The sequence below is a fragment of the Notamacropus eugenii genome, chromosome 2, assembly GCF_028372415.1.
Source record: "Notamacropus eugenii isolate mMacEug1 chromosome 2, mMacEug1.pri_v2, whole genome shotgun sequence".
Taxonomy (NCBI): domain Eukaryota; kingdom Metazoa; phylum Chordata; class Mammalia; order Diprotodontia; family Macropodidae; genus Notamacropus; species Notamacropus eugenii.
Window position 1 is genome coordinate 394,607,698 of NC_092873.1, and position 72,089 is coordinate 394,679,786.

Sequence of the window (72,089 nt, forward strand, 5' to 3'; positions counted from 1 at the left end):
AAAAATCTAATAGCTCAAAATGTTTAATTTTAGTTGCTATTCATGAATTTTTGACAAAAGTTTGGAATCAAGACTGTAGTCCTATATTTTTTAAAAGATAATTTTACCTGGCTTAGTAATGTTATTAACATAAATAAAATTAGAAATATTAATTCTTTCCCCTTTCCAGTTGTCACAAATTTGTTGTAATAATATAATGAACTAAGATCTAAAGGCAGAGATCATTTCATTCAGTTATGTCCAGCTTGAAACTTTCTTCAACACTTCTAATAGGTTTAATGGATCTAGTTGTAGGAATGAAGCCCTGCCCTCTCAAATTTCTTGAGCCATTTTTCTTCTCCAAGTCTACTGCAAAATCTCTCAATAAAGTAAATACTTTGCTCTCAATTTTATCACTTTGACAACTGATCAACCAAGAGGAATCCAGTACATGTTATGCTATACATTGCAGATGATATGAAAAGCATAAGACATGTATGTCTTTGACCTCAAGAAACTTCAGATCTCACGGGAAGATAAGTCTTTCTGTTTTTTTCTTTTTGTTTTTTTTATTAATTTAAGTTTTCAACATTCATTTCCACAAAATTTTGGGTTCCAAATTTTCTCCCCATTTGTCCCCTCCCCCCACCCCAAAACACCGAGCATTCTAATTGCCCCTATCACCAATCTGCCCTCTCTTTTGTCATCCCTCCCTTCCCTTGTCCCCATCTTCTTTTTTGTCCTGTAGGGCCAGATAACTTTCTATACCCCTTTACCTGTATTTCTTATTTCCTAGTAGCAAGAACAGTACTCGACAGTTGTTCCTAATACTTTGAGTTCCAACTTCTCTTCATCCCTCCCTCCCCTCCTATCCCCATTTGGAAGGCAAGCAATTCAATATAGGCCATATCTGTGTAGTTTTGCAAAAGACTTCCATAATAGTCATGTTCTGTAAGACTAACTATATTTCTCTCCATCCTATCCTACCCCCCATTTCTTCTATTCTCTCTTTTGATCTTGTCCTTCCCCAAGAGTGTTGACTTCTAATTGCTCCCTCCTCCCATTGCCCTCCCTTCCATCATCCCCCCCATCCTGCTTATCCCCTTCTCCCCGACTTTTCTGTATTGTAAGATAGGTTTTCATACCAAAATGAGTGTGCATTTTATTCCTTCCTTGAGTCAAATGTGATGAGAGTAGGCTTCATGTTTTCTCTCTCACCTCTCCCCTTTTTCCCTCCACTGAAAAGTCTTTTACTTACCTCTTTTATGAGAGATAATTTGCCCCATTCCATTTCTCCCTTTCTCCTCCCAATATATTTCTCTCTCACCCCTTAATTTCATTTTTTTAGATATGATCCCATCCTATTCACCTCACCCTGTGCTCTCTGTCTGTGTGTGTGTGTGTGTGTGTGTATGTGTGTGTAATCCAACCAACTACCCCGATACTGAACAAAAGTTTCAAGAGTTACAAATATTACACAACTATTATGGAAGTCATTTGCAAAACTACACAGATATGGCCTATATTGAATTGCCTGCCTTCCAAATGGGGATAGGAGGGGAGGGAGGGATGAAGAGAAGTTGGAACTCAAAGTATTAGGAACAACTGTCGAGTACTGTTCTTGCTACTAGGAAATAAGAAATACAGGTAAAGGGGTATAGAAAGTTATCTGGCCCTACAGGACAAAAAAGAAGATGGGGACAAGGGAAGGGAGGGATGACAAAAGAGAGGGCAGATTGGTGATAGGGGCAATTAGAATGCTCGGTGTTTTGGGGTGGGGGGAGGGGACAAATGGGGAGAAAATTTGGAACCCAAAATTTTGTGAAAATGAATGTTAAAAGTTAAATAAATTAATTTTAAAAAATGAAAAAAAAGAGTTACAAATATTGTCTTTTCATGTAGTAATGTAAACAGTTCAATTTTAGTAAGTCCCTTATGATTTCTCTTTCCTGTTTACATTTTTATGCTTCTCTTGGTTCTTGTGTTTGAAAGTCAAATTTTCTTTTCAGCTCTGGTCTTTTCATCAAGAATGCTTGAAAGTTCTCTATTTCATTGAAAGATCATTTTTTACCCTGAAGTAGTATACTCAGTTTTGCTGAGTAGGTGATTCTTGGTATTAGTCCTAGTTCCTTTGACTTCTGGAATATCATATTCCATGCCCTTCAATCCCTTAATGTAGAAACTGCTAGATCTTATGTTATCCTGATTGTATTTCCACAATACTCATATTGTTTCTTTCTAGCTGCTTGCAATATTTTCTCCTTGACCTGGGAACTCTGGAATTTGGCTACAATGTTCCTAGGAGTTTCTCTTTTTGGATCTCTTTCAGGAGGTGATTGGTGGATTCTTTCAATATTTATTTTGCCCCCTGGTTCTAGAATATCAGGGCAGTTTTCCTTGATAATTTCATGAAAGATGATGTCTAGGCTCTTTTTTTGATCATGGCTTTCAGGTAGTCCCATAATTTTTAAATTGTCTCTCCTGGATATATTTTCCAGGTCAGTTGTTTTTCCAATGAGATATTTCACATTGTCTTCCATTTTTTCATTCTTTTGGTTTTGTTTTGTGATTTCTTGGTTTCTCATAAAGTCATTAGCCTCCATCTGTTCCATTCTAATTTTGAAAGAACTATTTTCTTCAATGAGCTTTTGAACCTCCTTTTCCATTTGGCTAATTCTGCTCTTTAAAGCATTCTTCTCCTCACTGGCTTTTTGAACCTCTTTTGCCAATTAAGTTAGGCTATTTTTCAAGGTGTTATTTTCTTCAGCATTTTTTGGGGTCTCCTTTAGCATGGTGTTGACCTGCTTTTAATGCTTTTCTTGCATCTCTTTCATTTCTCTTCCCAATTTTTCCTCCACCTCTCTAACTTGATTTTCAAAATCCTTTTTGAGCTCTTCCATGGCCTGAAACCATTGAATATTTATTTTGCATGTTTGGGATACAGAAGCCTTGACTTTCATGTCTTTCTCTGATGGTAAGCATTGTTCTTCCTCATCCAAAAGGATGGGAGAAGATATCTGTTCACCAAGAAAGTAACCTTCTACAGTCTTCTTTTTTTCCCCCTTTTTTAGGCATTTTCCCAACCAGTTACCTGACTTTTGGGTCCTTTGTCAAGAGTAGGGTATACTCTGGGGGTCTGTAAGATCTCAGTTCCTCCAAGGTGGTACAATCAAGTGTGTACACTGGTCTGGGAGCAAGTAGAAATTTTTGTGCCCAGAATCTGAGTAATAGAGTTTCCTCTTCACAACCACCTTGCCTCCAGTTCTGCCAAGACAGCACTGGGGGCTGAGATTCAGATAAGCTGCAGGGGCAGGGCTGACATTCAGTTTGAGATAAAGATCAGCTGCTCCAATCCCCCTGGAGTATTAGATGGGGGCAGGGTCTCTTCACAGGGCTGAGGTAAGAGTCAGCTGCTCAGTGCCCCCAGGGGTTTTACGATCCAACAATGGACATGGGCTGCTGTAGGGGCTGCTGTGGAAGCTGCTGCTGCTTGCCTGATGTGGCTGCTTTGGCCACAGCCTGACACCAGAGCTATGGGAAGGCCCTTCTCCCTTCTTGGCTAGCTGACAAAACCCTGTCACTGACCTTTGGCTCCTGTGGGTTGAGGGATCTTCAAACTGCTGCTACTGCAACTGGGGATTCTGCCCCTGAGGCCTGCTCACGTCCTCCTCCCAAAGCCACGCCGAGCTGCCAAGGCTGGGCTAGGCTCTGCTCTGTATCTGGTACAACAGATGGTTCCCATCAGCCTTCCAGGTCACCTTGGGCTGGAAATGTCTTCCACTCTGTTGTTCTGTGGCTTCTGCTGCTCTAGAATTTGTCAAGTCTTTCTTTACAGGTATTTTATGGGCCATGGGGTAAGACCTAGTATATGTGTGTTTTTCTACTCCACCTTCTTGCTCCATCCCCAGATAAGTCTTTCACAAAAGAAATTATTGAAAAATAAGTAAGCCCTAAACTGAATACAATGAATGTAAATGTAATCGTAGTTCAGAAAATGGTGTTCATTGTGGGTTAGAGAAGTCCAGCCTCATGAAGGAGGTGGGTTTGACCTGAGCCATGAAGGATGGATAAAATGTGGCTACAGCACCACTGAGGGCGAACATCACGAAGAGACTTAGGAAGTGGGAATAAGGATACTGTCCAGTGGACAATGTTGAAAATAGCCTGATGGAAGCAGAAAGTGCATGTTGGAAAGAAGCTGAAGATATTGTGGATTCCTTTCTTTGCATTTCTCACCTAGAGGAACTACTATGGGCCTTTGCTCACTTTCTCATCAACTCATTCCTGGCAAACCTCTTCATCCTGCATGATTCAATCAGCTTTGATTCTCCCTCCTCATCCCTACCCTCTGCCCCCCCTGATGGACGGGCAGAGTTAAGAACTCTGAAACCTTTATTTAAGAAGGAGGCTCAGGACAGACAACTCATTTCCCACCTGGCTGTACTATTTAGGGATTTCTCTGACTTCTCCTCTGTGCCCTCGCATTAGGGTACCTTTCCTTATTCCCTTTCAATTTCTTTTTCTGGTGTTTTTCCCAATTAGACTTAAGTTCTTTGAGAGCAGGAATTGTTTTGCTGTTTGTTTGTTTTTTATTTTAATAACATAGTGCATGGCATGTAGTAGCTGCTTAATAAATGTTTGGTTGGCTATTGTCCTTCATTTTCAAAGACCACCAAATGACATCACCATGATAAAGAGAAGTTTCAGTGTGTCCAATTGTGGCTGATCAGACCGATATGAACTGGGAATGCTCTATCACAGGTTAGGCACAGGTAGTCTGTGTGAATATTTGGGATGGATACTGCAAATTTGCACATCCTACATTTACCTTATGCTATCTCAATTCTGCTTTGCTCATAGAGCACAGTACCCTTTCTGATGTGGGCATGCCATGCTCAGTGGTCCTGTGTCAGTGTCTCACATGTTGCACAGTCAAATCCAGAGTTCTTGAGAGAGATCTTGAGAGTATCCTTGTATCACTTATTCTGACCACCATGTGATCGCCTGCCCAATGTGAGTTCTCCATAAAATAGTTTTTTTGGCAAGCGTATATTTTGTATTTGAACAACATGGTCAACCCATCGGAGTTGTACTCTCTGAAGCAGACTTTGAATGCTTGGCAGTTCAGCTTGAGCAAGGACTTCAGTGTTTGGTACCCTATCCTGCCAGGTGATCCTCAGAATCTTCCTAAGACAGTTCAAATGGAAGCAATTCAGTTTCCTGGCATAGCGCTGATAGACTATCCATGTTTCATAGGTACATAACAATGAGGTCAGCACAACGGCTCTGTAGACCTTCAGTTTGGTAGTCAGTCTAATATCTTTTCTCTCCCAAACCTTTCTTCGGAGCCTCTCAAACACTGAACTACTTCTGGCAATGTGTGCATCAACCTCATTGTCAATGTGTACATCCCTAGAAAGTACACTACCAAGGCAAGGGAACTTATCCACAGCATTCAAAACTTCTCCATTTGTTGTAACCAATGGTTCCAAGTACGGATGGTGTGGTGGTGGCAGCTGATGGAATACCTGTGTTTTCTTGGTGTTAATTATTAGGCCAAAATTAGCACAAGCCACAGAGAATTGATCCATACTTTGTTGCATCTCAGCTTCAGAGACTGCACTGAGTGCATAATCATCTGCAAACAGAAAATCTTGCACCAACACTCCCTCCACTTTGGACTTGACTCATAGCCTTTTCAAATTGAACAACTTAAAGTAGTTGACTTTGATGCAAGGTACTTAATAAATGTTTACGGAATGACTGAATCCCTAGTACTTGACACAGGCCTGTTGCATAGTAAGGGCTTTTTTAAGGGTTTGATGGCTGGCTCACTTGTAGGTCAGGGTCCACAGTAGAGAGAGAGCCTTGAAAGCCAAAGAGAGGAATCTAGATTTAATATTGTAGGAAGCAATCACAAGTTTGTGAACAAAAGAGTGAAAAAAAATGAAAGCAGTGTTTTAGGACAATTAATTTGCCAATGTATGGGAGATAGCCTGGATCTGGGTGGTAGCAGTAAGAAGGGGGCGGGGGAGGGAGGGAAGGGATAAATCTAAGTAACATGTAAAAGGAAGAAACAATGGGACTTGTTGAACAATTGGCTATAAGTAATGAAGGAGAATGAAGGGTCAAATGGAACTCTCTCTTAAGTAATACTTTTTTACTACTTTAATATGATAATCAATATGCATAATGGTGACTCTTAAGTCCCATATGATCCAGGAGTGAATTAAGTATGCTTTTTGACAAGGATATTATACCAAGGAGTGATAAATTCTGCTTAGGATAATAATAATAGTAATCATTATCATAACATTTAAATAATCCTCTGAGGTTTAAAAAGCTATTTACATACATCATTCTATTTAACTGACTACAGAGAATGAGAAAAGACTAAGAAATTGGGATTTATAGATAAACTAAACAGCTAAACCAGAGGCAGTGTGGCATAATGGATAGAGAGCAAGCCTTGAAGTGGCCTTCTCATGATGATAACACCTTCACCCCAATAGCCTCCTCCTGTAATTGGTAAATTCCTCTGTGGAACTTCCATTGGAAAGAACAACCAGCCAGACATGCTAACTTCAAGTGTGGATCATCCCACTCATTGCCCTCTGGACCATTTCTCCACCTTGTCTTGACAGGTGTAGCTTGCCTACCCCCACCTGCTTTTCAGCTCCCTTTTATGTACTGTCTTCCCCCATTGGAAAGTAAGCTCCTTGTAGGCAGGGATTTTTTCTTTTTTACTTTTAGAGATAATAACAGCATCAACCTCCCACAGCTGTTATGAGGATCATATGATATTTGTAAAGCACTTAGTACAATGCCTGGCATATACTAAGTATCTAAGACATGCTTTTCTTATCTTTATCTATCTTGAAATCATAAAGATCTGATTTTATCTGAGTTCAAGAACCATCTCTGACATATGTTGCCTATGTGACCTGGGCAAGTCACTTAATTTCTCCTCTCTCTAGGACTGTGAGTTGAAGAATAGGTGTTATCTGCATTGATGGAGAGACTTTCCCATACCAATGAAATCACAAGCCCAGTCCAAAACAACTCCCAACAGATTAACACAAGAGACAGCTGATGTGCTCTATACTGACAAAACACGGCACTACAGTAAGACCTCATTAATGTGGTCCCACTAATTCAGAATTTTTAAAAACTACAGCACAAATTAAGCTAAAGATTACTTTTTCACAATGAAGGAAGGGTTTGTAGAACAAATGCATAGTATGAATAAAATGACATGAAGAATTTGATGTAAACCCTTTAAGAGAACTATTCGGTGTTGACTCAGCAATACCACTTCTAGGACTGTTTGCCAAAGAGTTCATAAAAATGGGGAAAGGTCCCACATGTACAAAAATATTTATAGCAGCTCTCTTTGTGGTGGTCAAGAACTGGAAATCAAGGGGATGCCCATCAATTGGAGAAGGGCTGAACAAGCTGTGGTATATGAATGTAATGAAATACTATTGTTCTATAAGAAATGATGAACAGACAGACTTCAGAGAGGCCTGGAAGGATTTATAGGAACTGATGCTGAGTAAAGTGAGCAAAACCAGGAGAACTTTGTACACAGCAACAACCACAGTGTGCGAGGAATTTTTCTGGTAGACTTAGTCCTTCACTGCAATGCAAGGACTTAAAAAATTCCCAACAGGGGGCGGAGCCAAGATGGCGTAGTAGAAAGACGCACATACACATAGCTCCGAACCCACAACCCATAGAACAACTACAAAGAAGTAACTCACGGCGAATTCTGCACCCAGAGGCCACAGAACATTGGAGCGAGGGAGATTTCTGTTCCGGAGAGACCTGCAAACCTCTCGTAAAAGGTCCTTCGTGCTGCGGACTGGGCGCCGGGACTGGGAACTGAGTACAGCCCTGCCGTGGCCGCGGCACCGAGAGGAACAGATCCGAGCGGGCTTCAGGGACGGGATCTCCAGCGGCCGCACAAGTACCTCCACCCACAGGTGACGGGGGTCTGTGAGAGAGTCCCTTTGGCGGGTCGAGGGAGGAGTGGGGTGCCCCCATGGCTCGGGCCCCCTCGGGAGACAGAAGCTGAGGGGCAGCGGCAGACCAGAGCTCCCCAAGCAGGCAGGAGCCTGGATCCATTGTTGAAGGTCTGTGCATAAACTCCCTGAGGGAACTGAGCCTGAGAGGCAGCCCTGCCCTCACCTGAGCATCTGAATATAATCTCACACTGAATAGCAGCCCTGCCCCCGCCCAAAGCCCTGAGGCTGGAAGCAGCATTTGAATCTCAGACCCCAAACACTGGCTGCGAGGATCAGGAGGTGAGGTGGGTGTGAGGAAAATATTCAGAGGTCAAGTCACTGGCTGGGAAAATGCCCAGAAAAGGGAAAAGAAATAAGACTATAGAAGGTTACTTTCTTGGTGAACAGGCATTTCCTCCCTTCCTTTCTGATGAGGAAGAACAATGCTTACCATCAGGCAAAGACACAGAAATCAAGGCTTCTGTGTCTCAGCCCACTCAATGGGCTCAGGCCATGGAAGAGCTCAAAAAGAATTTTGAAAATCAAGTTAGAGAGGTGGAGGAAAAGCTGGGAAGAGAAATGAGAGACATGAAGTCAAAGCATGAACAGCAAATCAGCTCCCTGCTAAAGGAGACCCAAAAAAATGTTGAAGAAAATAACACCTTGAAAACTAGCCTAACTCAATTGGCAAAAGAGGTTCAAAAAGCCAATGAGGAGAAGAATGCTTTCAAAAGCAGAATTAGCCAAATGGAAAAGGAGATTCAAAAGCTCACTGAAGAAAATAGTTCTTTCAAAATTAGAATGGCACAGATGGAGGCTAAGGACTGTATGAGAAAGCAAGAAATCACAGAACAAAGCCAGAGGAATGGAAAAATGGAAGATAATGTGAAATATCTCATTGGAAAAACAACTGACCTTGAAAATAGATCCAGGAGAGACAATTTAAAAATTATGGGACTACCTGAAAGCCATGATCAAAAGAAGAGCCTAGACATCATCTTTCATGAAATTATCAAGGAAAACTGCCCTGAGATTCTAGAACCAGAGGGCAAAATAAATATTCAAGGAATCCACAGAACACCGCATGAAAGAGATCCAAAAAGAGAAACTCCTAGGAACATTGTGGCCAAATTCCAGAACTCCCAGGTGAAAGAGAAAATATTGCAAGCAGCTAGAAAGAAACAATTCAAGTATTGTGGAAATACAATCAGGATAACACAAGATCTAGCAGCTTCTACATTAAGGGATTGAAGGGCATGGAATAGGATATTCCAGAAGTCAAAGGAACTAGGACTAAAACCAAGAATCACCTACCCAGCAAAACTGAGTATAATACTTCAGGGGAAAAATTGGTCTTTCAATGAAATAGAGGATTTTCAAGCATTCTTGATGAAAAGACCAGAGCTGAAAAGAAAATTTGACTTCCAAACACAAGAATGAAGAGAACCATGAAAAGGTGAACAGCAAAGAGAAGTCATAAGGTACTTACTAAAGTTGAACTGTTTACATTCCTACATGGAAAGACAATATTTGTAACTCTTGAAACATTTCAGTATCTGGGTACTGGGTGGGATTACACACACACACATGCACACACACACACACACATAGAGACAGAGTGCACAGAGTGAATTGAAGAGGATGGGATCATATCTTTAAAAAAATGAAATCAAGCAGTGAGAGAGAAAGATATTGGGAGGAGAAAGGGAGAATTGAATGGGGCAAATTATCTCTCATAAAAGAGGCAAGCAAAAGACTCATTAGTGGAGGGATAAAGAGGGGAGGTGAGAGAAAAACATGAAGTCTACTCTCATCACATTCCACTAAAGGAAAGAATAAAATGCACACTCATTTTGGTATGAAAACCTATCTTACAACACAGGAAAGTGGAGGATAAGGGGATAAGCAGAGTGGGGGGGGATGATAGAAGGGAGGGCATGGGGAGGAGAGTGCAATTTGAGGTCAACACTCATGGGGAGGGATAGGATCAAAAGAGAATAGAAGTAATGGGGGACAGGATAGGATGGAGGGAAATATAGTTAGTCCTATACAACACAACTATTATGGAAGTCATTTGCAAAACTACACAGATTTGGCCTATATTGAATTGCTTGCCTTCCAAAGGGAAGGGGTGGAGAGGGAGGGAGCTAAAGAAGTGGGAACTCAAAGTGTTAGGATCAACTGTAATGTTCTTACCACTAGGAAATAAGAAATACAGGTAAAGGGGTATAGAAAGCTATCTGGCCCTACAGGACAAAAGAGAAGACAGAGACAAGGGCAGAGAGGGATGATAGAAGAGAGAGCAGATTGGTCATAGGGGCAATTAGAATGCTTGGCGTTTGGGGGGGGAGGGGAGAAAAGGGGAGAAAATTTGTAACCCAAAATTTTGTGAAAATGAATGTTAAAAGCTAAATAAAAAAAAAATGTCAAAAAAAAAAAAATTCCCAACAGACTCTTGAGGCAAAACGCCTTCCACATCCAGAAAAAGAACTATGGAACTGAAACACAGAATGAAGCAGAATATTTTCTCTTGTGTTGTGCTTTGTTTTGATTTGTTTTTTCTCATGGTTTCCCCCATTCATTTTAATTACTCTATGCAACATGACTAATATGAAAATGTGCTTAATAAGAATGTATATATAGAAACCATATAAGATTCTCAGGGAGGGAGAGGGGAAGGAGTGGAAGAAAATCTAGGACTTGTGGAAGTGATTGTAGAAAACTGAAAACAAATAAATTAATTTTAAAGAGAGAACTATTCAGATAAAATGTGAAGAGAAATTCACAAATTGTTCAGAGGAACAGACAGAGAAATGAGAAGAGGGAAAGATAGAACTGATATACTGAGAGGACTTGTTTGAAGACAGAGTAAATTACAGGGGTAATAATAGCTGCAGGGTATTATGGTCTATTCATTTGCATGCGACTTTTTTTTTAGTTCTTAAGTTTATAACTGAAAATCATAAATCAAGTAACTTTTTGGGCACCATGGGAAGTTTAAATAAGGACTCAAGTTCATATCTGACAAAACAGTGAATTTCCTGAGTTTTGCTGAAACAGCACAGTGACTGGCACATAGAAGATACCTAATAAATATTTATTGACTTTATGTCAAGGTATGAATGTAAAGAATGCATGTAAAGAAAGGTCACTGACCACCCTCAGGATCACCTGAGGTATGAAAATATAACAAGCCAGAGAAGAGGGATTAAGAATTTTCGAGGATAGGTGGGAGGGTAGCTTGGGAAAGAAGAGACAGAAAAGTCCCAGCTGAGATAGCTGACTTCACATTTGTTTTGCTGAGAACTTGCTGATGGGAAGAGACACTCAGTTTTGCCCATTGACTGGAGAAAGGCTAGAAGCAGCTGCTGGAAGCACATTGGCTTAAAGCTCAGTCCTGCTTCTGTGTAAAAACTACAGGACTATGCTCTCTAGTGCCATCTACAGACTGAAAAGGGTAAAGGAAACACCTGCGGGGTACCTTGTCAGGTGGACCCCTCTGGTTTGAAAGAATCGAGAGGAAAAAGACAGACTTTGCCTCTGTTTTATTGTCATCTTTGAATTAATGATTGGAAAAAAGACTACTTCACAAAACAAAAGAACGGATAAATCTGACCTTTTGCAATTACAAACCTGAATTTTATATAGCATTTTCAAGGTTTACATAGATCTTTCTTAACAACATCCATGGAAGGTTAGGTAGTACCAGTATTCCCATTTTATAGATCAGTAGATGAGGAATCTGAAGTTCAGAGACATTAAATAACCTACCTGGAATTAAGTCTCTTAATTTCAAGTCCCAAACTTTTATTGCAGTACCATGTTACTCCACCCATATGTCCAGTTCTTTTAAAAAAAAAATACTTCATTTATTCAAAACTATTTCAGCAATCTGAAGTTGACAGCACTTTTTCTGCATCAGTTGCAGAATTAAACATTTATTAAGTCTTTACTATGAGCCAGGCACTATGAATACACATAATGCCTGCTCTCAAGGAACTTACATTCTATTTTTGGAATGTGTAAATGCATACACGTGTTCATATGCACATATATGTATATTTATTAAGTGTGTGTGTATATGTATATGCAAAATAAATGCAGGGTAATGGGATGGAAAGTACCACCAGCTGCGGGGAATAGGAAAAACTTCATAGGGAATGGTCCTTGAGTTGGGCTTTGAAGAAAACTAAGGATATTATGAGGTGAAGGTAAAGAGGGAATGCATTCCAGCCATGAAATTCCAGAAATAGGGAGCAGTGTTATATGTGAGAAAAAGCAAGAAAGTTAAGTTTGGCTGAACTCATAGAGTATGTGAAGGAGAGTGACAACTAGAAATAAGGCTAAAACAGTACATTGGAGCCAGGTTAAAAAGGGTTTTAAATGCCAAATAGAGTATAACTTGTATTTGACTTTAGAGATGTTATTTGTCCTTTGTTTTTGAAGAGGACCAATGGCATCACAGGGTAATAAGGTCTTGACTTGCTCATGAGTTAGAGTTAAGTGAGGCAGAATTGCACAAGGTCATCAGCCTCACTCTCTTTTCCAGAGTTAAGTCCAGTGGCAAGACAAAAGTCTGGACCACTGGCAACGGCTCCAATGCAGTAGATGACTTTGACATCTTCAGCGTCTGACCAAGCTCTAAATGTTTCCACAGCACCTGCTTCAGTCACCTTCGTGGCCACTGGAACAAACTGTTCTCATTCACCCATTCTGTTGAAGTCTTCACATGCTTGGGGCAGACGTCCCCCAACAGGGGGGGGTCTGTTGGTTACCCTCAACCTGGCTTAATACCTCAGCCAAGAGGATTTTACCAGGGTGTGGCTGCTCAACATGTTGGCCCTTCTTGGAGACAGCGGTGAGAATTGGGTGAAAGATGGAGACCAAAGGTAGATGGGCAGTACAGAAAAGGGCTCAGCAACCCTTCACACCAGAGGTGCTAGTCCTCTCTGAATACCTTATACACTCTTGACTTTAGAGGTATTGAGCAAGGGAATAAAAAAGTCAGACGTCTCCTTAACATAAATTATTTTAGCAGCTGTGTGGAAAATGGATAGACAATTTATCAGGCTCTTAAGAGACTTGATAAAAACATGAGACTAATTATAAGGTTATGGTAATAGTAGAGGGAAGAGGTAATAAAGACCTGAACAAAGAGGGTGGCCAGGTATAGGAACAGATGAAATGGGAAGGTTGTGGGGTTAACACCACCAAGACGTGCCACTTGGGATACATAAGGTAAGGAGTTGAGGACAATGCCAAAGTGGTGACCCTGAGTGATTTGAAAGATGGTTGTACCTTCAAAAAAATAGTTAAGTTCAGAAATGATAGGTTTTGGGGAGAAAAGAGTTTTGTTTTGGAAATGTTGAGTTTGAGATGTCTATGGGATAGTAGTTGGTGATATGAGACTGGAGCTCAGGAGAGACTAAAGATGGTCAAATAGATGCGAGTCATCTGCATAGAAATGATAAAATCACGAAGTGAGAGAGTGCGTAGTAGGTGAAGAAACAAACCCAGGACAGAGCCTTGGAGGACAACCATGATTAGGGTACTTGGGAGAGATGATCATCCAGCAAAGACCACTTTGATTCATCAACATTCTTTTAGTTTTACATGACTGAAATGAATGAACAGCAAAATGGGATTTAGCCTGAGAAAGATATGCTTGAAAATGACAAAGTCATTTCTTGGAATTGCTTCATGATGTAGGTTGGCCGTCCCTTCTAATTAGCTCAAAGTGTTGCGAGGACTTTTAAATTGGTAACTCTAGTTTTTCCTTTTCAAAATTTTAATAAACTTTATCTCAAAATTCTTCTTTGGCCTTCAAAGTAGTGTAATAAACTAGAAAGCATGCTAAGTCTGGAGTTAGGAGACCTGAGTTTGGATCTCAGCTATAACACGTTAGCTTTGAGATCATTTCCTCTCCTGATATATTCAGTTTCTTTATCCGTAAAATAGTGATAACCACTGACTTTAAATCTACTGCATGCTGTGAGCAAAGTACTTTAAAAACCTCAAAACTCTAAATAAATGTGAATTGTTATAATGACAAAACATGTTAGGTGTTTTATCCTGCTGTATTTTTAACACACACACACCCCCAGGGGAATGTCATTTTTTCCAAACCTTATAGGAAATATATAAAAGACAAAATCAGAGACCTTCTATTCTGTCAAGGTGAGAAAAGGAGTACTGGAGAAAAATGTAAATCTACAATTCAGAAAAAATTCAGTACCATGCTATACTATTCTTTTGTTGTTGTTGAAAATTTAGCTTGTGGAGTCCATAGTATGACGCTTGAGAACTAGAGGAGATACGGAAAAAGCTGTCTTTTATAACCATCAAATAATATTCATTAAGCACCTTGACGCACATGATCCTTTCCCCTGGCATTTTTCGCAGGAAGTTAATCTTTTGTGGATGACTAATTTCTAAAGTCACATTTAAATTCAATGTCTTCATATGAAGTATTTTAAGAGCTGTCACCCCAAACTGCTTTATATTTTGCATCTGGCTGAAGATAAATCTGAAATGGACAACATTGTCCTTTTCAAGAAGAATGTAAGGGGGAAAAGTAGATATCTAGGTTGACCCACTGAAAAAGTTTTGTTTGATAAAGACCCAGCACCCTCCTACAGCTAACAGCAGATAGTGAAAAAAAATATAGGGATAACAAACTGGAAGGTTTCCAGGTGAGTAAATTTCCTTTACCAATGTACATTGGCACCTCCTCTGCAACTATAGTCAGTCAATAAGCATTTATTAATAACCTATTATATGTCAGGCACAGCGCACTAGGGATAAAAAGGCTAGATAGTCCCTGTTCGAAGTCAAATGGGAGTGGACAACAAACAGCTGTGCACAAACAAGATATATATGAGATAAATCACAGATAATAAAGAGAGAAATTATAAACATTAAGGGGGGGGATTTTAGGTGTAGGTGGGATTTTAACTGTTACTTGAATGAAGGCAGAAGTCAGGGAGATGGGAATGAGAAGAGAATTCCAGGTATGGAGAAGAAAATGCCTGGAATTGGGAGATGAAGATATGAAAACTTAAAGAATCACATACTGAATGCGATGGGGTTACAAATAAAGGACAGATATCTTTGGTATGACAGGGATTTGATTTTGATCATACTGAGTTTAAAGAACCCACTTTATGGTTTTCTAGACCTCAAAACATACTCCAGACTGTTGGAGAAGGGAGGACTCTGACTGGGAGAGTCCATCCAATGAGTCAAAGGTTGGCTAGCCATCCTCACAGCACCTGTCCCCAGCCAACCCACAGCATCTGTATTAGGGGAGTGGGACTTTAAGAAGACGGGGCCAACCCCTGCCTCCCTCCAGAAAACAACCTACTTCCTAAGACTGCCTGAGACTTAGACTCCACATGCCATAGAACATCAAGAGATAAAGTGATTTGCTCAGTCTCTCGGCCAGTCTGACCTAGGACACAGACCCAGATCAGGAGGTTGGCTTTCTAGCCATCAGCCATGAATATCAGTGGCAAAAATAAATAAATAAATGATTTTTTTTCTTTAAACATCATTTCAGTAACTAGCAGACTCTTTGATCTTAGCACATTTTATTAGCTAGTAAACAGATTCTTAAGAGAAATGCAGATCAGTGTTCAAGGAACCATTGAGGCTTGAAGTTCCCAGAAATGGGAATCAGGAGGCTCAAGCTCTGAATATTCCCATACAGAAATAAGCCTCATGCATTCATAACAATGATATGTAATAATTAATTATATACGGTTACTTCAGAATTTGGTGGTTAATGGTACATACATCATGAATCCTTTGGACTTGGGGTTGGTCATTGTGTTCATCAGAGAGACTATGCCTTAAGTTATATTCACAACATTATTTCTATATGCACTTTTGGTGCCTTTCCTGTTGTGTCTTTTCCAACCCTCACTAGGGCTCCGATCTAGACTATCCATTGCAGCTTCATCAATTCTCATGGGTTCAATTAGCATCTTCATGAAGATGAGTCCCAGCTCTCCGTACCAAGTCCCATTCTTTTAGATATCTGGAACTGGATGTCCTACAGCCATCTCAGACTTAACATGTCCAAAACACAACAATATCCCCTGCCTTCCTTTCCAACTTTTTTTGTCACTATCAAAGCACTGTCTTCTTCCCAGGCACCCAAGCTCACAACCTCAGAATCATCCCCAGCTCTTCACTCACAATCATCCCATATATCCATCCAGTCTACTGTCAAATAATGTTTTCTACCTTCAATGTCCCCTTCTCTCCATTTAGTCACTGGCTGAACACAGGCTCTCATTTCTTTTTCATGTGTACTTTTCCAATGGTGTTCTAATTGCTGTCCCTGCTTCAGGCCACTTCTCAACATAATCCTCCATTTGACTGTGAAAAGTGGAAGATTTCCCCAAACTGAGTAAGTATGTGACACCCTGCTCCCAACTCAATAAACTCCAATGGTTCCCTATCATCTTCAGGATGAAAATTTTCTGTACAAAGGGGGCAGCGTCACCCTAGGGTCAAAGCAGATATGGTCATATGTAGTCAATCATGTACCTAATTAGCCACGAATGTATCTTTTTAAATGGCACATCATCCCTGGTCCATTACTATTGCCCTACATGGCAGCTAGGGCATTCTCTTACATTTCTGTGGAATGAATACTGAGGAAAATCTTTCTCAAATGTTTATTCCCTGGAAAGAGAAAAGGTGAATAGTGGTGAATCTAAAAAGATGAAATGCTTGGCCAACTGTTAAATGCTAATGGAATGTTTCAACAGTCCTTCAAAATGAACTGCTTCCACAACTATTATGTTTGGCATAGCTTTCCTCCTTAAAGCTAATTAGATACCTTAGAAATGTCACATCTCAGTGACAACAGAACCAAAGCTAAAATTATCCGTTATCAAAACTCAGACTATTGTTAAACCAATGCCTGATAAAAATTCTAACATTTTTTCTAACATAACTTAAAATCTCCTAAAACATTACTGACATCAGAATTAGAGCCTATGAGAAATATCAATATTCTACTACCTAGCAAAGGCTAATGACCAGCAGTTGCGAGATAACAAAAACAACACATTTAAGATTTTTTAAAAAGTACATTCAAGGTCAAATATATTTAAAGAGGTATCATTATTTGATCATTTTTCAGTCTTCATGACCTCATATGTTGTTTTCTTGGTAAAGATACTGGAGTGGTTTGCCATTTCCTTCTCCAGCTTATTTTACATGAGGAAACTAAGGCAAACAAGGTAAAGTGACTTGCCCAGAGTCACTCAGCTAGTGTCTGAGGCTAAATTTGAACTCATGGAGTCTTCCTGACTCCAGGCCTGGCACTCTGTCACCTAGTTGCCCATAAATAGAGCTCTACTGTAACAAAATATTTCTGATTGAGCAAATTAAATACATTTTATCCTTGTAAATCTACAGTATATAAATTCAATCTTGTTTTCCTAAGTCAGGTAAGCTGAACACAACGTTTTATGCTTGTAGCTCTGCAAACTGTGAGCATCACTTATCCTTGTACAGCATTGAAGATACATCAAACGTGGGACTACACCAAGGCATACTTTGCCCAGATTATAGGGTCCATCTTGGAAATTGTTCACTAGTGTTTTAATTTCTAATAATCAAACCACTTGTCTTATCACTTACCACTTTCTCAGACCAAGTCAAGTCTGGACACCTACAAGTAGATCATGGCTGCTAAGTAACGAGGGATCCAGTTCTAGATGCTGACTCAGCTCTATGTCACAGATTCTTGGAGACTCAGCTATCAAAGGGGGCCAGGAGCTGAACCACCACCATGAAAACAGCATAACTTCTCCAAGGAGTAAAGTCTAAAAGTTAGTCTTCAACATCCAAACCCATTTTGCATGATCAATAATGATGGAGCCCTCCCTCACACTAGTCTCTTCCCTTAGGAGCAGGTAGCCATGGTATCTTCAAATTCCCGCAGGGATCCAAAAACCTCAGAATTAATCATGTTCTAAATTTTTCTCTCTCAAATTCTGAGCTCCTTCAAAGTTCTGCCTCTTATCTTTGTATCCTCTATACTTAGAACAGACAAGGACAAGAAATACGCACTAATTTGTTATAGTTAAAGAAATCAAAACTAAGTTAATTTTGGCTCAGGTAGTCTATCTAAAGCCTTCAAATATTACCATTAGAAGATATTTTTGCAAACATGAGGCCCACAATTTTTCTCCAAGCCCTTTAATATTTCACTTTTTAACATCTTGAGGCACAAGCAACATTAAAATATTCAACGTAAGATTGAAAGTTCTGTATAGTGCTTGCATATGTAATAAACCAACATTCTTGAAAATTCTGTACAAAACATTTTTTACTCTGAGCAACACCCCTGTCCACAGATTGAATTAATAATGTAACAAAAGCAGGCATGATGATGGTAAAAATATTATACTCCATTTAGGTAATTTGCTAAAATCATCTGATAGAATAACTACTCGGCTACCTTCGCCTATACTCCTGATGTTTTACATCAAGTATGAAATTATTAAACAGATCAGAAAACGTTTGTTCACACAAGGAAACCTGTCCACCTCTGAAAGGTTTTATGCAAACATGTACGTTCTGCACAATTTGTTCTTTTCTTAAAGAGTGTCAGGTTGGGTGGGGCATAGGGAGGGAGAAAATTTAATTGCTTGAACATAAGCTTTGACATAACCAAAATTGACTGGGGTTTCAAAAAAGATGAAATCCTTTAGGAAGAGAACATGTACCAGTTCTACAGGTAGACATCTAAAAAAATTCAGAACACCATTTTCCACCGTCAAGATCAATTACTTTTCACCAAAGATATTTAGCTTGCTAATGCCATACATAACTAGCATGAAAATTTGTACTTGCCCCCCAAAATACAATTATTACTTTAAAAAAATAATAAAAACTCAATTTTCATTCTTTCAACAAACAATAAGGAAAAAATTCTCATATTCACTAAAAAATTTCTCATAATAGGGGCCCAATTTAACTTATATACCTTTTAGGATTAGAAAAAGCAAGTGCAAATGACTAGGCCTTAAGGTAGTAAGAACATGGATAATCCTTTATTTTCCTGTATCCAAGTTTTTCCTCATTCTTGCCTTCTTCCTTTCACTTATGGGTGTTTGATTTGTAATATAGTATTAGTTTTTTGGTCCAGATCTCTAACTTCATCAGAGGAGGGAACTCCTGCTACAGAAACTCCACCACTATATATAAGGAAATTTTTCTGTAACTTAGAACTTCTCCCAAGATTTTTCTTCTTTCCCTTCAATGTTTAAGCGGTCTGTTTCACTCTGGAGTATTTCTATCCAAAGAAGCTTACACTTTGTTACTTCCTTGTCTCAGCTCTCAGTAGCAACTGCCTTCCCCTAAATATCTTGCACCCTACTTACAACACTCCTTTAGCATGCTCAGACCAGCAAGCTAGAGGAGCTCCACAAAAGCTTTATTCCCCCCTTGGCAGAAAGGTCTTCCCTTCTCTCCCACTTTTAGTCACCAAATCATCATTTTAAGGTTTTAAGATTATAAAGCTAGAGATTACAGAACAAAATTTCAATGTTACTGAAAGAACATGTGACTTTTTAAAGAAAATTTTGATAAACAGATCATAGCAAATTCCTGGGGCCACTCTATAGTTCAGAAAGACCTAAGACAGTGTTTAGTCTAGAATATCCCAATCCCTCTCTGAAAAAGCCTTCATCCACAAGGTGTAGACAACGAAAAATGAATGAATGAAGACCATGAAGATAAGTGCAAAGAAGTAAGGAGTAAGTTAAACTTACTCTAAAATGACACAGTATCAGGGGTTGGATGAGACTTCAACCTTAGAGATCATCTAATCCAACACATACCTAAAAAGGAATTCCAAAAAAGGTCATACAGTCACCAATTTAAAGACCTTCAATGATGGGGAATTCACAGTATCCTGAGATAACCCACTACTCTACTTTTGGATAAGCCAACTGTCAGACAAATTTTCTTTACTACTAATTTTTAAACTAAAAAGAAAAACTCATCAGGGTAACAGTAACAGGCCAAGAAAACCATTCTGGAACATGTAATTAATATTTGTGACAGGTAAGACAAACATGCATAAAAAATACACCATAACTAAGAGGCTTTAATGATGAGGAAGATAATCATAGAGCTGAAATGAACTCAAATTATTTAATACAAATCTCTCATTTTATAGCAGTTCTGCGGCAAGTCCTTCCTACATCACTCACAGTCATTAGTGGCTGAACCAAACTAGTACACAAGTTTGACTGTTACCAGTTCAGCACTCTTTCCAATAACTGATTTGTAAGGTAAATATCCAGGACTCGTAAGCTTGTTTTAAATAAAATAATTTTCCAAGGGCTTTTTGGTTGTTGATAGCTGTTGTCCTAATACACCAAAAATTTCTCCTAAATGCATCCATGATTATCTTTATGAATAGGAAATACTTCACATCCAGTGATTTTCACAGCTTGTAAGCTTTGGTAAATTAAAAAAAGTTAGCAAGTTTTCTATTATACTACAAAATTTACTAGGATAAACCAAATCCACCCATTAGCTCGCTAACATGGAGTGCAGAATTCTTTTTATTGCCTTAACTTTTATTTTTCAAAAATGAGCAATGGGTATTTTCAACATGTAGTAGTGTTATGTCAAATGTATCTTACAACTACTTATTTTAGTAACAAACGAAATTAGTGATATTTAGATAATTCATAGTGTATTTATAAAATGAAAAAATTTTTTATCAAAATACACTTCTCACTAAGATAAATAAATAAAATCCAAGCAAACCTACCTACACAAAGTCAGAATCAACTCTGGTAGATTTCAGTGTAATACACAGTCCATAACTAGCATGTCTGCCCCTTCCCCTCCCCCACCCGTTGCTGCTCATCTTCTGGGCTAAGAATTATTTAAAATTTTTTTTTATTAAGATTTTATTATGTTGACATGTTTCTCATTCCACATCATCTTCGGCCAAGCTCTGTACACTCACAATTCTCTATGGAGGAAGAAAAAGGGAAATATATATAAGTTTCATACAAAAAACATCAAGCCCATCTACATACAAGAAAAATAAATTATTCATGCAGGCATTTGGAAATAGTACCTTACTGGCCACTTCACCTTATGATTTTTAAAATATTTTCATGGTTATAGCCAATAAGAAAGGTGACAAATAAGAGCCATCTGAAAATGCAATACAAAGCCTACCAACACATGGTAGCTTTTGTACTTTGTAACCCACAGCATTAACCTGCCATTAAATTATTTAAACTAAAACAAAGGGGAGGTAGAAAATGGGACCCTAAATTCTTCTCTTCTTGGCAAACAAACAACAATACTGATCCAGCCTTTCAGAATAATTCATACCCTGAAAGCATTCCTACTTCAAAGAACTGGGAGGCTTACCATAAAATGTCCAAGTACTGCAGCATGATTATAACCGAGGTATCTTAAACACTTATAGAACCTGATCATCATGGGTTATAAGTTTATCCCCTACACGGGACAATTTTTATACAAAGAAATGTAGCTTTCATTCTATACTAAGTTTCCCATAATACATGCTTTAATAGATAAATAATTTTTCTAACAGAAGGAAGGCAAATTTCATAGAGGCATAAGTAAAGCAAAGAACCAAATGAAGTCAGTATGTCTTCAATAACAGAGAGGTTAAAATTGAGTTTAAGAAAATTCAAAGAGTTCTTACAGAAATTTTAATGTACTTGTGGGTTCTTGGTTTTGCTTTACTTCTTTCGTGTAATGTGCAGGCCACAAGTGCATCATGATAAGTATCCGTAAATTATTCTTCTAGTGTGGCAAGAGATCAGGCACATACACTGTTGCTGCTGTAAAATCAACTTTCTTTACCCTAACTTCTGATACCACACCCTTCTATGGGCAAGGTCTAAGCAGATCTTAACCCTAGTTTTTGGGTGCCCTAGTTCATGGAATTATCTGTTCACTCAGTCCCCTTTGTTCCCCAGCTCCTATTCCCACTAAGTATCAAAATCCAGCTAGGAAAGAAGATCATCCTGAAGGATCATTGAGATGACACTGAAACATTAAGACTCTGTAGTGATGCTCTTTCCATTCCCTCCATCACGTTTTACATATGTATCACTACCAAGCAAAAGCTACTCAGAAACTTAAATGGTTAACTTCCATGTTTCCTGACATATAATCGACCAAATGCCAAATGTGCTCTTTCTCTTAAAAACAAAACAAAACAAAAAAACCCCCCAAAACCTTTAGGCTTCTGGAAGAAAATATAATACTGTATCACTAGAGACTCTAATACACTTGTCATGGTATCCCTGTGACACACCCTCTTTAGTATAAAGCCTATCAAGGATAGCTGACCCTATAAGTACATGTGCTACAAGTGATACAAGAAACCTGTGCTACTCCTAAATACATGGGGGCTATAACTTTCAGCATACCAATTTTCAAGACAAGGAAGTCTTACAGAGATAGCCCAACGTAACTTCATTCAAAAAAATTTTTTTTAAAGCAAAACTCAGATGAGCACTTTTAAAGGTTAATGATCTTCAAGGATCATTCTCTCTCTAGTAACTGAACTGTTTGACTGAGTCAGTTCAGTGGGGCAAAGTTTATAATAGTCAATGGCAGGATATATTACACAGGAACAAGAAAAGTTCATTATCTTATTATTCATTATATAGCTTTATGCAATATCATAATATTATTTCATATTATTGTCCCAATTAATTGGATTTGAGATATAAATGCCTACAATATATTTCAAATTTATGGTTGAATTTCATTATTTACCTAGGTTTAATAGGAAGGTATTTATAAGTTCCATTTCCAAAGTGATGAAATTTAATTTTCAGATTCTAAATGACCACATTTTCCATTACTACAGAAAACTCCATTTTCTTACCTGGCTAATTGTTGGCAGCTTAGTCAGAAGCATTTGGAACACTGGTGATGGAAGAGTTTGCTGTAAAACTTGCAACAACTGCTGTGGTTGCCCACAGACAGCAATGGCATTTGTCAAGTGGTCGACACCTTTTTCATATTCGCCTATAAAGGAATTTTTTTTTTCAAAGTCCTTTAATTATAAAATTCAACTGTAATGCACTTACTGCTATATTTTAACTAGAACAATTTTCTAAGACCTCGTTTTCATAAAATTCTATTATAATAAACCTCAGGGAACAATATTATCCTAACTTTTTTAATAAAATGGAACTCTGCCCTATCAATTACATTTTGAAACAAGTTGGCAATTGGAAGGGTCTAAAAAGTATGTTTGCTATCTAGAGATCACTATTTACTGTGATGAAATTTGTTCCAACAGTAAAACCTAATAATTAAAAACCAGGGTATAAACAATATTTGAATTACAAACCTCAAAAATACAAATTTAATTATTCTCACGTACCCAGTAAAATTGTTTTATCTGATAGTGGTTCACTGGGGACCAGTTTAAAGCAATAATTTAAAATGTCAATTGTCTAACATATGTGTAATTTCTGAAGTGCTTAAAAACTTATGGCAACATTCCTCATTCCATTTTTTTCCTCACTTCCTTTTATAGTTTCACGAGTTGGAAGGGACCTTAGAAATGTAGTCCAAGGCCTTTATGATACAGATGAAGAAACCAAGTCCCAAAAAAGTTAATTACTTGCCACGTATCTCACAACTACTAAATGTCTGAAGCAGAAGTCAAATCAGAGTCTTCCAGCAAGTCTATCCATTATATCAAACTTTCAAAAGAGGAGTACTGTAGACATATTTTAGCTACATCAGAGTAAAGAATTCAACAAAAGTCTCTCATGGTCTCATGTCTCTGAGAGATAAAAGGGCCAGATAATACAGAATGGATAACATAGGTGTATCAGAATTGGCCTAAATGGTCAGACCTAAAGAGCAATCCTTGGTGGTTAATATAACTGTTAGATATTCTCTAGCACTGGAAGTCAGGAAGGTCTAAAGATCAAACTCCCACCTCAGAAACTTACATTATATATTCAAAATACTCCAATTTTAAAAATTAGATTATAGAAATTTTAAAACATGCCCTAAAGTAGTAGAAGTATTTATTTCTGTCACTTTTTGCCAATCAGTACTCTAGCTTACTTGATCTTACTATAAGGAGATCTGAATTTCCTGCATCCTTAATGTGTCTCTAAAGTTCAACACTGAGTGACAGTTTAAAATAATATTAATTTAGAGAAACAATTAAGCCAGCCCCATTCACATATGACCTTTCAAACACTTGCTAAAATGCAACAGAGGCTTTTAGAATCTAAAATTTTTCATTTGAACACAACATAATCATGAAAAAAAAACTGATTCTTTTAGTGATATTTACCTTGGGCTAGTAATTCCTCACCAAGTTGTATTTCTTCAAGAAAGAACTTCTGAACAGCTTCTGCATCTTTAAGGTCAGGTAACTATAATGCAAAAAAATCTTAGTTTAAGAAACTCTCAAAATGCGAAATATTTTGAAAACTTTGTATTTCAATAAAATTTGAAAGAAAATTATTTACAGAAAATGTTATTCTCTAAAAAACAGAAAAATTCACTTTTCCAGTGTTGCTTGATAAGGAAGTTTCATCAAATAGCATCTTTGCACATAAGTTCAGAAAAACACAGTTCTAAGAATAGTGCCAAAAAAATGCAAGTCTACTAATATAATGGACCAGTTTTACACAGGAAAACTCAGGCATTAACTCAGGTTAATGATCATTCATTTTTGCAGAATTAAATTTATCATTACTTCCAAAGGTATTTAATGATGTGGAATTATCCTCATATAGACCATTTGAAACTAGTTAGTTAATTCAGGCTTTTTTTCCCTGAATCTAAAGCTCAGTAATATTATGAATGTATATAAAAGGTTTTGTTAAAGGCTCATTAACTATTTGGAAAATGTCAGAATAATCCAGTAAAATACTGATGGGCAGGTATGAAAATTAAGCGATAGTTCCATGTGACATAGAGGCAAATTACACAGCAATCCTGAATTTCAATCTCCTCATCTGTAAAAACAAGGTGGTTATACTAAATGGTCACAAAGGTTGATCACACCTCCACAATACTATGACTTTAATGAGTCAGCCAAAACAGAGAATCTTGGATAGTGCATTTACTTTTCGCTAGTCACACAACCCAGCACAGGGAATAAAAGTGTGGCCATAAAGTAAAATATGGACACAACTTAAAATGTACTTAATTCAACAAACATTAAGTATCTATTGTGTTCAAGGTAAGATAAAGTGACACAGTGTCTGATTGGGGGGGGGGGGGGGCTAAAGTTCAAGTTCCTTGACTTGAGAGGTCTTTCCAGATTTTCCCTTTTTTAGTGTCTAACTCCGGAAATCAGCTTGTATTTAGTTTTTTATACATCTTTTATTTACTTATTTGTTAACCAGTTGCACCATACAATAAAACAGCCTCCTTTAGGGAAGGATCTCTCTGACTTTAGTAATTTCTATCTCCCCAAGCACAGTTCCTGGTTGAAGAAAGCATTTAATAAATGCATGGTGATTGACATAATCTGTTTGCAGAACAAGTTGAAAAATAAAGATACAAGGTAGGGCATTATGGAGATAAAAGAGTGAGCTCTGGGGAAACTAGGGTGAGAGAACATTTTCAGCTGAGGGTAGTATGAGTATCAGGAAAGTCTCCAGAAAGAAACTACTCTGTAAACTGTAGTTAAGCAGGTATGAGAAGGGCAGTATACATGAGACTGAGAGAGGGAGAAAGGGGGACAGGGAGAGAGGGGGAGAGGGGGGGAAGGGGAGAGGGAGGGAGAAAGGGAGGGAGGGAGGGAGGGAGAGAGAGAGAGAGAGAGAGAGAGAGAGAGAGAGAGAGAGAGAGAGAGAGAGAGAAAGAGAGAGAAAGGGAGAGAGGAAGAATGTGTCCACATATAATTGTGTACATGTTGTCTTTTCCCTTTAGAACACGAGCCCTTGAGTGTAAGGAACTTTATTTAGGCCTTCCTTTCTCAAGCCTTCAACAAACTGGGCCTGGCAAGCATTATGCACTTAAAAAAATGCTTATTAGCTGACAAACAGCATGGTGTGATTTCAAGGATAGCTTGCAGTCTGATTTTGCTGAAATGAAGAGTATGTCAAGGGGAATAATGTGAAATAAGGCTAAAAGATTCTGGCAAGTATATATAACAGGTTAAGGTTTTATCTAATCCTTGAGGCAACAGAGTCAAAGAAGATTTCTGAGCAGAAAAATGCCAAATTCAAGCCTGTCCATACAGAAGATTATTTTGATATCTGTGTGGAAAAATGGATTGAATGAAGACAGGGAACAGAGGCAAAGAAACAGTTATAACATTAGTTCAGCTAATTAATGAGAGATGAATCTGGGTGGTGGCAGTACTAATGAAAAGAAGGATGTGAGATGTGAAATACAACCCACAGAATATAACTCTGACGGGACTAAAGATGTGGTTCAAAGAATGGGGTGAAAGAAGAGGAGAGTGATTGATTTGGAATTTATCTGTATAAAGAAGATAACCCAATCTATGGAGATGTTCCTAGGTTCAGAACTCTGGGAGACCAATAAAGAATAAAACCAAGGAAAGAAAGAATATTCAGGATAAGAAGGTGGTCAACAATCTCACAAGTTACAAAAAGTCAAGGGGAATGAAGACTAAAAACAAGGGATCATATTTAACAAGGAAGATGTCATTGGTCCTCTCTGACAAAACAAATATACTACACTAAGAGGGTTGGAAAACAGTGCAAAAGGTTAAGAACTGAGTATAGACTACCCTAATAGTTTAGAAGTATAAGGGAGGAGAGATACAAGGCTATATAGTCTGAGGGGTGGGTCAAGAGAAGAGATTTTTTTAAAACAAAGTGACTAAGTATATAGCACAGTGCTGGTGACCAAGCAAAGAGAAAAAATGCATCAATCCCTGCCCTCAAAGAATTCACAACAGAGGGTGGGGGGAGAAGAGAAAGAATGTAACCAGCACACAGGTAAGTACTACATGGCAGAAAGTGATGAGAGAAAAGGAGAGATAAAAAGTAAATATGAGGAGGAAGAAAAACACTTTTCATTTGGAGGGAGGAGATGGACAGGGATAAGAGCTCAGGAAGCTATTTCAGAAGTAAATGAGATGAGTTGAGTCAGAAGATTCCATAAAAGCAAAGGGAGTGCATTAGAGGCATGGGAAGTGGCCTACATAAAAATAAAACACTGAATCCACAGCACAACAAATAGTTGAATTTGGTCAAAACGGGTATATCAAAGGGAGTGATGTGAAGCAAGACTAAAAATGTAGGTTGGATCCAGACCGACGGCATCAAATACCAAGCAAGAAAGTTCCTATTTTATCCTATAGAGGACAGGTAGCCAGCCACAGAGCATTTCTTTTGAACTGCTGAGTTAGTTACAAGGTCAAATCTATGCCTGACCCTTGAGGATGAAGATGGAGGTGGGGGTTGGGGGGGGCAACAAAGAAAGAGTTAAATTTTTTTAGTGGAGAGTAGATGAGGTCATCTGTTAAGAGAGAGGGGGTAGGAGGAGAGTTGAAAACTTGAGGAAAAGTTGTTGTGGGAAGTGGCCCAATTAAAATTATGGAATATGAACTCTTAATGAACCTAATATCCATCTTTTCTTATCTAGCTCCAGCAATGTTCAGTAGGAGATGAAATGATGGTAGGGCTGACCTGGGGCTTTAGATTAGCAGGGCATGTTTCTATTCTTTATTGCACTGATACTGAATAGTATCATATTTTGCTATCTGCAGTTATATTTTTAAGTATAGAAAAGACTGGGGAAAATCTTTAATGTTTTATAAAGCAGCAAGTTTTCAAGAATAGCAAAAATCAGAAAGTTAGAAGAGGGCAGGCTAGTCATTTACCCCACAACCTCCATCTTCAGGTAGGGCTACATACAAGCCATTTCCAATAACATAGATGCATTTTTTAGTCCCCTCAAAATCATAAATACTTGAATTCTCTTAACTTTATCAATGAGCAAAAACACTTCTAGTTTAGAAAGTATCTCCTTACACCTAATTTTTTCAAACTACCATTTATTACAGCTTTAAAAGAAAGATGGCAACAGTTACTCTCCTGTAACATTGTCAATTTCAATTTGCCACACAACAATGCTAGTCCCTGAATCTTCTTCATATCTCTGTTGAAAACACTTCAGCAGGAATTTTATCACTACTAAATAATCACTTCCTGGGTCCTATGGGCTACTCTCATATAGTTATACCTTTGCTAATAATTAGTAAACTATGGAATAAAAATGGTGCTAATAAAAGTCAAAGCCTTCCAAAAAAATCATTCTACTCTTGGCTATGGTGGGAAAAGGAACAGGAGGTAGAATGTGTGCTGAATTTGGAATCTAAGGGCATGGGGCTCAAACCTCAACTATTACATTTACTACATGTACAATCTTGATTAAGCTGCTTAATATTCCAAGGCCTGTTTCCTCACTTGCAAAATGAAGAGACTGGAGTAGATAACTGTCAAGGTTCCTACCGGCTCTAAAAGGAACTTATCCTTCTGGCTCAAGTAACAGGAATTGGGATTTGAAAGGATCAGAAACTGTGAATAAGGCAAGAAACTGAATGGGGAACCAGGGGAAAAGAAATCTGGGTAAACTGTGAAGCTAACAGGTCTAAGGCAGCAGTGGAGAAACTACAGCCTCAAGTCTGGCCCTTTGACTGAATCCAAATTTCAAAAAAAAAGGATGGGTTCTGTAAAACTTAGACTCAGTCAAAAGGCCTCACCTAAGGACCGAGTTCCCTATTCCTGGCCTAAGTAAAGGAAGAAACGAAGAAGTTAAGGAACATGAAGATGCTAAAAACTGAAAGGAGAGAAGAACTTAACATGAAAAAAAAAAATGGGGAGGGGGAACCACAAGACCTAAAGAAATAGAAAAGATTCCTGAATTGTATCAGGAGGTTGGAAGGCAGAAAAATGTAACAAAGAGGAGAAAGGGAAACATAAGTTACAGGTAAGGCTTTTCTCCAAAATAAGCAAATTGTACTCTCTAAGGAGGAAAAGCAAGGGCTCTTTTCCTCTAAAAAAAGATGACAGGAATCTATAAATGTCAGGTTAGAGATCATGCAGTAAGAGTCAAAAGAAGAAGAAATGAAAAGTAATGTTTGGTAATTTCATGCTGAGAGGTTCTGTGGCAGCTATTTATTGACCTGATGACAAGAGAGTTCTGCTACTCTCTGAGCACATACATTAATTTAAGTTGTGAAAGAAAAGTTCCAAGCCTTTTCAAGTTACAAGACTACAACCCAATTTCTGTTTATATGGATAAAGCACAAATGACACTGCCACAAGAAATCTACGAAACATTGTTTAAGATAAAGAAATCTTAGGCAAGAAACCAAAGGATCACAGTAGATATGGACAAATGTTTTCATAACTGCTGATAATCAAAGGCAAAGTCTCAGGACAGAAAGACAGTTTGGGAAGTGAACAAATGATAAAGAAAATGGAATCTAAGAACAAAATTTGAATTCTGGACCATAACTTAAAATATAGGTGTACACTTGACAAAGGTTGATAAGGCTATACTTAAGAGTTCAGCAAATTACAAAAAAAAGGCTTTTATACTGAAAAGAGGAAAAAAGATAATTGTTGACCTGTATCTACCAAGATAGATACACCAAAAGACAGAGCTAAAAGCACACCTACAAAAGGGACAACACTGAAGTCAACAGCCACCAATGCAACACATAACCACAGATTGTTACCCACAAATAAACAAGGAATGCATAACAAGGTAAAAACAGCCATTTGGTCTTGTAACATCAAAAAACTTAGATAGTAGTATGAAAATCACGATAGAATTATGGCTGTGGAAGGGGTATACTTCACTCAAGCAAATAAAGGTTAGGTAAAGGGGTTGGGGAATGAAAGAAAATGAGGTTCATAAAGGTTGTGGGACCTGCTAGAAATCACCCAAGATGAAGTGGCACAACAAGAGGGCCCTATAACTCCAGCACTGTTTTCACTTAGGTACATGTTCTCCCTAGGGAGAAAAAGCAGGAAAATGAGTGGAAGCTCTAGAAAAGCAGAACTAGATTTAAGGGAAAATTTAATTAGCAATTAGAAGCATTCAAAAGTGCAATTAATGGTGATCCACAGAAGTTAAAAAGTTCCTTTTTCCATGAGGTCTACAATAAAGGCTGGATGACCAGCTATTGGACATGTTGCTCAATTCAAAGAAAAATGATTCCTGTCTGTGGCATACAAACTTAGAAAACCTCAAATTAACATTATCTAGGTTTTATTGTATTTTTATTTATTTTGTTAAACATTTCTCAATTACATTTTAATCTGTTTCAAGCAATAAGTTTTGTCAACTAGGTGCAAGGCATTTCTGTTATACAGTATCCTTGTTCAGGTGTAGGTTGAACTAAACGTTCCCCATGGTCCACTCCAGTTCAGATTCTGTAATTCATATATTCCACCACGATGCCTCTCAAACAAAAAACCACTCAGTGTTATTACCATTATCACCATCTGCCTATGGAAAAATTTTTGTGAAGGAAAAGGTTCAAAAGACTTGAAGTAATTGTTATGCAAATGTAACGCCAAAACACATTTTATCCATTAGAAAAAAGCTTCTCACACAAAATGATTGCCCTAAACCTGAAAACAAAAAAAGTAAAATTTAATGACTTGGATTTAATTTTTCTTTCCATGCTCAACTTCTGGCAAAGACACTACTAAAAAGGAGGGGGGAAAAGGCAATATGGCAAGCTAACAAGACAGTATGAAGTAAGCACCTACTCTAATGCCTTGAGAGCAAGGGCTTGATTTGTCTCTTTGGACCTAAACTTTTTCACCTACAAAATGAGGTTCTAGATGATCCCAGGGAATCAAAAACATTCTACAGATCATCTAATCTAAACACTTTCATTTTGCAAATAAGGAAACTGAGGATGGGAAAAGTTCATTTTCTCAAGGCTACACAGGCAGTATTAGCAGATCTGGGATTTGAACCTGGGTCATACATACAATTCTAATGTTTACTCCAAAAAAAAGTTGATTAATTGATCAATGTTAACCCCCACACCAGTGTCTTTAATGTCCCTGCCTTCATCAACAATTTCTATTGATGACCAAAAAAAGCCTAGATAGGAGGTTTATCAAATGCATAGATACACAAAACTAAGAGAAAACAACTAGCATTTAGTTAGAAAGGGCCTCACAAACCATCTAACCCAAATCCAACAATTTTTACAGAATACTGACAAGTTGAAATGAGGAACTGAAATTGGTATGACAAAATTACGTAAGGATAAATCTGAAGTCCTGCTTATTTCAATGACTCAAGGATCATCAGTATAAGTGCTCCCTCCATTAATGGAGATTGCTAAGCTGGCACTCAAATTAAAGGCACAATATATCAATATAGATTTCCAGCTTCATATGACCTGCCAGTACAGCCTTTGGAAAGTTAGAAGTTATCATCACAGATATAGTTAAGACATCCAAGGAGCAATTTAATGGAGGATAAAGTTCCACACTTAAATAAATGCACAACAATGGCCTTAGTCTAAATAAATAGATGAGCATATGTGAAAGATTTGCTGTATAAATGATTGAAATGACTGTATCTAAATACCAAACTATACTTTGATATTAATATGAAAAATTTTATATATAATACCTTGAAAAGCCTACAATTCTAAAAAATATATACATTTAAGTGAATTTTAAAGTCTATTTTAATACATTTTTACATAACAGTCTGTATAAGTACAGGTTATTGGCATTACCTTGGAAAGCCCAGCTCTCTCTTTAGCAAGCTTCTGTTTCTTTCTTCCTGCAACAGATTTAATACATGTTCACTTTATGGTCAATGAAAATAGTGATTAAATAGTAATGGCTGAATGTTTAAAGGTATAATCTGTTAGTTAAAGCCTCAGTCTCCTTCATTTGTAAAATGAAGCTAAGATCTGTTAAAACCTACCTCACAAGGTTAAGATCAAAGAGGGTAACATGAAATAACTGTTCTACAAATTTGAGGTATTATCTTAATTTATATGTACTTTTAAACAAATATTAAAGATCACATAGAATGATTATGTTCTTGAGCTAAGATATATATCTCTCTATGAATATACTGCATAGAATTCCCTTCTTTCTTTGACCTATATCAGCCATAAAATCAGGATGTACCACCACAGTATATAGTGAGTTACATATACCATATTCGGCAACACTAACACAGGTGCTTTAACAGCCAGGTTTAAGTATCATTTGATAATGTCCAGAGCAATATTAATCTAAGTATATAAATTACGTAAAGGTTATATAGTAAGAGATTACCAATGTCACAGTAAGAATGATCCCAAGACAAACTTGAAAAAATAGTAAATTGATAAGCTATTATGTACTTAGTAGTATTTAACAGTAGATATAACATTTGAAAAGTTACAATCTAGTGGGGGAGGGGGGTACCAAAAACTAGCATATTTGACAGATTATTCAAGTCAGAGAAGCAAAAGTAAATGCAATGATTTTCTGTGAAACTACAAAATAAGGTTACTTCGACCAGACACTACGTGTAATTGAACAGACAAGGCAGTGTAAAAGTCCATCAGAATGAAACTTAAATCCTAGTGTCTCTGCTTCCTTTAACTGTATAACTTGAAATTTTGATGAGCTATTTGGGTTTGGAAAATGGAGAAGGAGCTGCTTTTAATTGACTATTAATAAAAATGATCTATTATATTTCTTTCTACCTTGGACTTATTTCAAATTTTTAGAAATAAAAATTCTGACCTAATCATATAAGATAAATAGAAAATTCCAGTGACTTGCTATTATGCTAAGATCAAATATAAACTCCTTTGGCATTTAAAGTCAACAACCTGGCTTCAACTTACTTTTACAGCCCTATTACTCATTAATTTCCTTTCAGTCCCCTACAATCCAACCAAGCTGGCGTCCTTGCTGTTTCTCACACAGAATACTCCATCTCCTCCTTGAACTGGCTGTTCTTTATGCCTCTCCCCTCACCTTTGACTCTTAGAATCCCTAATTTTCTTCAAAATTCACTTCAAGGATCATTTTCTATGAGTCCCTCTAGCTGCTCATGCTTCCCCCTACCCATTACTTTGTATTATTTCATACATACTAATACATATCCATGCCTTCCCCAATAGAAGATAAACCTTTGTGAAACAAGGATTATTTCATTTGTCTCTGAATCCCTCATGCCTGGCACGTTAAGGAGGTGCTGATTCATACAATTTGAAATTGTTACATTACTTTCAAATACCCTATCACAATGTACCTACAGTTAGGGGCAGATGTTAACAAACTGAAAAACTAGGAATGAATACCCAAGTTACATACTTTGTCATTGTAGTCAAGATTTGAAACTCAGATGTGGGATAAGTAAAGGACAAAGAGCAGTGATCCTGAAGTCAAAACATGTGCCTCTAAACCTTATAAATAACATGACCTTAGTCAAGTCACTTAATCTCCCTGGGTCTCAGTTTTCTCATCTCTAAGATGAGAGAGTTGACTTAAGATGGCCCCATATAGCTTTAGACATATCTCAGCAACCTCTTAGCCTAAAATAAGTGTTTCAAGAATGTGTTTTTATGAAAATTTAAACTCATACAACAGATAAAATTGGAATGAGTAGTCACATTGCAAATTTACTAGTGTAAATAAAAAGTATATAAAAATGTGAAAGTTGGCTGAACTGGATGCCTCCAATTAACTGAATAATAGGAATAGCTGACATGTATTGTTCTAAGGCTTGCAAAGCTTTACACATATGATCTCATTTGAACATGAAAACAATGCTGTGGCTTCTACTGTCCCCATTTTTTCAGATAAGAAAACTAATGCTGACAAAGGCTCATTTGCCAAAGAATACAGAACTTAAGTTTCTGAGAGCAAAATTAGAATCCAAGCCTTCGTGACTCCAGGTCTAGCAATCTATCCATTATACCATCTAGTCAGCTCTAAATGGTTCAGTTTACACAATGTGAAAACATTCAATAAAGTGAGAAACTCCCTAGTAGCAATGCTCATAAACAATAGTTTAAATATGTTCCTTAAGTAACGATTACTCTAAGTGGGCAAATTTACTGATACAATGAATTTAAACAATGTCTGTCTAAAACCAACACAATATTAACATGTTAATGAGAAAAACTAAATATGACTATCTAAAACCAACAGATACAAACTATAAACTCTACATGCAATCTCCTGAACTATAACTTTTTTTTTTTTAAATCAACAATACAATCTAAAATGACTGATTTTAGGTGTCTGTGTACCTTTGGTCTGAGTCTTAGGACCACAGGAATATACACTCGGGATTTAGATGTGAAAAGAATTTTATTACCTAGTCCAATGTCGTCTTCATTTTACAGATGAGGAAATTGAATCCCAGAGATGTCATACCCTAGATAACACAGTAAAGCAGCAGAACCAAGATTTAAATAATCCTAGGTCCCTGACTATAAAAACTAGGGATCGTTCCAATACACTATACTTCTGCCAAATGAAATAATGTAAATATCAGAAATGAGGCTTACAAAATGCCACTACCCCTCCTAAAACAAGTTTTATCTTGCAAAATAATGATTGTTTAAAATGTCTTTTATCTCATTTTTACAACTGCCAGTAGATGGCAAAGTTATCTCATAAATAAAACATCCTGGCTAAAATGAAGCATGACTACTCCAAATTTCCAAACTCAGAAAAGAGGTATCTTAGATTTAAAATTATAGCAATGGTTTTTCTCTCCCATGATACATACCCAATTCTGCCCTTTTAAAAAATTAAAGTATTTCTCACAAGATGTTTAACTTTAAAATCTTATTATCTTTTAAAAGAAGTCAACTAAAATTCTGTAGCCCAACCACTAACTCTTAAATGCCTTGCTATCTAAGTAACTAGGTGATGGCACAGTGACTACAGTACTGGGCCTGGAGTCAAGAAGTCCAGAATTCAAATCCAATCTCAGACACTTACCCTGTGTGACCCTGGACAAGTCACTTAATCTGTTTGCTTCAGTTTCCTCAACTGTAAAATGGAGATAACAGCAGTACCTACCTCACAGGAGTATCGTGAGGATCAAATGAGATAATACTGGTAAAGCATTTAGCACAGTGCTTGGAACACTATGCAGATCTATAAATGTTTAATCCCTTCCATTTCCCTTCCTCTCTTCTCTGGCCTTTGTTCAGTCCCTCCTTCCCATCTCAGTCTAAATATCTTTCCCCGTTTCTTCAAGGTGTCCACTCCCACTTTTATCAGGGCATTCCCTAAGGAAGAGGAGGTAACAACTTTAAAACACAAAAGACTTCAAAAGAGGACAAGAGGAGGGAAAATATTCCACTGATGTCCAGACTTTCTTCAACTGAGTTTTTCATATTTATCTAGGTTATAAACATTTAATTGAATAACACCACCCCTGGCCCAATAGAACGTAAGGCTCTTGAGATCAGGGACTGTTTCTTCTGTAACTTTGTAACCTCACTCCCAACAGGACCTGTGAACTGTTGAAATGAACAGAATGGAGACAAGAAAATGCTGGGTATGACAAAACTATCCTGGTTTGGCTGGAATATCAAAAGAATAACGTGAGCTAAGGTAGGAAAAATAGTATGGTTACAGACTGGGGGGAATTAAGGGAGGGAGGTTCAAACGACAATGGAGTTTTAATTTTACCTGATAGGCAATGAGGTGACACTGAAAAATTAGAGACAGTGACGAAACTACATATGAAAAAAACCTGTATGCGCATAAAAATTGTAAGTGTTATAAAAGACCAATTGGAACAGGGAGAGTAGACAGAAAAAAAAAATCTATGACAACACGACTGCCAATAGGCAGGTGGTAATGAGGGCTGTACTACAATGGTGGAAATGGAAACAGAAGAGGGTACCTTCCAAGATCCGCTGAATTCGGCTAACTGTGTATGAGAGATGAAAATCAGCACAGTGCCACAACAAGAAAGTGAGAAATAAAGGTAGATTTAGGGGGCTAAGTATCATATGCTAAATTAAGTATATGTTGAATTTGAAGTACCAGAAGACATTCAAATGGAGATATGGGTCTGGAGCTCAGGACTGAGTTAGATTTGGAATGATCTTCATTGAGATGACAACTGAAGCCACGGGGGTCAAAGACTTCAGGACAGTACAGACATACAGACAGTACATAGCCAGATAAGACAACCAATAACAGTAGTTTGAAGGGGATAGAGAAAGGAATGAAGAGCCGAACAGAAGATAACCAAGGGAGTGCAATGTCTCTGAAGACTCAAAGGTGTCAAAACCTAGAAAGGTCAAGACTGGGGGAAAAAGGGCACTGAATTAATCAAGTCATTGGTGTTCTTCAAGGGAATAAATTCAGGAGACCACTAAGGGTAGTGCAGACAGCTAAGCGCACTGGACACAAGAGATTTGGGTTCCAGTCCTAAGTAACCGCAGACCTTGGCCAAGTCACTTGACTTTTTTCTAGGCCTCATGTTCCCCAAATCTAAAACGAGAAAATTGGATCTCAAAGTCCCTCCCTACTCTATCCTTACAAAATTCAAGATTACCTTTTCCTCCATCATTTGCACAAAAATCTAGAGGTAGTCTTTACTTGGAAAGAGTTACAAAAAGACAAAGTCAGGGGCTCTAGCACAGTGTCTGGCACATAGTAAGCACTATGTAATTGTTAGCTCTCATTATTATTATATAATAAGATTTGGATGATTTTTCCAAACTGCTTCTCCTACCTCCCCATCTTTGTCTTTTTAAATGTATGCTGCTAGGTAATATGGGGACGAACTCCTGAATATGGTATTAGGAAAGAAGTCCCAATCCCCCCTCAAATGGATGTGTGACCATGGCAAAACACAACTTCTCTCAGCCTCAGTTTCCTCATTAGTAAAATGAAGATAATAACAGCACCTATCTGCCAGGGTGTTGTGTGGTTCAGGTGAGAACATGTAAAAAGTATCTTTACCAACCTTAAGGTAATATATAAAAGTTAGCTGCTATTATTATTTAAATCTTTGCAAGAAGAGATGGCTCAATGGGGGGAGGGGGAGATTACCTTTTCAGAAATAAATGTAGAAATAAATTTTCAAAAAAGATAAATGAAGTTTTTAGTGGGGAAGGAGATGGAGGTGGTAAAGACTTGTTTTCAGCTGAGAGAATTCAGAAAGTGAATGTGGCTATTTCTCAACTTGTTTCAATGTGGGTTTATTCACCCAGTTTTAGAACTAGGGCAAAAAATCTTGTAGGCACAAACTCCAAGTAATTGAGCGAGTGAACAAAGGATGTTTGTAGAAGGTCTTTTTAACTACTAATAATTCAAACGTTTTAAAGTACTGAAAAGCTATTTTTGGAATGCAAACTTCAAAGTTCTTAATTCTAACTTAATTCTACTCAAAACCAAATGAAGCTTCCCATTACGGGCCAAGAAGTCGTTGACAAATCTTTAGTCTATGGAAACAACAAATTTACCAAGTCAAAAATGCTAGAAAACGTGCCTGAGATGTTTTGTTTGGTTTTGGGGGGGCAAAGGGGGGAGATGGAGGAATTAAATTTGGGTCACGACAGATAAATCCATAAAATAACTACCTTCATCTTCACAAAGGGCAATCAATCCTGCCCTACAAGTTACAAATGATGACCTTTCAAAATTGTCTGCCCTTCCCATGATTCAATGACCAACATTCCTATGAAATGAAGTTGAATGATCTCATCAACTTTACACTTATGTGCTTTTGAGGCAGTTTAAAAAAAAAAACTACGTCACGTTCAATTATTTATAATTTGCAAACAGATCTGGTCGTCTAATGCTGCAACAGCCCAACTCTCCAATTAAATCCAGTTCGCAAACATCTCTAAAAATTGTCACAGATTTGAAATAATGCCAAGTCAGAAGAAAACTCAGCATTTTGGATTAACCTGCAGTTTTCTGTCGCATTCACTCATATCTTGGAAGCGTCTTCAGCAAGGCTACCAAGAGGGTTTAAGAATGCTGCGGGGCCCCGGCGCATGCCGGAACCGCCTGTCCAGCTCCCACGTTACCTGCAGGAACACCTGGCAGGGCTGGCTCTCACGGCTAGTGGGAGACACCGGCGCGACCACGAAAAGAAACGGGCGAGGAAGAGCAAAAGAACAAGACGCCTGAAAGCGACATGCGGCTCCGGAGTCGACCCGGCATAAAAAGGGGAAGAAACGAGCGACCCCAAGATGGCCTAGCCTTTGAAAGTGGGCAGAAGGACGACTGAAGGCCCCCGGCCACGGTTTAACCCACCCCCACGCACGTGGGACCCTCCCAGCTTTCCCAAGGAGGCCGAGTTGTCCTTGAAAGGCAAACGCCCAAAGCAGCCTTGACCCAGGGGCTGGCTTCCTTCCATTGCGCCCACCTCACGCCCAGGTGGGGGAGCCCCGTGAGGGGGCACTGGGCCCACCCCGGAGAAAGGAAGGGGAGGCTCCGGGGTGGGGGTAACCGGGGAGCCGCGGCACGTGCGCCGAAGGCAGGCCGTGGCCGCCGCGCGTGGCGCCCGTTAGGTGGGGTGTGCGTGGGGCGGCGGGGAGCCCGCACAGGGAAGAAGTTTGGGGAGGAAAGCGCCGGGAGCGGCCGGGGGAGGGGGCGGGGACCCACTCACGCTCTCGGAGCCTGTTCTTGAAGTTGGGGTCGCTCCGTCTCTTGCGGTCGAAGTAGATACAGTAGCCAATGAAGAGGGCCCCGCACACGCCGGCGGCGATGGCGCCGCTCCGGCCCACCATCTTTGCGGCCGCTGCTCGCGCCGGAGGCAGCAGCGGCGGCGCCGTCCCCCGCTGACCCCCAAAGCCGAAAAGGAGGCTCGCTCCGCTCCTGTCGAGGGCGGAGCCAGAGAGAGAGGAGGAAGCAGGGCCTCTCGGCGCCCCACTTCCGCTCTGACGTCCTAGAAGAGCGACGGTCCCTAGAGGTCTAGGGCGGGGCCGGAGGAGTAAAGGGCTTGAGGCGTCTGTTTTGCGCACGCGCGGCGGAGCGCGGCCTGACCACGCGGGGCTGTACCAGGAAAGAAAGCTGCTGCAGGAGGGGACGGGTGCGTCCGTGCCTGGCGCTTAGAGAATTAGACCCGTTTGTTAAATGGATGAGTGGCGTTGTCTTCTGGAGCAGGTGCATTCCGTTAATGAGGGCAGGCCCTTGGGGACCGCTGTGCCTTGGGCAGGGACCTCCGGAGCCCACCCCCCGCTGAGTAGTACCAGACCAAGGAGGCCGCGCCACCTTTGGTGCCAGGCAGCCGTGGACTGACGGTCCATTTAAGCGGTTGTTTTCTCCCTTTCCTCCAAGCGGCTCCCTGCTTCGTAGCCTTCCCCCTCCTCCGTAGCCACCCAGGCCGTTCTGTTCCACTTTCTGACCCAGCTAACCCCACCTCAGCACCGGTACCTGGGCCGTGGCCATAACCGCCTAGGGGGTTTCCCCGCCGCATGCCGTTCTCTACTGTACTGCCAAGCCACCCTTCTTGGAAAGGCCGGTTATCTACAAACCCCGGTAAGGACAGAGCTGGCTTGGAGCCGGGACGCAGGTTCAGGTGTCGCCTCTGATAATGGCGAGTCCTCATTCCTCTGGGCTCCACTCAGCCTCCGAGTCTGTAAAGTTCTCCCCCAGCCCTAAATCTGGGCTCCTGCGACCTTCCGCAGTCCAGCTCCAGTCTGGTTCACGTTCAGATGTGTCCCCTGTTACTCTCCTTTATTCCACCTTTATTCACAGACAGCGATTGTCTCCCGTGCCATGTGTCTGATGCAGTGGTATCAAACGAAGCAGGGTCACTGAACCGTGAATAAGGATCCCTGTCAGTCACGTAGTGCCTTAGAAAACCGTAGATTAAGGTCATCGGTGTTTTATTCATTATTTGGTCACATTTGCCAAACCAAAACTACGTTTTCATCTGTTTGGGGCTTGTACTGGGGGTGTTGTGTGACCACGTGGCTCAGGTTTGATGCCTCTGCCCTGCGTATCTCTACTTCCTTAGTTCTCATAATTCTCAGAAATCACAGAATCTACTAGAATGTAAAGGGGGCAGTAGAGATTATCTGTGCACTTCTCTTTACAGATGAGGTAACCAGCCCTGAGAGGTGGAGGGGAAACTCAAGGTCACTCAGGCGCTGAATGGGAGAGCTAGGATTCAAACCCAGGTTCCTGGGATACCAAAGTCTCTTTCCAGGTTCACTCAGGTTCCCAATGACCACATTTTCCCCAGGAGCAATTTCTCTTGTTCACATTACCTTTTTCTTACATATATACATTTAAACCTACCACCACTTTTTCACCTGGTGGACCCCTAGCAGAAAATAATAATCTCCCTATAGGTAGGAACTGTTTCACATTTGTATCCATGGCACCTCCTTGAATGTATAATGTATGTTGAATTAAATTCTAACTTACTCTTAAACCTAGGGAACCTAGCTTCGCAACCTCATGCCCTAGTTTCAAACAAATTAATATTAATATAAAAATATTCTTTTATGTAGAATAAACATAAACATAAAAGTTGGCTGTGTGTTTCTCTACAGCTTGCCTGATTTCCCCCACCTCGGCTGAGCAGGACATGGGTAGAAGTGGAGGAGACGAGAGGGTGGAAGTGGTCCAAGGTTGAGGTTTAACAAGACATAAGCATCACAATAAAGGGGCAAGGAAGATGGTATAGACTTGAATTACAATTACAGTGTAGACTCCCGGAACTATAGGATTAAGGTTAAGAGAAGGAAGGAAACAAGCATTTTTAAGTACCTAGACTTTGTATACGTGGAGAGGAGGTATATGAAAATGCAGCTGGTGCTGGCAGTGACCAGGAGTGACCTCCATCTCTCCTTTCTTTCTGTTAAACTCCTAATGAAAGCTATTTGACTCCTAAACTCTTCCCCACATCACATATCCAAACTGTTGCCAAATCTTGATTCCTCTTATCCACCTATTCACGCAGTCACTCCGCACCCCCCCCTACCCCCTAGTTTGACCCTTCATCATCTATCTCTTCCTTGGGAATATTGCAGTGGCTTCCTAATTGTGCTCTCTGCCTCAAATATCTCCCTGCTCAATCCATAGTTATAAGGAAAGCGTTGTGTATCCTTTAAAGCAAGCACTATGGAAACAAAGTTGTTACTACTCAGTAGGTCATAACTCTGGTCAGTGCTTTTTTCTCTGTGGGAGAAAATTGTTCTCCTGTTTGACAGTTGTATGTTGTGCAGGGATTCTTTATTACTCCAATTCATTCACTTGTTGACTCCTCATGCCCCTCTTAAGCTGTCTAATCATCGGATCCATGGTAAACTATAGGACCACAGATTTAGAGCTCAAAGGACCCTTAGAGGTCAAGTCCAACCCCTCATTTTACAGATGATGAAACTGAGGCCCAAAGAGATTAAGTGGTTTGATTGGTTTCATAAAGTGTTTGATAAGGATCTGAACCCAGATCTTTCTCACTCCACGTTCAGAGCTTATTTACTATACCAGGCTGCTACACCATTACAAATGCTAAACCATGATTGTATATAAACATATGCCATCAAAAGTATCACAACATCTGGTTGAGATACATTTGAGGCCATACCTGAACAAGGATTACTTCTATAAGTCAGCATTTGCCAGCATTTAAATAGGGTTTACCATGTGCCAAGCACTGTGCTAAGCATTTTGCATTTCTCTCATTTGAAATATTTTCTCAAGTTTCTTTACTTTGGCTTCTATCTAGCTAGGTACAACTTAGTGAAAAAAATTTTTGGTTTCACTTAAAGGTCAGCAACCCTACAGTGCTCAAGATCTGTCATCAAAGGGAACACAGAAACTGGTGTAGTAATTTTAAAAGTTGTCATACAGTACTTTTTATTCTATAAATTAACTGCTACTGTGCCATAGCATCATGGAAAAAACACTAAACAAGAAGATGTGGCTTTGAATCCTGGCTCAATTTAAAGTAACTCACTAGCTGTGTGATTAAGAGTAAGCCAGAAACTCAGATTTTCACTTCAGTTTTCTCATTTATCATGATGGTCATAACTGCATTTCTACTTCACATGGTTGTTGCAAGGAAAAGGAATGCTAAAGGTTATATGTTTTATCAATGAGTAAATATTGTGTCAGGAAAGTTAAGAAAATCATTTAACCCATAAACGTGATTTCAAAAGGTCTGTGGTATTCTAAAGTATGATTTTTATTAAACTTGACACATTTTCCTCAGAGTAACCTCTCTAATATTAGCTAATCATTTATGAAGTGACAATCACTGTGCTAACTATAAAATAACATTTGCTTTTTAGTCAACTTTAACAATATTCTATTATTGTTTTTAATGAATGAGAAATTAAAGCACAATTTCTAATATTTAGGTTATCAAACATAACATTAGCTAGTTCATTTTTCAAAGCCATCCAAATCAAGTGTCTCCTCTGCAGAACATATGTGAGGCTACAGGATTAGAATAATAGTCTTGGGAATCAGAAAGCCCACAGCTTCTGACATCTACTAGCTGTGTGATTGTGCTAAACCACTGAAACCTCCAGGCCTCCCAGGGAACATTTTAAGACTCTTGAAATTTCAATAATTACCAATCCCTGTCAGTTGTGAATGGGAACTCACTACACAGATAAAATAACAGATTTATGTTTAAAAAAAAAAAAGTGCAGGGCATTATACTGGAAAGAACACTGAAAAAGCAAGCAACTATAAAATTATCACTTAACATGACAAAAATAAATGTTATATCAATCATAGTCCTTCCTTTTTGAGGAATCTTAAATCTCTTAAATCTTAAAATATCCTGCTTTAAAGGAGGTTAAGTTTTATAATTTGGATCAGCCACTAGAAGCTAGGGTTGTCCAGATTTCAAGAATACCTTATTTATAAATTAACAGTTCTTACACTAATTAAATAAAACACAACTTTATTAGCCAATTATCCAACAAGTAAAAAAGTTTCAGATTGATTCTATTTGTGTTTTTCCATTCGCTTTTTACTTTTTCCACTTTTTTGCCATTTCTTTTTCTTCTTCAAAGGATTAGCTTTTTCTCCAGCAAATGTATTTTCAGAATGCTGTCCTGTGTTTTTAGGAGGAAAATTAAGTTTGTGCTTAAATTTGGTGGAATTTTCCAAAACTCTGCCGGTAGTGTGTGACGATTTAACCTTTTCGTTATTAACATAACGCTTAACTCGTAGTTTTCTTCCCATTAATTCAGAGTTGTTTAATCTCAAAGCAAGTTGTACAGCATCAGTATTCTGAGGAAATAATTCAAAGATTAATTACTACTAAACAAGATGTCATGCTAAACTGAACATGTGAACAGAAGCAAAATAAATATAACAAGGTAAGAGCTTCAAACACTAAAGTGTCTAGAAGAATATTATACCACTGGCTCTGTGGCCTTAAGTCACTGGGCTTCAGTTTCATCTATAAAATAAGTGAGAGCTATGTATAATGCCTTCCAACTCTAATTTTGTGATATAGTGTAGTTGAACATCACATATTTTGTTTGAAGCCCAAAGCTTACTTATAATATAAGCTAATGGCAAAGTTTTATTTGTTTTTCAAAACAGAAAAACCAAGCCATAAATTCACACTTTAAAAAATTTTAAAACATGGTAAAAATACATATTGTTAGAAGCAGACTTTAAACCTTGCTAGAAAATTTTTTTTGTATATGTTGTAACGATCTTCATAATGATAGGGTTTGAACTGTATTATTTTTCCCTTACACAGAATTTGAGAATGGAAATTTAACAACATAAGGCTGAGCACTACCACAGTGTTATTTTCTTTTAGCTAATCTTCAAATATCTGTAATGCATTAATCTTCATACCTCAAAGAGCACATAGCCACACCCTTTGCCAACTCCTGTAACTTTGTTTCTCACAATTTTTACTGCTACAACACTTCCACAGTCAGAGAAGTGCTCTTGAATAGCAGCCTCATCAATTTCTGCAAGCAAATTCAAGGACACAGGTTAAGAATTTATTACATTAAAAACATTTTTTAAGAAGATATCTAACACAAAATTTAGTATATTTTCCTATAAGTAAACATTTTTTCAATGTTATGAGTCAATTTTAAATTAGAAATTAGTTAATATTTATTAAAAGCCTAATTTTTACTTTAATTTTATTCTTAATTATTCCAAAGATAAAATGTTAATATGAACAGTATAAAAAAACTTACTGTAAGGAAGGTTCCCCACAAACACTGATCTCTTGCCCCTCTGGAACAAAAATTTAAGTTTAATATGTTAACAGGGAAAAAAATTAAAGCCAGAAATAAAATCAAGGAAGGTGTCTATATAACCAGGACTAGTGTTGAATGACAGTTCTGTTCATGTAACTAGAAAGCACTTCTGGCACTATAACTCTGAAATGAAGACCAAGGTCAAGACAAAACAGCTGTGTCCTTCTGTGCCTTCCCCTAAATGTCACTTTTAAAAACTATGTTAAATAGAATCCAGTAATTTTAAAAATACAATCTTAACTTACCAAAGGAGTGTCAGATATAAGTTCAACTCTGATTGGAAATCCCTCTGCAATCTGAGCACCATTTCTATTAAAGACATGAGAAAAATAGTTATGAAAAAGAACTAAAGAACAAATTACAAAGATTGTCTAAGAATGACAAAATAAAAACATGATTTTACTTCAGAGGTAGCTGATCAAAAGATAAAATTACCTTTTCAGTGCCTTTTCAGCAGCAATCTCTTCCTTAAAAACAACATAACCATTAATACTCTTCTGTTCAGGGTGAACTTCACGTCTGCAAAAAAAGTGATTATGGAATTTTTTTACTTCATAAAATGTAATAAATGTACATTCTCCTATTCCCTATTCCCCAAGTAAATTGTTTCTTTATGTACACATGTAAAAATGAATATACAGAGATTATTCAAATTGTGGGGCAGAATCTAAACAGATAGATAACCTCTCTTTACAAATAGTTACTGTACCAGAAAATGGGTAAATTGTCTCTGTGACTCTCATCCATGGGAGAGTTCCAGCACATGGAATTTAAAGCTGGTGAGTTTCACTTCTACACCGAGTAAGATGGACAGATTCATAATAAAACCCTAGAATAATAACAAGCATGACATTTAAGCAAATTAAGTTGAGAACATTTGTTGCACCTGACTTGAATACAGAAAAGAAATCTGTAACAGAGGTGACAAAATTTCAAGGCATTCCAAGATCACTTTTCATTGAGAAGAATCTAAAGAATGAAAAAAATTTAACCATCTATAATGTGACTGTGTTAGACACTAAAGATAAAAATGCAAATAAGAATCAGTTCCTGGCTTCAAGGAGCTTACAATATTCTAGTAATGACAACATATATAGGAAAGCAGTGACCAGGAAAAGAGTTTGTAGTATTGGAAGTCATAGGGAAATACATTAGTGAAGTGAAAAGATAATTGATTCCCATGTCCTTCCCAGTATCAGAGGTAATATTGAGGTGATTACTGTCTCCAGAGTGTTACAAAGGTTGGGTGAAGAGAAGGAAGAGGCAGAGGTGGCACAATGCCCAGATGAGCCCTGGTTTCCTAGTAGATGGTTGGATGATATATGAAGCACCACCTAAGATGGCCAGGTATAGAATATGAATTACATTCTATTCAAATAGAATAGAAAAGATTAAAGACAGTGCTTTTACAAAAAAAAAAAAAGCTGGGAGCACGGTGGGGGGGGGGGGTCACAACAAAAGAAGATATCATCAACTACACTCATATATCTGATTTCTCATCTCTAAAATTTTTCTGCAAGTGTTATTTACTGAAAGTAGCCTTGATGAAAACAAATGGAACCAGATGATTTTCTATCAGATGATTTTCTATCTCACACCCCAGCTTTACACTCATACACTTGAGAATAAAGGATATAAACCTCACTATGTCAATTGCTTATTGATTTTTTAAAAGCTTTTTATCTTATAGAACCAACTGCTGCCTTAATGGCTCTCCTCAAGCGTCTGCCATATAAAAATAAGTATACATGTCTCTGTAACAAATGTGACTATAGAGAGAATTTTGTTCAATAATCCATTTCACTTTTAAGGTGAAAACAAAGAAATAAGCTCTTATTCACAAATGACCTTGTATTAATTTCACCAAACCCCAGTACAGTTAAAAAAAAAAAAATCCTTAGTAAAATCCATGGCAGTACAAGAGTGATTAGTCCAACCATCCTCACTGAATGAAAAATGCAACATCCAGATTAATATATTAGTCAATTAGCATTTATTAAGCACCTAATATGTGCCAGGCACTGTTAAGTGCTAGATATAGCTGAAAAGGTAGCATACTGAATTACTCTAACAATAAGAACATAATGGATGAGCACTGCAGGTGGACAATGAGTCAGATCAAATTAAGGGAAGTGCTTTTACCATGCTGCAGTGGTCATCAAAACAATATGCACTCATCCAAAAACAGAGAAGATCAGTGGGACAGACTAGACAAACAAAATCTAGACTCAAATATCTAACTATAACCTAGTGTATATATGGACCTCCCTAACAGAACTGCTAGGAAAACTTTATAGAAGTTAGAAAGAGAAAAGACTGAGACCTGCAGCTTACGCTCTAATAAACTCCAAAAGGATACATGACCCAAGTAGAATGGACTGCACTGTAAAGAAATTAGGGAACTGATGGTAATTGCATTTCAGACCCATGGCTAAGGAAAAATAGTTTCAATCATGAAAAAAATGAAAATGCTTTTTGTACAAACCAAATCAACAGCTGGAATAAAAAGAAGTTGAAGGGAAAAAAAAATCTGATAAAAGTGAAATCACACTGGATCCCGGAGGCCTTCTATATTACTGATGAGGAAATCAAGGAGGTTATAAGTGACTTACCGAAGGACAGGAAACTCTCATCCACACACTATATATCTTTTCCATGCCCTTCCTAAAATATGGTACTTAGAACTAAACCCAGTCTCCATATGTGCTCTGATGAAGGCAGAGTAAAGAACAGCTTTGTTCCTGGACTCCAGCCTTTCTTAATGTTGCCTTTACCTGTATTAACTTTTCTGGCTGCCCTAGCACACTACTTGAATTGCCATCAAATCATGTCTCTTACCATGCTGCATCTGTCCAAGTGTAACGCTTTACCCATTGTCAGAATTAAAATGACAACTTGAAGAGCAGTCAAAAGACACTGCAGGCACAAGCAGGCTATACCTGTGAATACTGATTATCTGGGTGAAAAATGGGGTCAAAGACAGTGATGAGTGTGTGGGCCAGTCAGAAAGCAGAAGAGGAAGATAGGGTGTGGGCAGCCCAAATGCGGCCACAGTGCTTGCACATCACTAAAAGAAACATGAACCTCTCCAGCATGGGAAGACAGGTAAGAAGGCACAAATGGGAAGGAATGGAGAGATTTCTATAGTTAGTTAAAGGGAATACCAATAAAATCATCCATTGCCTAAAAGCATCAACATTACAGAAACAGAAATAACCTGTAAGCAGAAGGCAGCACAGCTGCACAAAAGGTACATCACCCTCAATAGTTCTCTGAGAGCCTAGTAACATATGGACCAGAGAGAAATAAGAGGCAAAATGTACTCAGCTTCCCCCAACCCTCTGACAAGTACTCACACAAAAAGTTATCGTCCTAAAGTGGTTAAATTCTACGTTTATGGGGACAATTAAGACAGATCTCAAGAGTCTCTCTGGTTGAAGATACTTTTTCTTTTTTGGGGGGCAGAAGAGGGGAAATTGACCTGTGTTTTGCTTCACAGTGCTACTTGCATGGAAATGTATTTTGCATGATTACACATGTATAACCTATGTCAGGTTGCTTTCTCAATGGGAGGGGAGGAAGAGAGAATTTGGAAATCAAAATTTGAAAAGAGGAATGTTAAAATTGTTTTTACATGTAATTGGGGGAAAATAGTAAATTTCTTTTTAAAAAAAGAGTATTTGAACTGGCAGAATGTGACTATCCCCTTCAGTATGGGCAAACTTTATTTGTAAGGTTTTGGCCTCTAAGTAAGAGTGACAAGTCAGAGGAGGAATTAAAAGTAGACTTTCCTGATGAAAGCAGGAGCTACTGTGAACTCCCCTATACACTGCCCCCCCCCAAAAACCAACAAAATGATGAGCAATAAGGAAAAACATTTTAAAACAAGACAAAAAGCATGGACCCAATAAAGGAATTGGGTGGGGGTAACCCTGGTGTCACAAACTGAAGTTCAAATATCGTTATATGTGGTAGGTAGGTCTTTTAGTATTATTACTAAAGCCCTCATTTTCAGGTACATCATAGGTTAAATATATTTTAAAAGCTAGTCTGGAAACCTAATGAACTCTGTGGGAAACACAGTTTCTTTAAAAAAAAAAGAATGGGCTCAGAATTCTAAAAAACCTGTCTTACAGAATACTATAAGAAACTTATAGAATATAACTCATTCATAAGGAAATACAAATGATCACCTTTCTAAGGTTCGGTTCTTCATCTGTAAAATGCAGACGACACCTGTAGGACCTACCTTTCAGGGTTACTATGATGCTAAAATAAGATAAGTATAAAAAATGCTTCAAAAACTTTAAAGGATTTCAATAAATGTCATTATTACAATACAAGGAAATCAAACATTACATAGCAATACATAAAATACTTAGATAAAACAACATATAAAAACTTCTTAAGAGGTAACAACTTAAAATTTTAAAGAAAAAGAGGCAAAAAGGCTGTAACTTACAGACTTTTTCCTCAATAATTAACTTACTTTATTGCAGCAATCTTTTTGGATAAAGTGCTCTTTGCTGGAATCTTTAAAACAAAAAAAGTTGAACCTTAAAATATTTCTTCAATCTTATATACAAGAAAGAAAATTTCTGTCTACACATTATCCTATATTAAACAGCAAACACATGAAATGTGTTGCACTGTAACTGAAAATATTCCTAGAGGAAGAAAATAAAATCAGTAGCAAAATTTTCAAATAATTTCATTAGAAAAAAAAAAACCCTTAAGCATGAAGATGCCCTTATTATAGAGCTCAAACCTCAAGTATTTGTGGATTATTTTATGCTATTTTAACAGAAATTTTGTTGATGTCTTTTGTTTTCGCATTACCTACATTTCCCAATGTATCCCTCCCCTAAACCAAAAATCTGACCTTATACCAAAGCAAAAAGAGAAAAAAAGTAATTCAGCCAAACTACCAACATATCAACAAAGTCTAAACTGTAAATTTCTTTGTTAATGATAGATAAAAATATTCCATAAGAAATTAGCAAAGACTGTCTGAGGCTCCAGTTAGGTAAATGCTGAAAAGGAGTAAGACAAGAACTTATAACAGAAGTGTATCTCCTCCACAAATACAAACATACAACTGCTGTTCCATACAGGTAAGCCTATAGAATTCTTGACTAAGAGAGAGCCTTTGGTGCTCCTTCCTGACCTTGTGTGACCGAGACACTTACTCGCCGAATATAAAGTTTGTAATTATTCTCAATTTTAGGTAGTAAATTAGATCTGCTTCTGCCAAATTCTTTTTCAAACCAGAACTGCTTAGGAGTAGGGGACAATGTAAATGTCAACAGTAAAGCACTGACAACTTCAAAATAACTGATCCCAGGGAACACAGAAGAAAAGTCTCTTGCCACAGTAGTGAGGTGGAGGGCTATGGGTGTGGAAATGGTGCTTCTTTACATTTTTCTTTGTTGTAAGGGAAGATTCATGGAGGGGGGAGGGCAGAGGGAGTATACCAGAAAGTGACTGTTACTGTTGAAAGGCATAAATATTATTAACTAAAGGGGGAGCTATTATTTACCTAAAAACCTCCAAACAAATTAGAAAACTTTATGAAAATAGATAATTATGAACCTGGAGAAGTAACTGAATGCTATTTATGAATTCATTCAAAAATATTCAGTGTTTTCTACATACAAAGCACTAAGTGCTCCGTGGAACACAAAGATGAACATGACAGTGTCCCTGGCCTTCGGACAGGGGAAATAAAATACACAGACAGGAGCAACTAGGTGGTGCTTGGAATTGGGAAGACCCATCTTCATGAGTTCACAAATCTAGCCTCAGACACTCACTAGCTGTGTTACAATGGACAAGTTACTTAACCCTGTTTGCTTCAGTTTCCTCATTTGTAAAATGAGCTAGAGAATAAAATGGTATCTTTGGTAAGAAAACTTCAAATGGGGTCAGTCACAAGAGTTAGACACGACTGAAAAAGTGACTTAACAACATAATGTTGTACAAAATAGTATGTAATAAAATGCCACAGATTCATTCATTAAAAGACCCACATGTATTAAGCACGTTAATAAAATTCTATGGGAGTATGAGGAGAAAGGACAGCATTTTCAGGAGAGGTCACCTAGCAAAAGCTTCATGGAAGAAGTATTTGGACTGTGCTTTAAACAACAGGTAGGATTTCAAAACTTTAAAATAAGGAAACACCATCAGTGGAGAAAAGAATGGCTTGAACAATTATGTGGAAGAAAATGTAAGCCACATCGGAGGAACGACCAGCAGTCATGTTCATAAATAAAAAAGATTTTTAGAGTGAATGATGATACTGTTAAGGGTTATTTGAGGCTAGACCGTGAAGGTGCTTGAATCTCAGGCTAAGGAGTTCAGATCTTCTTAGAAGGCAGTGGGAAGACAAAGAAGATTTTTTAAAAAGTGGAATGACACAATCAAAGGAGTACTTTAGGAAGATTAATTGCATAGTAGTGTACAGAATAGACTGGAGATGGAAACTGGGAGACTAGATGGAAGGCCATTGCAATGTACTAGGCAAAGAGTAAAGAGGGCCTAAACTAAGACAGTGGCAGGAAAGAAAGGACGTGATTCAAGAGACACTGAAACGGCAGAATCAATGAGGTGCAGGAGCTAAATTTCATGGCTGGCGAGCAAAGATGAGTTAAATAAAACTGAGGCTGATAACCTGTACGATTGAGGGTATTACAAGACAAGGAAGTCAAAAGGTGAAACTGATTTAGAGAGAAAGGGGACAAGAGAAGATGATGAGTTCAGTTTTAAACATGTTAAGTCTAAGGTGCTGGCACGACATACTGGTAGAAACTATAAGCAAACAGCTGGAAATGCAGAAGTAAGGAACTTGAGAGAGGTAGAAGAAAACAAAAATTTGTGAGTGACTTCCAAAGAGAGTAGGTGAATTTGTAATAATACATAACATCTCTAAGATGGAATGCAGAGAGACCAAGGACAAAACCTTGAATAACTTTTACATTTAGGGTGAAAGGAAATAGTGATATGAAATTGAGTCTTAATTACATTTGCTTTCATTTAATACAAGAATATTGTCTATCCATATTTCCCTATTAATGGACCAGCAGACAAGAGTTACTAGCTTCTGTCAAGTATAATGGTAGCCTTAATAATATGGCTAGCATTTTATTAGGAAATGAAGACGTTAACTTATATACAATAGCAAAGACATAGTAATAACAAGATAGGTTACTCAATATCATGGACTGGATTTGAACTTGGTCAATCCAGAAAGTAAAAGTTCAGTCATCCTCCACCCCATACCAACCTTTAAGCCAATAAGAAATTTATACATAATAAAATTACTACAGTATTTAAATGAAAACAACATACCAAAGAACGGAATCGTACACATTCTATTTGTCCATACTCTTTAAAAAATGACTTCAGCTCCTACAAATGAAACAAAAGATTCATTCTTATTCTCAGATAAAAAAAATCAATTAAAATACCCACAATCCACAACCTACTAATATTTAATTAATTTTCAAGCAAAGAAATAGTCAAAGGGCAAATGGTCCACTCCAGCTACTGAGTTTAGTTGGAAAAAAAGCCTTACCAATACTGTATGTCTAACAGTTAAACCTAATTCCAACTCTTGGCATTTAGTGGTTATATTATACTTCCCAGCAGCATCATTCATCTGAGCCACCACAGCAACAGCCTTCTGGTTGGTCTTTCCTGGCTCAAGCTTCTCCGCACTCCAGTTCATCTCTATTCAGTTATCAAAACTAGCTTCCCAAAATACAAGTCTGACCAAGCCAACCCTTCCCCTCCACGTAATAAATGCCAGTGGCTTCCTATTACCTTCCAGAATCGAATGTAAAATCCTGTTTGGCTTGTAAGGCCCTTCATAACCTGGTTTCTTCTTACATTTCCAGTCTTCTTACACCATATTACTGTCTACATACTCTATGGTCTAGCAATACTGGCCTCCTTGATGTTCCCTGGGCAAGACATCTCTCCATTCTGCTTTTTCATTAGCTGTCCCCATGCCTAGAATGCTCCCCTCTGCTTTACCTCTGGCTTCTTTCAAAACTCAGCTAAAATCCCAACTTCTCCAAGATACCTTTCCCAGTCACCTTTAAAACTAGCACTTTACCTTGAAGATTACCTTCAATTTATTCTGAATAGATCTTATTTGTACATATATATTTACATGCTGTTCCTTTAATTAGAATGTGAACTCCTGAAGGGCAAGAAACTGTTTTATGCCTTCAGATGTGATAAAATAAACTACTATAAATCTTGACAATCTATATATTCACTCACCTTTTTTTTACAGGTGACAGGTAAATTTCCCACAAATACAGTTCTCTTATTTTTTATCTTTTCCTCTGCCTCATTGACTTGAATCTTCTTTCTTTTATTTACCTCAAATGAATAATTTGAATTATCAAGTATTTTACCACCTGCTGTTTTATCATTATTACTAGCTTGAGAAATTTTCCTTTTCTTCATCTGTTTAGCTTGCATTTTTTCTTCTTCTTCCTCTTCAAGATCAGCAGATGCCAAAGCACTTTCTCTTTAAAAGACAAAATGTACATAAGAATCATAGGAACATCAAACATAATGGTGTGTCTAAAACAAGTTAAGAAATATCACTTTTCCAAATGAATATTTCAAAACGTGGAAAAAAGTTAAATAGTGAAATAAGAACACTTAAAGAAAACCAAGTCTAAAAAACAAAGATGTATTTGATTTTAAAAAAGCAGAATGTCCAACAAAGTATTTCTTTTGCACTTCCTTTTTTAATAACAAGCTATGATTTTTCTAGGCATTGCACATAAAGTTTTCACTATACAAATACATATGCATACTGAATGCCACATTCATAACAGCTATGTTTCCTATCCATGATTTTATTTCTTCCACAAACTTCTATTGATGCAACCTAAGATGTTAGAAATTTTAAACCAATCAAAACAAGAAAGAAATTGTAATTATCATTACAATACATAAGACAAAAAATTAAATTCTTGTATTTATTAAGCACCTACTGTGTGTTAGGCACTGTATTAGAGATTCAAAAAGGAACTGGCCCTTACCCTCAAAAAGTGCACAACCTAATATGGGGGATTTGATATGTACATAAGTATCCATTATAAGTCAAGTTACGATAAGAGGAAATAAGAAGTCCAAAGTCCTACGAGAAACTTGAAGAAGGAGGGGTAACTTCAGTTGCTTCAACTTCAGTTGAAGACTTCACAGAGAAGGTAGAAATGAGGATGAATCCATTCCAAGAATTTGGAACATAAAGAAAAAGGACAGGAAAATGGGGATGTGAAGAAGGAGGAGTAATGAATAGACTTTAGTTTTGAGTAAATTACAGAATACATGAAAGAGAGTAGTGTGAGGAGGATCAAGACAATTCACAAAATTAACAGAAAACCTTACTTTCCCATTTCTTGATGTTCAAAGTTTCAGTCCACCTAGAGTGCTGCATTAGCATAGTCTTCAGGTGAATTTCAAAACTTATAGTCTAACTTTATACACTACTTCCAAATGTCAAAAATTTTAGCCTTTTATTAAGAATGTTTCAGTATCTTCTATAGTTCACCTATTAAAATCCCATCTATCTCCTCCTACATATCTTCCTAGAGACCTCCGTCTGTTCCTTTGCTCTCATCACTCCCTCTCTTGTATGGTACCAGATTCCATCCCTAATTCCAAGAGACAGTACTCTTCACAGAACAATGGCTATGGGTCAGTCATTGCAAGCAGCTAGATGACAACCATATTGCAGCACACAGTGTTCTCCTGGTTCTGCTCACTTCACTCTGCATCAGTTCATTTAAGTCTTTCCAGGTTTTTCTGATACCACCCTGCTCGTCATTTCTTATAACACAATTGTATTCCATCACAATCACACAACACAATTTGTTCAGCCATAATGGATGTTCCCTTAATTTCCAACTCTCTGCCACTACAAAAAGAGCTGCTATAAAAGTTTTTGTACATAAAGGTCCCCTTCCTTTTTTTTTTTTTCAATTTCTTTGGAATACAGCTAGGGAATGGGGAAAACACTTAAAAATTAGCTAAATGTTCACATTGCCCCTGGTAAGCGTTCTTCAAGTCTCTTCTCTACTCACTCTCTCATTTGGTGACCTCATCAGCATTGATTCCCTCAGCATATGATTCACAGACGTACTATGGATATAACCAATCCCAATCTCCCTTCTGAACTTTAAATCTCACATCACCAGTTTCTTATACATTTCAAACAATGTCCCAAAGACTTCTCAAACTCTACATATCCAAACCTGAACTTATTTTTTCCCCAAAACTTAGCCCTCTACCAGATACCCCTATTTTTTATCAAAAAACAAAACAAAACAGACCACATCGGTCATCTCAAAGTTACCTTAAACTCACTCTTCCTCACTCCACAGTTGCCAAATCCTGTAATTTGTACTTCCACAACAACTCAGGTACCTCTCTTCTCAGAGCCACTATCTTGGTTCAGGCCCTCATCTGCACTTAGACTATTATAATAGCCTCCTAATTACTGTCCCTGCCTCTGGCCTCTCTCCACTCCAAACCAGTCTCCACAACTGTCAGAGCATTTTCCTTTGTCAAAGATCTGACCACATAACTGTACTATTGGATTAATCCCAACGGCTCCCTACTGCCTTGAGATAAAACATAAAACCTTATCTTAAACCCTTCATAACCCAGTTACAATCTAGATGTCCACCTTTTATGGCTCAGCCAAACTAATATTTTGCTTCGTATATAGCATTCTGCCTCTCACCTCCATGCCCTTGAACAAGCCAAACCCAAAGCCTGGAATGCACCAGTTCTTCAACTGTGCATTTGAGGATTCCTAACTTCCTTCAAAGTGAAGCTAAAGCACCACCTTCTAGACCAGGGCTTCTTCACCTTTTTCTCCTAGCAACTCCTTTAGGCCTTTTGACAGTTTGTTGCCCTTGCATGGCCTGAGGGCATGCACAGTACAAAGTGTGCATGCTTTGTATTCAGTACCAAGGCTATAGTGAAGCTGCACATTAGGGCAAGCCTAGCGAGAAACACCTCACATTCACCACACATTTGACTTTGAGTTAATTTTTGGTCATGCATTTAGAAATCTTTTACTGTTGCCAAATTTTTTGCAACCTCATGTAAGATCCCAACCCACAGTTTAAGAAGCGCTGTGTCTAGACTACAACTTTCCTGATCCCCCAACTATAACTCCCCCTCACCTAGAACTCTGTATTTATTCTGTATATACTCATAGAGGTACAAGTTGTTTCCCCAACAGAATGTAAACTTCTTTGAAATCGGAACTGTTCTACTCTATGCAATTTGGAATTGGAAGAAGAGGCTCAGTGGATAGAGCACTGACCTTGGAACTGGAAAAATCTATGCCCTAAGAGAAAAACAGGGTGGAAACAAGAGTAACAATGCAGGCCTGAGAATTTCAGTTTTTAAAACCACCACAAAAATATGCCTCTTGACATTGTACTGACCTGTTTGCCAATCTTTGATCTGCATCAGAGATTTTCTTCTTCACTGTAATTCTCTTTGCAGGCATTTGTTCAACAGCAGCACAAGTTCTTTGACTGTGGGATACAATCTCATCTTCATTATGTTTTCTCTTCTTACTCTTAGCCTTTAAGAGAAACTAAGCTTTAAAGAGTTTTCATTCAGCACAAATACCAACTTATACAAAATTCTACTCTTTTCTCCTTTCCCCTCAACTGGCAGAATCTTCCACTCTAAAATTACTTTCCATTTACTCTGTATGTATCTTGTATACACCTAATTATGAACACATCTCCCCTCTAAGTTCCTTAGGCGTCAAAGGTTGTTTTTACTTTTCTTTGTATCCTCAGCACTTAGCACAGTGCCTGGCACATAATAAATGCCTATTGCTTGACACATGATAATATGCTAAATTTGCAGACCAGCTCTATTTCTTATTATTCTGCTGACCTTGGGACAGGGACCTCATCTTTCTGGGCTTCAGTTTTCTCACTGTAAAATGAGGTGGCTAAACTAGATGACTTCTGAGATTCCTTCCAACTGTAAACAGGGATCTTATGAGTCCCCTATGAAAGCAGACATAGGGATTAGCATAATGGATAGAGAGCTGGTCTCCTAGTAGCTTTTTGTCCTCCAAGAGGACTACAACATCAAGATGATGACATGACTTGCAGTTGATTTAGATTTGAGTGAGGGCAGGCCGTGCAAGGTCACCAACTTCACCTTCTCCTGAGCCATCTGGGTCCAGTGGCCTGATATTCATGAGGATGACTGGAGATGGCTCAGGATGCAATGTGAGACCCTGGCCCTTTCAGGCTAACGTCTTATCACATTCTCACTTTGAATGAGATACACCCGTTCAATGAATAAACTTCTTTAAGTAGTTACTCAAGGTATGGCCCCTTTAATAAAAAAAAAAAGATAAAGACTAAATAAGTAAAAATAAATTTGGATAAAGAGTACATGTTCTAAGTAGGAAAGATCTGAATTCAAAAGTAGTTTCTGACCCAGGGCAGTCACTTTGTCTCTAAGTGCCCCCAAGAGGCCATCCCTTGAAGTCTTCCTGACTCCAGGCCTAGCACTCTGCTCTATCTACTGTATACCACCTAGCTCACCAAACTTTTTTTTTTAATTTTTATTTTTTTAATTAAATTATTTTGTTTTCAGTGTTCTACAATCACTCTCATATATCATAGATTTTTTTTCCCCTCCCTCTCCCTCCATCTCCACTCCCTTCCAGAGATGGCATACAATTTCACATTAGGTTCTACACATACATTCCTATTAAATACATTTTCACCTTAGTCATGTTGCACAGAAGAATTAAAATAAATGGGTGAAATCATAAAACAAAACAAAATAAAATGGTCTGCTTCATTCTGTGATCAAATTCCATAGTTCTTTCTCAGGATGTGGAAGGCATTTTGTCTTAAGAGTCCATTGGGAAGTCATGTCATCATCTTGATGTTATGGCCCTTTTCAAGAATGAAGGACAAACACAACTGCCCCCAATAAATCCTCTAAGACTATGAACTACAAAGCAATTCCTATGAATATATGTTCATAGAGAAAATTCACTGTTCCAATGAAATTAAATTTCAGCGAGAAGAAATAAAAGAGGCACCAGAACACTTTCTGACTTACTTCTCTAGCAGTCACATAGATGGGTTGCTGCACTTGTGTAGCTGAGGAGCTGAAGAGTGATGCCAGGTGGCTCTTGCCTCTCTTGAAGGGCTTGTTTTGAAACAAGCTGCTGGCCACTTGTCCAACCTGATACTCTTCAGATAAGGAGCTACTCACGCTATCTTCCATTGCTTTGCTAGAAAGAAATAAAAGCAAGTATTTTTATAGCACTTTAAAGTTTGCAAAGTGCTTTTCAAATATTTTATTTGCTCCCCACAACAGCCCTTTGAAGTGGATGCTACCGTCGTTCCCATTTTACATATGAGGAAACTGAGGCTGAGTTTAAATGACTCAACTGGGGTAACAGCCAATTATTTCTCTCTCCCCTTTTTGTGGCCTTTCATTGTATATCCAGCACTTAGAACAGTGCTGGGCACATAACAAGTGTTTAATAAATGCTTGTTAACTGAAGCCAGGGCTTCCTTACTTCAAGCTATTTATTATTATTTATTATTATCACTATTATTACTATTTATTATTATTTATTATTATTTATTATCCAGCTATTTATTCACTGTGCCACTGTTTATATGCAGCTTTAAGGTTTGCAAAACCATACGCAAACATTTACACATACACATATATAGATGACATAGATATATCTGTATACCTCTCTATATTCTGTATCTATAGAGATCGGGAAAGCCACCTCTGGGGCAGTGGGTGGCCAAGTGGATGGCGTGCAGGGTCAGGGGTCATGAAAACCCGAAGACCTGAGTTCAAACGCTGCCTCAGACACTTGCTAGCTGGGTGACCCTGGGCCAGTGACTTAACCCATCTGCCTCAGTTTCCTCATCTGTGAAAAGAGCTGGAGAAGGAAGTAGCACACCACTCCGGTATCTCTGCCCAGAAAACCCCAAATGGGGTCATGGGGGATTGGGCATGACCGAACAAGAGAGCTAGGGGTACGGAGGGTGCGTGTATGTACACGTGTGTATAAACGCATACATATGTGTGTACGTACGTATACAGATCCTCACCACAGACCTGCGACCCAAGGCCGTAATCACCCCTGTTTTACGGACAAGGAGCAGGAGCCTAACGGAGGTTCAGTGACTGCCCCTGGCTCCGCGGCAGAACTTGAACCCGGGTCTTCCCGTCCCCCGGGTCTGGAGCTCTCTCCACCACGCCCCGCAGCTGCCCGGGAAGGGCGGGGGCCTCAGGGGCGATTTGGGGGGCACGCCTGCTCGCCCCGAATCTCGCGGGCCCGGCCGCCTGCGCTCCAGCCCGGACCCAGCCCTGAGGGGGGCGGCCCGGGGGGTGCAGAGGGGGAGGCGGAGGGAGCCCCCGGCCCGCGCGCACCTGCGTACGCACGCTCCTCACCTGCCTCCGGTCTGCTTCTCTTTCTTTCGTCTAACCTTCTTTTCCGCAGCCATCTCGGCAGCCGAGAAGCACCTCCCCGGGATGTGAAGCCACGTGATCCGGTCCACTTCGGCGTTCGTGACGTCACTTCCGCCCTGGGGCGGTCGGGCCGCCCCTTTCCCCGCCCCCTCTCTCAGGAACAAGTGTAATCTTTTCCTGAGCTTGGCCCCTCGATGGTCCTCGCTCCGTAATTGTAGGGAATAACGCCCAAGCTTGGCGAGCTGAGAAAGTGGAGCGGCCTCCTCCTTCCCGTCCTGTGAATGCGGAGTATTGCGTGTGCTGGTTTTGGACGAACGTGCTGGTGCGCTCCGTCACTGCCGCTCTGCTCTGTTCGAAGGGATGGCCCCTCGCTGGGGGATGGCGAGGAAGGGCACATCCGGGTGTAAGCGAGATGTAGAAACCAAAGGCGCCCGTGAACGGGTCGTGTTCCAGACGAGCTTCCGAAGATGGGCGGGAGAGGCAGCCCGCTCTCGGAGGGACGCGGACGGACAGGCCGGCATCGCTGTCAAACCTGGGGCCTGCGCCGACGTAAGGGGGCCGCTGTCCCAGGCAATTAATGAGATGGATTCTTCCCTTGGGAAGTCACCCCCTTGTTTCTGCTTTGTCAAACCCAGCCTCACTCATTTCTGCCTAGCTTTTAACATGACTCAACTGAAAACCATTGTTCAGAATTACCAATATCTTTAAAAAAAAAAAAGGTACATTTTTTAAAATGTCGCTTTTATTTTCTTTTACTTTTTTGGTCAATTTACAACCATTCCTTTTCCTCTCACCTTCCCACCCATAAAATAAACAAACAAATAAAAAAACCCAGAAAAACTCTTGTACTACATTCATATAGTCCAGCAAACAAAATTTCAGCTTGATCAAGTCCAAGTATCCCTCTCATTCTGCACTGAGTCCCTCGCCTGTCAGGAGGCAGGTACTATGCGTTATCCTATACCTCTGGAATCCTGGACAGACAGATTAATCAGAGTTCTAAGTCTTTACCACAACTAAAGTATGATAAAATTTGTTCTAGCCCTTTATTTTAATTCCGTGTGGGTCTTTATGTTTAAAGTGTGTTTCTTGTCGTATTATTGGATTGTGCTTTCTAAGCCATTTTGCTATACCCTTCTATTTTAATGGTGAGTTTATCCCATTTACATTCAGTTATGATTGTTTTTTTCCTCTTATTCTCTTATACTTCATATTCTCTGTTTCCTTATCCCTTTTTATAAAGAAGAAGGTGCTGAGAGGAAAGACAAGTTGTGTGCTTGACCCAATTATTCTAGGTTTGGTGAATTCTGTCTCTGCTTCTCTGTTTCTCTTCTCTTTCTCTCATCAATTATAGATTTTATTCTTTATTTTTTAAAAGTCCTTCTTTGCAATCTACCCCTCTGAGTTGGAGTTCATTTTGCTTAGGATTAATCCTTCCCTTAATCTGTCCTCTCTCTTACTCTGCTCTTTAACCTCCCCTTTCCCACTTGTTTCCCTACTGAAAGAAAGGTATTTTTGTACTGAACTCTGAGTGTATATTCTCTCCTCCTTTGATCAGTTCAGATGAAGGTGAGGTTCAAGTGTTGCCCAATCTCCCCACCATTCCTTGTTGTTTGTATAGAATTCATTATATCTCATGTAACTGCAAACACCAATTATATGATATAATTTTCCCCACCTTTCTTCCTCCCTGCCCCCAGGATATTTCTTTTTCCTTCCCTTTGTTTTAAGATAATCAAAATATTAAAAACAAAAAAACTCCCTGTATGACCACTGATGATAGGATTCTGAGGGAAAATGTATCATCTTCCCATCATAGCAGAAAGGCAATAAGCATTTATTAAATACCTACTACATGCAGTGTACTGTGTTAAATGTTTTACAAATACTATCTCATATTAAAATGTAAACAGTTTATCTTTACTTAATCCCTTATGATTGTTCACTCATGTTTAATTTTAAAGTTTCTCTTGACTCCTGTGTCTGTATAAAAGTTTCTACAAAAGAGCAGAATCAAGATGGCAGAGTGATAGCATTTTTTTCCAATTCACCTAGCACACTTCTTCCACAACAAGCCAGAAAATGCACAAAAATGAATTCTGATCAGGAAAACCAAGAAAAATTCACAGTAAGTTATGTTTCCAGCCAAGGACCTCAAAAGAAGACAGGGAGGGAGAGCATTAGGGCAGAGGATGGCCAAGAAGCACATAAGGAATGGGGACCATTCCAGTGATCAGGAAGATAGGGAGATGGAACCTGAACATCAGGACTGGAAGCATTAAGGCACAAAAAGATCCCTGAGGACCCCTGAAACAGAAAAGAGGTCCAACTGGCAACTCTGTCAACCTTTGACCATTTCCAGGGTGGAGAAGAGCAATTTCATGGGAGATGGGCTCTACTTATAATTTTAAAAAATCAAATAATAGCAGTAGGGGAAAATGAGGAAATAAATGAGAGCTATGCAAGAAAGTTAGGAAAAGAGCATTAAAAGCTTGGTAAAAGAGTTACAAAATATGAGGGCAGAGCCAAGATGGCAGAGTAGAAGAATGGACCTGTAGAAACTGCCCCCCACAGCCCATATAATACCTGTAAAAAATAACTCTAAACAAATTCTAGAGCAGCAGAAGCCACAGAATGACAGAGTGAAAGAGATTTCCAGCACAAAATAGCCTGGAAGGTTGACAGGAAAGTTCTATCACACTGAGCTCAGAGTGGAGCACAGCCCACCTTGGCTGCCTGGCACCAGAGGGAGAGGAACAAAGCAGGCTTCAGGACACCACCAGCAGGAGCAGCAGTTCCCAGATTACTCAACCCACAAATGTCAAAGACAGCTTCAAAGGTCAATGAGAAAGTTCTTTCACCTGGGTGAGAAAGAAACGCAGTCTTGCCCTGCCAGCAGCAGCCACTACACCAACAGCATCCAATTTTGGAGCCCTCAGCTTAAAGACCCTGGAGGAACTGAGCAGCTCATCTGGGTCTCAGCCCTAAGTGGTGATCCTAGGGTAAGGAAGAGCTCTGGCTAGTGGAGCTCGTGGATGCTCTGGAGAGGGAATCCTACTCACAGATCCTGGGCAGAAGAGTGCTTGTGGTTGCTCCCAGACCAGAGTGCAGGCCAGGAGAGGAGTAAACTTCTCTCCCTTGACTCTGCCACCTTGGAGGAACTGAGAACTTACAGGTCCCCAGAGTATATTGTCCTCTTGACAAAGGACTCAAAAGTCAAGTAACTGGCTGGGAAAATGCCCAAAAAAGGGGAAAAAAGACTATAGAAGGTTACTTTCTTGGTGAACAGGTATTTTCTTCCATCTTTTCAGATGAGGAAGAACAATGCATACCATCAGAGGAAGACCTAAAAGTCAAAGCTTCTGCACCCCAAACCTCCAAAATAAATATGCAATGCTCTCAGGCCATGGAAGAGCTCAAAAAGGATTTAGAAAATCATGTAAGACAGGTGGAGGAAAAATTGGGAAGAGAAATGAGAGTGATGCAAGAAAATCATGAAAAGTGAGTCACAGTCCGCTAAAGGAGACCCAAAAAAATGTTGAAGAAAAAGAGTTACAAAATATTCTGAAGAAAATAATTTCTTTAAAGTTAGAATTGGCCAAATGGAAGCTAATGAATCCATGAGATATCAAAGAACAATTAAACAAATTTTTACAAAGATTGTAAAAATAGAAGAAAATATGAAATATCTCAAAGGCAAAATCACTGACCTGGAAAATAGACTGAAGAGATAATTTTGAAATTATTGTACTAACTGAAAGCCATGAACAAAAAAAAACAAAAAAAAGAACTTAGACATCATATTTTAAGAAATTATACAGGAAAACTTCTCATCTATCTTAGAACCAGAAGCCATAGTGGAAATTGAGTGAATCCAGTGGTCACCGCAGAGAAATCCAAAAATAAAAACTCCCAGGAATATTATGGCCCAAATTCAGAACTCTCAGGTCAAGGAGAAAAAAGCTGCAAGAAGCCAGAAAAAAAAAATTCAGATAAAGATTGATACCATGAATAAACTGGAGAAGCAAGGAATAGTGTATTTATCAGATCTATGGAGAAGGGAAGAATTCTTTACTAAAGGAGAGATAGAAAGCATTATGAAATGCAAAATGGATAACTTTGATTACATTAAACTGAGAAGTTTTTGCACAACCAAACCCAATGCAACCAAAATCCGGAGGGATGTAGTAAATTGGGAAAGAATTTTTACAGCTAAGCTCGGGGATAAAGGCCTCATTTCTAGAATATATAGAGAACTGACCCATATGTATAATCATACAAGTCATTCCCCAATTGATAAATGGTCAAAGGATATGAACAGGCAATTTTCAGAAGAAGAAATTAAAGCTATCTATAATCATATGAAAAAATGCTCTAAATCACTATTGGTTAGAGAGATGCAAATCAAAACAACTCTGAGGTACCACATCACACCTATAAGATTGGCAAACATGACAGAACAAGAAAATGATAAATGCTGGAGAGGATGTGGGAGAGTTGGAACACTATTTCATTGTTGGTGGAGCTGCGAGCGCATCCAGCCATTCTGGAGAGCAATTTGGAACTATGCCCAAAGGGCTACAAAAATGTGCATACCCTTTGACCCAGCAATATCGCTACTAGGACTATATCCCCAAGAGATCATAAAAATGGGAAAGGGTCCCACATGTACAAAAATATTTATAGCAGCACTCTATGTAGTTGCCAAAAACTGGAAGTCAAGGGGATGTCCATCAATTGGGGAATGGCTGAATAAATTATGGTATATGAATGTAATGGAGTACTATTGTGCCATAAGAAATGATGAACAAGAAGACTTCAGAGAGGCCTGGAAGGACTTATATGACCTGATGCTGAGTCAAAGGAGCAGAACCAGGAGAACTTTATGCACAGCAACGACCACAGTGTGTGAGAGTTTTTTCCGGTAGACTCAGATTTTTGTAATAACACAAGAACTTCTTACAAAAAAAAAAAAATCCCAATGGTGGTTCTCAAGGCAAAATGCCTTCCACACTCAGAGAGAGAAATATGGAAGTCACTCATATAATGTAACAGATCATGTTTGTGTATGTGTATGTGTTTGTGTATCATGTTCTGATTTGTTATACGATTTCTTTCATTTATCTTAGTCTGACTACATAGCATGACTATAGTGAAAATATACTCAATAGGAAAGTATATGTAGAATCTATACAGAATTGTATGCAGTCGTGGGGAGGGAAGGGGGGAGTGGGGGGTAGGTGGAGGGGATAAAATCACAATTGTATGGCAGTGATTATTAAACATTAAAAAATAAAAAAAATAAAAAATAAAATAAAAATTAAAAAAAAAAAGAGAGGAAAAAAAAAAAAAATTCAGGTACCATGGAGTCATAATCAGGGTCACATAAGATTTAGCAGCTACCAATTTAAAGACACAGATGGTTTAGAATATGATATTCCAGAATGCAAAGAATCTAAAACTATTACAAAGAATAACCTATCAGCAAAACTGAGTATAATCTGACAAGAGGAAAAGGAATCTTTAATGAAGTAGAGGACTTCTAAGCATTCCTGATGAACAGACAAGTGCTGAATAGAAAATCTGATATTTAAACATAAGACTCCAGAGAAATAAAAAAAGGTAAGCATGAGTGAGAAATTATAAGAGACTTAAACCAAGCTTAAACATTTTTTTATATGGGAGAAGAGAATACATATCCCTCTTAACTTTATCATCACCAGGGGCCTTAGAGGAAGTCTAAATAGAGGGCCTGGGTGTGATTCTATTATGTTGGGATGATCTTAAAAGAAGAATGGAAGGGTGGGGAAGAGGAATGCACCCTGAGATAAGAGAAGGGAGAAGAAGAATAAAGAAAATGATCTCCCACAAATGGGGCACACAGGAGAAGTCCATACAGTGGAAAGGATTGTGGAGGGCACCAGGCAACATTTGAACTTCACTCTCATCTGTACTACTTTAAAGAGGAAAAAATAAACAAATACACAAGCAATTAGGTATAGAGATTCATCTTATCCAATAGGGAAGTAGGAGGGAAAGGGGTAAAGAAAAGGTTGGGATGGGGTAGAATAAGGAGGGTAGGATAAGGGAGGCAGTTGTCAGAAGCAAAACAAACTCTTGTGGTAGGGACAAGGTAAAAAAGATAAGGATACATATAAAAGAATGGGACGGCAGCTAATACATAGTTAGCAAACATAATTGTGAATGTGAATGGGATTAACTAACTCATAAAACAAAAGAGGATAGCAGAATGAATTAGAAACCAGAATCTAACAATACGGTTTTTACAAGAAAGATACTTTAAACAGAAAGATACACAAAGAGTTAAAATAAGGGGCTGAAGTGGAATATATTACATTTCAATCAATAATTTCCTTAAAGTTGACAAAAGTAAGAACACATCCAAATTTGGGTGATATAGCCAATGTTAACACTTAGGGGAAAATGTATATCTCTAAATGCTTACATCAATAAAAGAGAGAAAATGCAGTTCAACAAATTAGGTATACAATTCAAAAAACTAGAAAAACAACAAATTGAAAACCTCCAATTAAATGTTAAAATAGAAGTCCTGAAAAATCAAGAGAGAGATTAGCAAAAGGAAAGTAATTTTTATTTACACTACAGGAAAGTAGGGGAGAAGGGGAGAAGTGGGGTGGGTGGCATGATAGAAGGGAGGGCAAATGGGAGGAGAGAGTAATTAGAAGTAAACACTTTTGGAGAGGGACAAGGTCAAAAGAGAGAACAGAATAAATGGGGGGCAGGATAGGATGGAGGGAAATATAGTCTTACACAACATGACTCTTATGGAAGTCTTTTGCAAAGCTACACATATATAGCCTATATTGAAATACTTGCCTTCTCAGTGGGGATGGGTGTGAAGGGAGGAAGGGAGAGAAGTTGGAACTCAAAGTTTTAGGAACAAATGTTGAGAATTGTTTTTGCATGCAACTGGGAAATAAGAAATACAGGTAATGGAGTACAGAAATCTATCTTGCCCTACAAGAGAGAAGATGGGGATAAAGGAAGGAGGGATGTGATAGAAGGGAGGGCAGATTGGGGGAAGGGATAATCAAAATGCACAGCATTTTGGGGTGGAGGGAGAGGAGAGATGGGGAGAAAATTTGTGGAACTCAAAGTTTTGTGGAAATGAATGTTGAAAACTAAAAATAAACATAAAAAAACCACATTGAAATAATAGTAAAAGTAGGGGTTGGATTTTTTGGGGGGCAAATAAAACAAATAAACTACTGGCTAATTTGATTTCTAAAAACCCAAATTATTAGTATAAAAATGAAAAAGGTCAATTCACAACCAATGAAGAAGAAATAAAAGCTATTATAAAAAGCCATTTTGTCTAACTAAATTCCAAAAAATCTGAAATTCTAAATGAAATAGATGAATACTTAGTAAAAATAAATTGTCCAGATTAACAGAACAGGGAATAGAATACTTAAATAACTTTATCTTAGAGAAAGAAATTGAACAAGCCATAAATGAGCTAAGAAAAAAAATGCCAGGACCAGATATATTGACTAGTGACTTCTAACAAACATTTAAAGAACAATTAATTCCCAATACTATATAAACTGTCTGGAAAAAATAAAGAATTCCTACCAAATTCCTTCTATGACACAAGTATGGTCTTGATACTTAAATCAGGAAAAGTCAGAACAGAGAAAGAAAACTATAGACCAATTCCCTCAATGAGTAATGATGCAAAAATTTTAAATAAAATACTAGCAAGGAAATAGATCAATTGATCAATTAATCACTTGATCTCACATTATATCACAAAGATCATACACTATGACCTGGAGGGATTTGTACAAGGAATGAAGGGCTGGTTTAATTTAGGAAAACTATAAGCATAATTGGCCATATTCAAACAAAAACAACAAAAATCATAATTATTTCAATGGAAAACTTTAGACAAAAATAGCATACACATTTTTGCTTTAAAAAAAAAAACTATAACACAGGAAAGCAAAGAAAAAAGTGGAGCATTCCTTAAAATAGATTAGTATCTATTGAAAACAAAGAACAAGTATTATCTCTAATGGGGATATGCTAGAAGCCTTTCTAATAAGATCAGTTGTGAAGTAAAGATATTTTACTTTAAAGATATTACTATTTAATAATAGAAATGCTAGTTATAGCAATAAGATAAAAAGAAATTGAAGGAATAAGCATAAGCAACGTGGAAACCAAATTATATCATTTTTTTGCAGATGATATGATGTTTAATCAAAAAACACTAGAGGGTTAACTAAAATAAAACTATTAACAATTAACTTCAGCCAAGTGGCAGGATATAAAATAAACCTACACAAATCATTAATGTTTCTTTGCATATTACCAACAAAATCCAGAAGAAAGAGAAATTCAACTGAAAATAATTACAGAAAGTATAAAATACTTAGAAGTCTATCTACCAAGACATACACAGAAACTATATGAACACAATTACAAAACATTTTTAGCTGACTTTTCCTTTTTATTTTCATTTCCAAATTCTTCCTTCTACCCCTACCCTTTGAGAAGACAAGAAATACAATTCTCATGCAAAACATTTCTTCATTAGCCAGGTGTTGAAGGGAGAAAAAGCAAGAAAAACAAAGAAGGAAAAAATACATACTCCAGTCTGCACTCTTAAGTTCATCAGTTCCCTATCTGGAGGTGAATAGCATTTTACATCAAGAATCTTTTGGACTTACGTTAGATGTGCATTGCTAAAGAGTTACTAAATCTTCTACAGTTGATTATCCTATAAAACATTCAATATAAATAAAGGCATATCTAAATAATTGGAGAAAGTAGAATAAGTTGAGTCAATATAAATTATATTAGTACCTAAATTAATTTACTTATTTAGTGCCATACCAATCAGACTACCAAAGAATTACTTTATAGAGTTAGAAAAAACCAACAAAATTCATCAATAGGAAGGAAGGGGCCCACCAATACCAGATTTCAAATTGTAGTATAAAGCTGTAATTACCAAAACTGGGTAAGAAATAGAGAAGTTGATCAGTGAAACAGTCTAGGTAAACAACATACAGAAGAAAATAAGCACAATAACTTTGTGTTTGATAAGCCCAAAGATCCCAGCACAACTTGACAATAACTATTGAGAAAACTGAAAAATTGTCCGGCATAAATCTGGAATAGACCAGCATCTCACATTATATACCAAATTAAGTTCAAAATGGGTGTATGATTTAGACATAAAGTGTGATATCATAAGCAACTTCATGGAGCAGGGAAGAAATAGTGTGTCACATGTATGGAGAGGGGAAAAAAATCATCATCAAACAAGGGATAGATAGGTTCACAGGAGGTAAAATGGATAATTGTGATTATATAAATTAAATTTTTTTTGCACAAACAAAATCAATACATTAAAAATGAGAAGACAAGCAGAAAACTGGAGCGAAAAATCTTCGCAGCAAGTTTCTCTGATAAAGATCACATTTCTAAAATATGTAGAGAATTGAGTCAAATTCATAAGAATAAGAGTCATTTCCCAAATGATAAATGGTTAAAAGATAGCAACAGGCAGTTTGAAGTAGAAAAAAAAACCAAAGCTATCAATAGTCATATGAAAAAACGCTCTAAATCACTAGTAATTAAAGAAGTGAAAAATTAAATCATTTTTAATTAATTGATTATTTAATATGTATATTATATGATATATATATTATTTCTATGTCTCCTGTGTTTGCATTTCAAAGTATCTATTGAGCTTTGAAAACTTTATCAAGAATACTTATATATATTATTAAGATAAATACTTATAAGAATACTTACTTAATACTTAATACTTACAAGATATATACTTACAAGAATACCTGTAAGAATACTTACATTTTATATAATTATATATTACATTATTACTTATTCAACTTTATTGTATAATTATTAATATTAATTAATATCAATCAATTAAATAAAAAAATAAAACAATTCTGAAGTACTACCTCACACCTATCAGATTGACTCAGATGACAAAAAAGGAAAAGGAAAAATACTAGAGGACATGGGAAAACAGGCATATTCATGCACTGTTGGAGCTGTGAACTAGCCCAACCATTCTGGAAAGGAATTTGGAACTATTACCAAAAAGTGTTAAACTTTGTATACTCTTTGACCCAGAAATACTGCTAGGTCTAATATCCTGAAGAGATTAAAGAAAAAGCATGTACATGAACAAAATATTTATAGCAGTTCTCTTTATGGTGACAAAGAATTATACACAACTAAGGGCATGCTAAACAAGTTGTGGTATATGAATATGATAGAATTTGTTCAATCATTTCAGTTGTGTCTGAGTCTTCGTGACCCCATTTGGGATTTTCTTAGATACTGGATAGATACTGGATACTCAAATGGTTTGTCATTTCCTTCTCCAACTCATTTTCCAGATGAGGAAACTGAGGCAAACAGGGTTAAGTGATTTGGCCAGGGTCACATACCTAGTAGGTTTCTGAGGCTAGATTTGAACTCAGGAAGATGAGTCTTCCTGCCTCCAGGCCCAGCATTCTACCTACTGCACTATTTAGCTGCCCTCAGATGACAGAATACTATTGTTCTACAAGAAATGATGAAGGGGATAGTTTTAGAACAACCTCAGAAGACCTGAATGAAATGATGCCAAGTGAAGTGAGTAGAAAGAGGAGAACAATCTACCCAATAACAGCAATATTGTAGAGATCGTTAACTTTGAAAGACTTACTCTCCTCAACACAATCACCCACCACAGTTCCAAAGTACTCATTATAGTTGTTTAGAGTTTGTTGCTAGTGGTTATAATGCTATAGTGGTTGTTCAATCATGTACCAGTCAGTCAATAAGCATATATTAAATGCCTAATATGTAGAAGGCACTGAGCTAAGTGAAGGGATACAAAGAAAGGCAAAAGGCAAAAACTTCCAATCTAATGTAGGAGACAACAAGCAAACAAGTACAAACAAGCTATATACAAGACAAATAGGAAATAATTAACAGAGGAAGGCACCAGAATTGAGGGGTTAGGAAAGGCTTTCAGTAAAAGGTGCAATTTTAATTGGGATATTAAGAAATGCAGAAAGCAGAGATGAAGAGGGGGAGCATTCCAGGTTTGACAGCCAGAGAAAATTCCTGGAACTAAGAAACAGAGTATCTTGTTTGTAGAACAGCCAGGAGGTTTGTTGTCACCGGGTCAAAGAGTATAAGGGGAGATGTAAGGTACAAAAAGAATGGGGGGGGGGGGGGAGGTGTAGTTTGTAGTGTTGATTGGATTGTAATTTGACTCCTTGGTGCTTGAGAATTCTTTATTTTTGGATGCATGACGGTAAATCCCTGGATTTAGTCTATAATGTTTCTGGGAATTTTCAATTTCAATTTTTTTTCAGTAGGTGACCAGTAGATTCTTACAATTTCCACTTTGTGTTCTGTTTCCGTGAAGTATGGACTATTGCTTTTTATGATTTCTTTAAATATGTCATCTAGGAAATTTCTTTTGCTCATAACTTTCAGATAATCCAATGATACCTAAATTATCTCTTCTCAGTTCATTTTCCAGCTCAATTATTTCTGCTATGAGATAGCTTATATTTTCTCCCATTTTGTTCCATCTTTTGGCTTTGTTTTCATGTTTCCTGTTCATTATTTTCTATTTCTTCTATTCTAATTTTCAGGAAATTTGTTGTTTAAGATTTTCTACCTCTTGTGCCAAGGTATTAATTCTTTTTCCATTTCTTTCTTCCACAGATCTCATTTCTTTTCCATTTTTTTTTGTTTTAGTACTCTCATTTAATTTATTTTTAAAAAGTTAAACTTTTATTAAAAAAAAACCTTTTTTCATTTCTTCCAGAAATTCTACTTGAATTTGTATTTAAATTGCTTTTTCTTTTAAGACTTTGCTTGTAGATGTTTTAAAGTCATTTGCTCCTGGGTTTGTACTTTAAGGATCCCTTTGTCATAATAGCTTTTTAGTATGTATGGCAAGAAGTGAGGGTGGAATTCTTTTTTGGAGGGGATGTGTGCTCATTTCTCCAGCCTACTTTCTGACTGCAAATAGCTACATAGACCAGGAGAGATTAGAAGAGAGTATTATAAAAAACAGAAAATAAAGGCTTATAACCAAGAATTACATATCCAGCAAATCTGACTATCATCTTAACAGGGAGAAAACTGATTTTTAATGAAATAGAGGACTGCCAAGTGTTCTTGATAAAGTTTCTAAAGCTCAATAGATACTTTGAAATGCAAACACAGGAGACATAGAAAGAAATACAGAAACAAAAGAAACACAGAAAACTAAATACATTTGAAGAAGTGGAAGGGATTATGACATGTCTAGGCCAAGCCCATGTCCTTTTGATTCTTGTTACTACTTTCTTGGGGCATTGAGGATTGTGTTATAAATACAGTCGAGACTGAGGCAAACTTTCAGTGCTCCCAAGGTGATCTATTCTAAGGCAGAGTCTGATTGGTGCCCACCTCTTCTAAGCTCTGTTAAGTATCTGACCTATGTTTGGGTCCGAGGAACATACCTGTGAGATTACCCTGATTGGAGTTCCAGTAGACTGGTGCTAGAATCACACTGTTAAGCCATTTGGAAAGATCTGCTAGTTCACAGTGACAACACTGCAAGCTCATTTGGTCTGAATTGCTGCATGGTTATTCTGCTGGAGGCTTCAGATCAGACTGGAGGACAGAATTGAGAACCTCTCCACACAGACACGTGACACTCTCTTTTCCTGGAATCAGAGCAACAGAGCTACTGTTTGCTTCTGAATTTGTTCTCTGCCCAGTACAAAGCCTAGGATCTGCTATCATTCCTCATGCTGTACCACCACTCCTAAACACAGCTTCCCTCCTCAGTTTGCCCTGGATCTGTGACCCAGAACTAATTTGTTAGTAACAGAGCTGTCAATTGGCACCTGTTCCTTTATCCTGCACAAAATCAGGCCCTCAGTGGAGGGGGTGGGGAGAGGGGAGGTTCTAGGACTTCTTACGCTGGCACACAGCCTCATCCATCTTTTAGTCCCTGTGCTATGATGTTTCACCCAGTTATTCTTGGCTACACATTATCCTCAGTGTCCATAGACCCTATCAGCCTATGCTAGCTTAGACTGAAAAAAAAAGAACTCACTTTGACTTTTTCATTCTAGGTCTTTGTGAGAGAATTTGACGAGAGGGCTTGGCTGGACTTCTTTCTGCTGTGCCACTATCTTGGTTCCTCCCCACTGAATTGTCTACATTTAACAAAATTAAAATGTATTTGTACTGATATCTTTCTAAAATGTAACATTCATATCCAACCATATTCTTTCCCTATCCCTTCTCCACTAAAC

At 38.1% G+C, this 72,089-nt stretch overlaps 2 protein-coding genes and 1 non-coding gene across 4 annotated transcripts; all 3 read right to left on the minus strand.

The window, feature by feature from the left end:
* Nucleotides 1-20,563: 20,563 nt before the first annotated feature.
* TOMM20 (translocase of outer mitochondrial membrane 20) lies at nt 20,564-38,994 on the minus strand. The gene is made up of 5 exons (XM_072647532.1): nt 38,631-38,994; nt 31,762-31,808; nt 24,346-24,427; nt 22,909-23,051; nt 20,564-21,000 (listed from the first exon to the last, which is right to left on the minus strand). The coding sequence occupies exons 1-5, from the start codon at nt 38,749-38,751 to the stop codon at nt 20,956-20,958; spliced, it is 438 nt and encodes a 145-aa protein (XP_072503633.1). The 5' UTR covers nt 38,752-38,994; the 3' UTR covers nt 20,564-20,955.
* LOC140530636 (small nucleolar RNA SNORA14) lies at nt 37,864-37,999 on the minus strand. Its single transcript, XR_011976064.1, has one exon. It is a non-coding gene; the product is annotated as a small nucleolar RNA SNORA14 (small nucleolar RNA).
* A 3,132-nt stretch (nt 38,995-42,126) lies between the features above and the next one.
* Nucleotides 42,127-59,222, minus strand: RBM34 (RNA binding motif protein 34). Of its 2 annotated transcripts, none has more exons than XM_072647530.1 (11): nt 58,732-59,222; nt 57,370-57,544; nt 55,710-55,852; nt 52,513-52,765; nt 51,574-51,633; nt 48,713-48,756; nt 44,659-44,742; nt 44,469-44,532; nt 44,161-44,200; nt 43,805-43,923; nt 42,127-43,222 (listed from the first exon to the last, which is right to left on the minus strand). In XM_072647530.1, exons 1-11 carry the CDS (start codon nt 58,782-58,784, stop codon nt 42,935-42,937), a joined length of 1,323 nt encoding a protein of 440 aa, XP_072503631.1. In that variant the 5' UTR covers nt 58,785-59,222; the 3' UTR covers nt 42,127-42,934. The 2 variants fall into 2 exon arrangements, with proteins under 2 accessions (XP_072503631.1, XP_072503632.1); XM_072647531.1 differs by having other exon boundaries at nt 42,874-43,222; nt 58,711-58,836.
* Nucleotides 59,223-72,089: the final 12,867 nt, after the last annotated feature.

Coding starts and splice junctions, on each gene's coding strand:
- TOMM20 (XM_072647532.1), bottom strand. CDS start 38,751: ATGGTGGGCCGGAGCGGCGCCATCGCCGCCGGCGTGTGCGGGGCCCTC. Junction 31,809..38,630: donor CAAGAACAGGCTCCGAGAGC/GTGAGTGGGTCC, acceptor AATCTGTTGCAG/GAAGAAAGAAACAGAAGCTT. Junction 21,001..22,908: donor AGCTGCCAACAATTAGCCAG/GTAAGAAAATGG, acceptor CTTCCTCCATAG/AGAATTGTGAGTGTACAGAG.
- RBM34 (XM_072647530.1), bottom strand. CDS start 58,784: ATGGCTGCGGAAAAGAAGGTTAGACGAAAGAAAGAGAAGCAGACCGGA. Junction 52,766..55,709: donor GATCAAAGATTGGCAAACAG/GTCAGTACAATG, acceptor TGTCTTTTAAAG/AGAAAGTGCTTTGGCATCTG. Junction 51,634..52,512: donor CTGTCACCTGTAAAAAAAAG/GTGAGTGAATAT, acceptor TTTCATTTGTAG/GAGCTGAAGTCATTTTTTAA.